Below are 55,684 nucleotides of genomic sequence, written 5' to 3' on the forward strand. Positions count from 1 at the left end.
TGATTCTGGGGCTGAGTACCCCCTCCCGAACTCTGCACTGCCAATGGTGGGGTCTACCCTCTCCCCAGCCTAGGGGCTGACCCCCACCCCTGAGCCCTATGACTCCTGCAGTTTGGGGCTGAGCCCCCCTGAACTCTGCACTACCCACGGCAGAGTCTACCTCCCTCTGGCCCTGTGCCACTTGCAGCTGGAGCTGAGCTAAAAAAGGACTCTCTTGAATAAGACACAAATATATTGATTATGTAGAAGAATTTAATTTCAGCTTTAATGATAGAATTTGCAGTACAATAGTACAGTGAGGTGAACTGAAGTTTTTTTTACAGTGTAAATGTTTTGTAATAAAAAATAAAGTCAGCACTATACACTTTGTATTCTGTTGTAATTGGAATCAATAGATTTCTCCCTTGTAGAATGAAGTTCGTCGCCATCGGACAAACCCCTCCAGTCTTTCAATTTCTGTCAAAAGAACTCAATGACAGTGTGGACGCAAATATTCTTTTTCTGGAAAAATGCTGCCATGTAGATTCACTCTAAGAAATAGATGCAGAATCAGACTGCAGAGGCCTGGATCCAGAAAATATATTGAACAGTTTTGTAACTGTCTGCAGTGCAGATATTCTCTCAGATACTACCCCTTGGACAGGGGGAGGCTCAAGGCAGGAATTTGGGGAGTGAGTGAGAGTGGTGGGGGGCTCAGGGCAGGGGTGAGGATGTGGAAGAGTGAAGAAGTCAGGGGACAGGATTAGGTATGGGGGGAGGCTTGGGGCTGGGACTGTGTGTTGAGGGGATCTCTCTGCTCCTAGCTCCCTGAGGTCCTTTAACCCACAAGGGCTTTCTCTGCAGCGCACTGAGGAGAAGAACCCCTGAGCCAGTGACACGGACTGACCTGGGTGCAGGCGAACGAGGGGAGTTTCAGTGAAGCTACATGTGAATGAATCCATCTAGTAACCACTGCCAGCCACACACACGGGGGGGGAACGGGACTTTAGCCAAGGACGCAGCGACTCTTAGGGAGGTTTGGAAGCAAAGGGGTTAGTCAGATGGACGTGAGTTTCCAGTGCTGGGCTGTGGCTAAGATAGACGAGGGGATGTCACAGGGCACTAGCATGGCAAGGGGACCAGAGAGGGCCCTGCTGCACCGAGAGACATGGCAAAGCCTGGGATTGAACCAGGGACCTTTAAATGTTTCATCTTAGGCTCCCCACACTGAGCTACCCATAAACCCCTCCAGCTGGTTATTAACTGTCCGGGATGTCTGGCAGCCGTGTCACTAACATGATGCCGTCGTGCCCGGCCCAGGAAGGCGAGACTGGTGTTTCCTGCCACCTGCAGTTTGACTGGCTCCTCCCCCCATTCCTGCCTTAGCTCCTGGGCTGACCTGGCAGCTGAAGTGGTCGGGGGCCCAGCAGCCTGGGCAGGGAGTCGGGTGGCCAGACCCTGGTGGCAAGAGTCTTGGTGCTACTTGTTTCTCTGCCCCCTCTGGTGCCCTCACTCCCCACCCGCAGCCCCTGCTGCCTGCCTGGGTCCCTGTGCTGTGTCAGACGCTCAATGAACCCTCCTGTTTCACACGGGCTGGGAGTGGCTCTGGGCTAGGGCACAGGGCTGTGTCATTCCCTGTGGGAGCGGGAGGCCCCGGAGCCCAGAGCGAGTGGACTCCCCAAGGGGCGCACGGTGAGAGACAGGGGGCTGGCGGCTCAGGGAGGGGCGGTCCCAGGAGGCAGAGGGCACCTGTGACTCTCGGCTGGCAGCTGACACTCTGCTCCTCGCTTCCCTCCCGCTGCTTCACCTCCCAGGGCTTCTTTCTCCTTCCCTGTCCATAGCAGGCAGCTACACAAAGGCAGGTCAGATGCTGTTTTACCACAACTCTCTCACGCCAGCCTCGGCTCCCCAGGGGTAGGTTGTGCTGCCCCACCCCCCAAAGGAGCCCTTGGGTGGCCATGGGCAGAGACCCCACCGGGGGATTGGCCCTGGTTGTCAGGCAGCTTGTGATGCTGCCACAGAGCACGCACCATGGGACCTGCAGGGAGGCTGCTCTCAGGGCACCCGGGACTCTAGGCTGGCGGCCGACACTCTGCGCTCCTGGCTTCCCTGCAGCTCTGTTCTCTTTGGAGACGGGCCGCTCTCTATTGCTGTGCGCACTCTTCAATAAAGAGCTTGTGACTGGACTTTGCTGGTGTTGCCTGTCTCTTTGCGGTCAGACAACGAACCGAGCCGTCTGGGCTAGAGTCCCTGACAGAGGCAACGATTCCCCACTGGCCAGGGCAGAGCCTCCCTCTCACACTGTCATGGAGCCTTCTCCCCCTGGTCCTGCCTCCCTCCCCTTCTCTAAGCTCTCAGGGTATGTCGACATGACAGAGTTTTCCCTTCTTCTGCAAGAAAGTCGAAAGAACAGAGGGGTTTCTCTGGCATTGGTGATCCTCATTCTACAAGGAAGAAGCCTTTTTGCAGAAGAGCTCTTTTGGAAAAACGCATGTGTGGTTGGAGAAGAAAGTTCTTTTGGAAGAAGAGGAAAGGGAGAAAAGCCCAGGTGCCCTGGTGGCCATTCCGTCCATAGCAATCCCAGCTTACATGCGAGAGAGCGTCCATTCAGTCTGGACTCTCTCTTTTGGAAAAGCAGATCACTTTTTAATGCACTTTTGCAGTGTGGACGCTCTCTTCTGGAAGAAGTTTTTTTTTGAAGATCCCTTCCAAAAAAAGCTTCTTCCGACAGAAGCCTGCAGTCCAGACGTAGCCTCTGGGTACACCTGCAAAGCACGCTTATTTCAAAAAACGCTATTTTGAAAAAAAATTAAATAGCTTGTTTCGAAACAGCATATGCACACTAGGGGGAAGCCTCAAAATTAGTCTGAGGAAGATTCCCCTTAGGTGGATGCGCTACCTTGATTTAGAGCCTCAGGAAGCACCAGGGAGTAATTACTTTGAATGGCCCTGGGCAGGAACTATTTCAAAATAGCAGCAGTGGAGCATCCACACTCCGGGTGTTTTGAAATAGCTATTTTGGAAGAGGCGTTATTCTTCCTGCAATGAGGTTTACAGATCTGGAACTAAGCCATGACTGGCTTTTGAGGGGAGCAAGTAGGAAGAGGGAGGGGCCACTGGAGTCACTTGGCCCTCTGGGTGGCTCTGCCTGGGAAAAGAAAAACAGGGACCCCCCATCAATGGAGAATGCAGCTATTGATCCAACTGCTTCTCGCATGTTAAGCAAGTGCTCTACCACTCAAGCTAATTCTTCCACTTGCTCAGGGCTAAGTCTTTTGGTGACTCTTCCCTTCTCCACAGGGACGTCTGTCTTCTAAGTCAGTTAGTCCTGGGAAAGGAGAAGGCTCCAATGAGGCTCCTCCTCACACTCGTGCTTGTGACCCTCATTCTCTCTCTGGCCTCAGGAGCAGATCTCCAGGAGACTCCCTGCAGCAAAGCCATGGGGGGGGCTCTGAGATGGTCCCTGCCCTGCAGCCTGTCCCACCTGGCCATTGTCATGGACTCTCTGTGAGGTCATCACCTCCCAACCTCCTTTAGCCAATAAGATGAGGGGCTGCAAAAGGCCCTTGTGATGTCACTGCCACACCCACCCCTGCCCTCCAGGGCTAATGTCCTGCCCCAGGCAGCCCCTTTGCATGGCTGAGCTGCTCCCAGGGGTGAAAGTGACACATTTCTTGCAGGGCCTGTTCTATTGGGCACCACTTCTTGGGCATAGGGAGGCTCAAGGCAGGAAGTGGTGGGAGGGGTTGTGATAGGACAGTACCTGTAAGAAATTACAGAGTGGAGTGGGAGGCTCAGGGAAGAGATTTGGGGGGCATATGGGTGATGTAGGGCTCAGAATACAGAAGTCAGGATTCAGGATGAGCATTGAGGGGATCAATGGGACTAGAATCCCAGCTCTGGGCTCCCTGAGGCCTGTTATCAAACAAGGGATTTCTCTGCACTGCACTGAGGAGAGAAACCCCTGAGCCAGTGACATGGACTGATCTGGTTCCAAGCAACCAAGGGTGTGAGTGTGTTCAGTAAATCTACATGTGACTAGATCCATCTAGCAGCCACAGGGGCCTTTAGCCAAGGCAGCAGTGACTCTGAGGAAGGGTTGGGGGCTAATCAGATGAACATGTGTGTCCAAGGCTGGGCAGAAATGGACGAGGGGACGTCACAGGCACTAACACATCAAGAGGTATAGAGAGGCCCTGCTGCACTTCCAGACATGCCACAGCCTGGATAGAACCAGGGATTTTCAGCTGTTTAATCTAAGACACTTGCCCCTGAGCTGCTGCCAACAGGCCTGGGGAGGAAGGCCTGGACAAGACCCTTTTAGCCACTGGGTCTGTGCAAGCTGGGGCCTCCTCCTACCAGATCTGTGGCCTACTCAGTCCTGCAAAGCCTCCAACAGGTGCCTGGCCTGACTCATCTGGCTTCCCCAGGCTGGCACCCAGGGGCATTCTCAGCTGATGTCACCCCCCTCTGTCACGTGGGAGTTGGGCTCATCCCAGGCACAGGTCTGGCAGAAGGAGCTCCGCTTACCTGGGCACCAAGGGAAGGTGCAATAAGAGGAGAGCCAGTGTTCCTGCCTGGCTTTGAACCAGGGACCTTGCACGGGTTAGACAAATGTGCTAACCACTACACCACAGAAACACCTGTGAAGACTTTAAGTTTTGCTGGACTTAAACTTGGACAAATGTTCTGCTACTAACTCCTGGCCAATGCTTTGGAGAAAAGGCCGAGCAAGAGCAGGGAATAAGACACCCCCTCCCCCCGCTACTTCTCTAGACCTTTGCTCCCAACACGGGGAAGGTGGCAGGGGCTTTGTGATGCAGGAGGGGTGACCCATGTCACATCCCCAGCATTGCCCCCCTGCAGGGATGGACCTTTGGGGACAGGCCCAGACTAGACTCCCCGACCTCTCACACTCCAGAGCAGAGCAGCCCCCGGGAGTAGGGCTGAGCCATGCAGTGGTGGCAGGAGCCAAGAGTTTACCTGAGACCTCAGGAACCCAGCACACGGCACCATCCCAGGCATCTCTCTGACAGGGGCAGAAGGGGAGGGTGTCTCAGGACTTGGGTAGCTTGTTGCCCTAGGAAGGGGCGTGACCAAAACACACACCGTCGCTGTGAGCAGGATTTGAACCTGCACAGGGAAACCCCATTGACTTTCTGCTCCAACGCCTCAACCACTCGGCCATCACAGCACTGAGAGGTTTGTTTCCTGTACGTAAATGTGGAGAAAAATTCTGTTACTAACACCTTGGCCAACTCCGATTGCTGTGGGGTTAAGAAATTCTCTCTTGTTAATTCTGTGCCCTCGGGAACGGACCAAATCAAAGGAGGCCAGGCCCCCACCTGGGGACTCCAACCCAAACCCTGAGACCAAGGGGGTTGACAATCCAGGTGATCAATGTTTGCTGCACTTGTTCCTTCCCTCAACCCTGCCCAAGTTCAAGGCCAACTCTACAGTCCCAGCGGCTGGGGGAGATGTGCATGGCCGAGCCTCTGCCCACTGAGCTGTAGCCTTCTGTGCCCAGGGAGCCAGACACCGCCAGGGTGGGAAAGCTGGAGGGAAATGGGGAATGGTCGCTCTTTGGGAGTCAAAGGTCTTGTCTGGGACCATAGAGTAGAACAGTTTTACAGCCCGCTGGTGAGGAGGGTACCATGGCTTAGCGAGCCCGTTATGGTTTGAAACAAGGGGCCCATGGGTGTCAGTCTCACACGTGGTCCTTTAAGAAAGGAGCCTTGGGGAGCTGCAGGAACGTTGTGGGCTCTGGAACGAGGGGGGTGAGGCAGGGTAGCTGCTCACCAGCAGGGGCATTAGCTCAAGTGGTAGAGCGCTTGCTTAGCGTGCGAGAGGCAGTGGGATCAATGCCCACATTCTCCAACTACAGATCAGTCCTTATCCCTTATTTTCACTGTCAGAGACTCCTCCCTCTTCCTACCTGCTCCTCTGAAAAAGACAGACCTGGCTCCCCTTCCTTTTCCTGCAGCAATTGCCATGCTGCAAAAAGAGAGGAGAGAGAGCAAATTGAGCGGCCCATCATGTTCTGTGGTGCAATAGCAAGTGTGTGGGTTGTCTAAGTTCCAGTGCCCACTATGAACCAGGCCAATTGCTCAAAGGTTGGGGGTTCAAATCCCACTGCTGTCACTTTAGCTGCTCATTGATTTCCAGAGCAGCTTTTAGAGAACAGGCAATCCTTAGGCTGACACTGGGGTGTGCTTGAGTCCAGACAGTTCCCTGCAGTCCCCAATGAGGGCAGGGGCTGGTACATGGGGATGAAGGTGGGGATTGTTTTGAAATGCTGCAGGTGCGGTTGGACCATTTTGTTCCTGTCTTGTACCAGTATTGTGCAGCACTCAGGCTATGTCTACACTGCACTGTTCTTCTGGAAAAAGTTACGCAAATTGTGAACCCCGATTTGCGTGGATTTTTCTGCTTCTTTTTTCAGAAGAGGCTTTTTCAACATTTGACCTGTCTACACTGAGCCAAATGTTGGGGGAAAAAAACCCTTTTTTGGAACATCCCTTCTTCCTCATAAAATGAGCTACAAAAGGATGCCCAAAAAGCACATCAGAAGAGAAGCTGTGTTCTCTGGGCTAAAGCGTTGTCTCTGTAGTGTAGACAGAGCTCTGATGTAGCATCTGTTTTCAAGTTTAGGGTGCAGCATAGACAGAGGGGTGCAATATGATACACAATTTGAGCTACAGAAGTTGTCGTTTTGAGCTTATTTTGAAAACGCTTTGGTGTCTACACAGCACAAAATATCGAAATAACCTGCTATTCCTCTAATCTCATTAACACAGACACAATAGCAAAACTCTACTATTTTCATCACTACACTTTTAAACAAGGAAATAGAGGTGATATATACCTAAATGGCTACATTACTAAACCTAAAATGCAAATATAAAAAGAATAAAACTTTCAGGCCCCCACACCTTGATATTTGTAGCTCAAAGCTGGAGCTGCTGTGGCAGGAGGTGAAGCTACAGAAGCTGACAGGGGACAATCAGCGGGCGGAGGGTTATTTTTTCTCCTCCCAGGGCTGATGTGGCTAGAACAGAGGAGAAGAAAATCCTCTTCCCTTCTCCTCAGAAGATGGAAATTGCAGTTGGTTCTCTCTCTGGTTCTACTAAAGCTGGACTCCAGGACTAGACTTTTTCTTTCTAAAACCCCGCCGAAAGTTGAGATCTATTTTCTTGTAGACTGAGAGTTAAAGAAGAGCATCACCCAGCATGCAGCTTGAACCCACAACCTGGAAGTTAAAAGTCTCCCGCTCGACCAACTGAGCTAACAAGGATGCAATTAGCAAAGCTTCTGACACCCCATCACAGCATAGCAGGAGCCAAGTGTTCTCCACTGCCTGACTCAAGGCTCTTTCTTGCCCCAAATGGGGGGTTCTGGTCTGTGAGGAGGTTTAAGCTCAAATCCCCCTCCTGACACACCCACTTCTTTCCCCACAAGGAACGGCCCCATTTCCATCTCTCCAGGGACAGGAGAAGGGGTCGGGTTCAAGATTTCTCTTAGCGCCACAGCAAGGGGAGATGGAGGAAAATCAAACACCTTTGGAAGCTTTGTTCTCATGGCACCAAGTGTGGCATGAGGGGTGTGAGCTGGGGAGCAGAAGGGGTATTTGGGTGCACCCAGAGGCAGCAAGAATTCAGTCTCTCAGGCCAGTGCATTGGGGACAACGTGTGAGCCCTTCCATGAGCATTTTCTGCTCCCACTGGGGAAGGCAGCTGGGCTTTGAGCTACAAATCTCAAGGGGCTGGTGAGGAAATGAGGAGCTGGCAGCTCGGGTGAGTCGCTTCCCTGAGAACAAGAGGTGGAGTGTTCACAAGGTGCATCCCCTCCCCTGCAGAGCAGGGTGTTAGAAAGAGCCAGGAACAGAACAGTCAGACAAGTTCTAGCCGCAAGATCTGCTTCTCTGGTGTAGTGGTTGTACCATTTGTCTAATGCTCAAAAGATCCCTGGTTTGAAGCCAGGCGGAAGCACAAGGTTGTCTCTCATTGCTGCTCCCCTGAGTGCCCAGGTAAGTGCAGCTGCTGCTGACCAGCCTGTGCCTGGGATGAGCCCAGCTTCCCATGTGACAGAGTGGGGTGACATCAGCTGAGAATGCCCCTTGGTGCCAGCCTGGGGAAGGGAGATGAGTCAGGCCAGGCAGCTGTTGGAGGCTTGTTGCTTGGCCTCCCCTGCCCTGGGAGGCTGGTGTATTGGACAGGTTCTGCCTGCTGCCTCCCTTGTGTGACTTGCCCAGTGTCCACAAGCCAAATGTCGGAAAAGCCTCTTCCAAAAAAAGCAGCAGAAAAAGTTGCACAAATTGGGTTTTGAAATGTGCGTAGGTTTTTCCAGAAGAGCAGTGCAGTGCAGACATAGCCTGAGTGTTGCTTTGCTCAGCACTAGTAGGAGACAGGGAGGGACAAAATAGTCTAAAGGCACCTGCAGCCTTTCAGAACAACCCCCATCTCCAACCCCAAGAACCAGCCCTTCCCTCCATCCTCACTGGGGTCTGCTGGGAATTGCCTGGATGCCAGACCACCCCAGTGTCAGCCTAAGGTTTGCCTGGTCTGTAATAGCTGCATCCTGGAAATGAGGAAGCAGCTAAAGTGACTCTGGTGGGACTTGAACCCACAACCTTAGAATGTCTAGCTGGGCTCACACTAACCATTAAAGCTTAGAAGGCCAATGTGCTTTCCATTGCACCACAGAGCCTGACAGACTGCTGAGGTTGATATCTCCATTCTCTGCTTTGCAGCATGGCAATTGCTGGGGGTCTGTCTCTTTTGGGAGAGGAGGTAGGAAGAGGGAGGGGGCCACTGAAATTAAAGGATAAAAACTGAGCTGTAGTTTGAGAACGGGGGCATTGATTCCACTGCCTCTCTCATGCTAAGCGAGCGCTCTACCACTTGAGATAATCCCCCTGCTTGCAAAAGGCCCTGCTGCCTCCCCCACCTTGTTCCAGAGCCCACAACATCCCTGCAGCTGCCCAAAGCTCCTTTCTGAAAGGGCCACTTGCAAGACTGACACCCGGGGGCCGGCTAGCTCGGAGCTCTAGGACACGGCGCTCATATCACACAGATGCATCTTAAGAGCAAGCCCCTTGTTTCAAGCTATAACGGGCTCGCTATTCCGACATCCCTGCATGGCAGGAGGAGGGAGGGGTTTCGCAATAGCGATTTATTTCGAAGTAAGTGCTGTGTAGCCAGCACCAAATTGCAAAATAAGCTATTTCAAAATAGGCGCATTGATTATTTTGAACTATGGGACGCACCCCTAGTGAGTTAGAGCTGAACTCTGCCCCCAGCTCCCTGCTCCACCCACCCACGTACGTACTGACTCCTCCTTGCCATAGGGCTGTTTGCATTGGCCTCTTCTCTCTGTCGCCAGGCTTCAGCCAGGACTGAGACTCAGGCAGCAGAATGTGACCCGGCTCCCCGCACCTGGGCCCTGCATTTCTCATCCCTTCAGGGACACTTGCTAGTGGAGGAATAAATCACAGACACATGAGTGTAGATTATGAAACTTTGTAGTTGTTGTTGCCTTGGAAACTCCCCACAGACCTTCCCCTGGGGTCCCGGGCAGCCAGCTCACACGTCACAGCTCACTTCGAGGTGAGGGTGCTGTGTAGACGTGCCCGTCCTGTTGAGGATCAGCCTGCTGGGGGGAGGCTCTGGCCACTTCCTTTCCTTGTCTCTCTCAGGCTGTGTCTACACTGCAGGGCTACGTCTACACTGCAAGCTTTTAGCACAAGAGCAAGTGCTCTTTTGTGTAAAAACTTGCAGAGCGTCTACACTGCAGGTACCTTCTTGTGTAAGTAAATTTATAGTTCAGCATCAGACAACAGGGCTTCTTGCACAGAAGTTATTCCTCTCCCCACGAGGAATAAGCCCTCTTGTGCAAGAACTCGTCCACAAGGAGGCAATGTGGATGGGCAACAGCAGTTTCTTGCTCAAGAAAACCCTATGGCTAAAATGGCCATCAGAGCTTTCCTGCGCAGGAGAGCGTCCACACTGCCATGTGCACTCTTGCAGAAAAGCACTTTTCTTGTGCAAAAGCTCATGGCAGTGCAGAGACACTGTTGCGCAAGACCTTTTGCACAAGAACTCTTGCACAAAACAGTTCTTGAGCAAGAAGTCTGCAGGGTAGATGTAGCCAGGGGGTGTTTGGGTTTGTTACCAGCACTGAGCTTTGTACAACGGCCCAGGGAACATTGTGAAAAGCCAAAACCTTCCCGCCCTGGGTGTCCTTGGCCAGTCAGCAAGTGGCAGAAAGATTCCCTGAAGCGCTGACTTTAGGTGATTTGAAACAAACCCCAGCAGCTCAGATGAGGTGGCCGAGTGGTTAAGGCGATGGACTGCTAATCCATTGTGCTCTGCACATATGGGTTCAAATCCCATCCCCTTTGGGTGTTTGCAGCCCTCTCTCTTGATTCTCCCAGAAGTTCGGTACCAGCCCCTCTTGTAACCCTGCCAGCTCCAGCCCCTCCCACTGCAGCCAGGGGAAATCTCCACAGAGACACTCCCAGGTGGGAGTGCCCCTTTTGTGTGTCTGTTGCGCTTCCAGTGTCTTTCCTCAGGCACGTTCATCCGGCAAAGACCCCCCCCCCCCAGGGCTCTTGTATCTTCCTTTGTGCAGCTCAGCTGCAGACAGTGCCAGGGCTGAAAGGAAATTGCTTCACTTTGGGAGTCAAAGGTGTTGTCTGGGACCATAGAGCAGTTTCACCCACCAGCCAGAGGAGGGCACCATGGCTTAGCTGGCTAAAACACCTACCTTGTGAACATAAGAGCCTGGGTTCAACTCCCAGTGGTGCCTTGTTGCATCCTTTGCTCACATTTTCCCAGGTCCTTCTGGGACACAGAAGAGGCCTCCCCTGGCCACCCATGGAACTGCTGGTTCAGAAAAGGCTGATTGGGGAGGAGTGTTGGGAAGAAGGAAACCACAAGTGAGAAGCACCTGATGCCCACAGACCCTCACTCTCCATGGCTGCGGAAGCTGCAGAGGTTGCACTCACAGGATCTCTGGACGCTGACAACCCAAAGGAATCACAAGGGTGTGTGGTGCTGGCTCTCCTGTCCCAGCAATTGCAGTCAGAGCCCTGCCTTGCCAGTGCCACTCACAGCAGCCTCTGCACCTGCTCCAGGCTTGTGGTTTCCTTCTTCCCAACACTCCTCCCCAATCAGCCTTTTCCTGAACCAGCAGTTCCATGGGTGGCCAGGGGAGGCCTCTTCTGCGTCCCAGAAGTTGCTAGGCTCTGACTCTTGCCCCCTTTGTGCCCCCATCTAAATTCTCTTTTAAATTGGTCTTTATGGTCCTGCTCAGGGCGTTTTTCTCCTCAGCAGCGCACAAGAGAGACCACCAGCCACCTTGACCAAACCTCAAACCAGCTGGATGAGCCAGCCCACATCACAGTGAGTCGCTAGTGGCCCTGTCAGAGAAGAGCCCTTGGCAACTGCAGAGACATCCCTTCAGCTGCCGGACACGCCTTTCTGAAAGGGCTATTTGTGAGCTGTGTTTTGCTTGGCTGGCTAGCTCAGCTGGTCAGTGCGTGGAGCTAGTAATGCCAAGGTCATGGGTTCAAGCCTTGTGCTGGCTAAAGATATGTTTGCTGTGATGACTGCTCTACCCCTGTCCCCCTCCTTTAGCTGCCTGCTATGGACAGGGAAGCAGAAACAAGCCAGAAAAATGATAGGAGGAAGCTCCAGTCTGCACAGCCCCAGTGGCTAAAAGGCCCTTGGTCTGGCCTCCTTTCCCCAATAGCAGGGAAAACTCTTCTCTTCCCTCTATTGTGGGGCTACTCATGGGCCTGCTGGCTCAGCTGTTTAGAGCTTCATGCTAATAATGCCCAGGTCTCTGCAGTCCATGCGGAGGAATGTGGACATTTTTGGCCAAATGGCCAATGGTCTTGCAAAGAAAGGCCACCTCCCTCCTACCCCCGCATCCTAGACCAAGTCAGAGCCAAGGTCAAGGAATTGCGGCAGGGGTATGTGAGGGAAGCCCTGCATGACTGTGCATGCTCTTGGAGAGGATGAAAAGCCGTGAGAGGCAGCTGCAGGACCCATTTGTGCCTGTTTTTGCAGGGTTCAAATAAGGGCTCAGCAAGAAGCTTTCATGCTCCTTCTTTACACTGCATTGGCTGCGAATCAAACCCAGGTGAACTGCTTCAAAGGCAGTTTTGTTCACTGCTATACCACCAATGCCTGCCTGGAAAGCTTTTAGGAAAATTAGTGAGGGAAGCCCACGTCTGCCATGAGGCTGGCCAGAGGCGAGAGGGTGCCTGTGTGGTTTGGGGAAAGCAGAACTTCTTGGCCATTAGGCACAGACCAGAAGTGGTGACGCTGGGGTAGTGGCTGCCCTGCTCTCTCCGTGGTGTGAGGAGCCGGGCGGGAGAGGAGTCCCAGAGGTTGTTGGGTGGGAGAGTTGAGTTTATCGGACTTTGGGCTAAGCTCTAGAGCAGCCAAGGGAGAGGTGGGGAAGTGACTTCTGGATACTCTTTGTAGCCCAGGGATGCGGACCAAGAGCGTCCTTGTGTTTTTTGCCATAAAGTGTTGTTTCTGGGTCCTTTGCCTAAGATCGAGCACGTCTGCCTTCCGGAGAGCCATGTCACAGGCACAAGCCCCCAGAGACCCCTTCAGGGACACATCACAGGACCAAGCAAGGGGCAGAAACACTGAGCACTGTCAGTGTCTGGGCCAGAGATAAAGTCCCTCTTGGAGCTGTGATCCGATGGGGAGTCTCTGCAGGCCCAGCAGTCCAGGTGGAGGAATGCAGACATCTATGAACATAAAAACATAAGAACGGCAATACTGGGTCAGATCAAAGGTCCGTCTAGCCCAGTGTCCTGTCAGCTGACAGTGGCCAGCACCAGGTGCCCCGGAGGGGATGGACCGAAGACAATGATCAAGCGATTTGTCTCCTGCCATCCAACTCCAGCCTCTGACAAACAGAGGCCAGGGACACCATTTTATCCCATGGCTAATAGCTTTTATGGACCTAACCTCCATGAAATTATCTAGCATATGGCCCAATGGCTGATGGCCTTGCAGAGAAAGGCCACCTCCCCCCTCCTGCATCCTAGACCAAGTCAGACCCAAGGTCAACCAATTGCGGGAGGGGTATGTGAGGGCCCGTGAGGGCAGGTCCCGCTCTGGGGAAGCACCGCAGCACTGTGCATACTGTGAGGAACTGGACCGAATCCCGGGGTGTGGGGAGCCCCTGTCTCCAGGGATAGTTGTGGAGTCTGGGATGGAGACACCTGGGCAGCAGCGGCTGCAGCTTCAGGATGACAACGCTGATGACCTGCAGCTCCAGGGGATGCAGGAGGACTCCCAAACGGCTTCAGGCAGCGGGGAGGGAACATCAGGTGAGTGCTGGGAGGTTGCAACACCCAGGACATGTCGACACTTGCAGTCTCCTTCAGGAGAGGGATGCAAATGGAGACATTCAAAATTGTAAATGAAACCGGGATTTAAATATCCCGCGCTCTATTTGCATAATCGTGTCCGGGCGCTGTTTCAAAATACTTTATTATGAAATAAAAAACACCGTTTAGATGCAGTTATTTGGGGAGAAAACCCTTCTTCTGAAATAACCCTTAAACACTCCCCTCTGGTCTGGACCTAACAGCAGTGTCAGCGTTTGCTAGTCGGGGCTCTGGACAGCACCTGCACAGAGGGAGATGGCAACTGCGGGACGCCCTGGCCAACTGTCCCAATGTCTCAAAGCAGAAAAGAAAACAAAAGAGGCCAATGAAAACAGCCCCTGGCAGCGAGGGAGTCAGCACGTCGGTGGGTGGGGCAGGACGCTGGGGGCAGAGCTGGGCTCTAACTCGCTGGGTGACCTTGGCCCATTCAGTGAACCTCTCCCTGTCTCCATGGCCCTGTCTGTACAGCAGGGACAGCAACACTCACAGCCCCACAGGAGGGGGCTGGTTTAATGCTTCACCCCAGGGCCCAGCAATGAGCCCCCAAGCTTGCCCTGTTCTGGAGCCATTTTTGCTGTGTGAATTCTGTGGGGCGGGTGAGGTCAGGCCTGGGCACTGGGATTATTTACCACTGTCCCTGATCCTGGAGCACTGCTGACTTCACAGCTGTGGTGGCGGAGTGGTTAAGGCGTTGGACTTGAAATCTAATAGGGTTTCCCTGCGCAGGTTCAAATCCTGCTCACAGCGAGGCCTGTGTTTTGGCCACGCCCTAACCAGGGCAACAAGCTGCACAACCCTTGGGCCACTCTCCCTGTCCCCAGTCAATCCCTTTCTGCGCCTTCCGAGAGAGACATAGAGCATGGTGCCTACTTATGGGTCCCTGGGCTCTAGGGAAACGCTCAGCTCCTGCAGCCTCTGTCCCTTGCCCAGCACCCCATGGCTCAGCCCTACCCCTGGGGGCTGCCCTGCTCCAGTGTGTGATAGGAGTTGAGTGAGAGGATGGAGCGTCTGGGCCTCCCCCAAAGGTCCATCCATGAAGGGCAGAAATGTTGGGGATATGATGTGGGTCACTCCTCCCGAGGCACACAGTCCCCCCCCCCCCCTTCCCTGTGTTGGGAGCAAAGTGTCTAGAGAAGTATTGTTTGGGTGGGGGGTCTTGTTCCCTGCTCTTGCTCTGCCTTGGGCAAAGAATTAGTAACAGAATATTTGTCCAAGTTTATGTACAGAAAAAACTAACAAGCATCTTTCTGTGAGGTGGTGGCTATCGTGGTTATCGTGTTTGCTTAATGTGTGAAAGGCTCATGGTTCAAAGCCAAGCAGAAAGTGGGAACAGGGGGTTCTGCTCCTATTTGTGGCACCCCAGGAAAACACAGCCCCTGTTGCTTGGGATAAGCCCAACTCCCAGGCTGAGTAAAGGAAGGAACAACAGGAGCCATGTCCTAGAAAGGAAGGGGCCAGTGTGTGTGAGTGCATGGCCCAGACAGACAGCCCCAGGCTGCAAGGGCAGAGCTGCTGGACGTCTCTAGTGGCCCTAACGGGGGGAGACATGGGTGCTAGCAACATGCTCATGTGGTGCCATGTTCCAGCACTGCCAACAGGGAGTGTCTTTTGTGGTGTCACCTGCTTCCCCCCAAATTTAGCTCTTGTACTTGCCCTGTGGCAGGATAGAGACCGAGGGCCAAGAGAAAGCAGGAAGAGCCCCAGGATGCAGCTCATCTCCCCTTTTCTCCTGCAGTGCAGGTTGTGATAACAGCTCTAAGCAAAACCATCAACGTGAAGTAATTAGCCCCTATTGGAGCATGCCAAAGCCTGGGATTGAACCAGGGACCTTTAGATCTTCAGTCTAACGCTCTCCCCACTGAGCTACTTTGGCTGTGACAAGAGCCCTGTGTGGCCTGTAATTCTCTGTCCAGGATGTTTTGCCGCATGTCGTCATGCCCTGCCCAGGAAGGCCAGACTGGCCTTTCCGCAGCGCCCCTCCCCCCCAGCCCAGAGCCAAGGTTCCCTCTAAGCCAGGCCTGGGCAACACAGGCCAGCGGGCTGGATCCAGCCCATGAAGCCACCCAACATGGCAGCAAGAAGCCTCAGGCAGATTCCCTGCTCGCCCTGCCCCCACGCACAGCTGAGAGAAGGGGCTGCTGGGCCCTTTGTGTCTCTCAGCTGTAGAGGAAAAGGCTTCATGCCTGGTCCCTGCTCCCAGCTTGTTTGTGGCCAATGGGAGCTGCCTGCTTGAAGCCCTGGCCAGTCCCCACAAGCTCTTATTCACGCAGGCGTGTGACCTGTGCCCCCTGCGCAGGGAAGGGGCTGCCTGAGAAATGTGCTTGGCTACTGGGAGTGTCTCCCAGCCAGAGCCTGCCTCTGGCACCCCAGCCCCTCCCTTCCCTCAGCCCACTGGCCCTCCCTGTGATGGAAAAGGGCAAAGACTTGGCAGGTTTCATTAATACAGATGAGGCTGGTTTCCTTGACTGGGAATTGAACCCAGGTCTCAGCAGTGAAAATGCTGAATCCTAGCCACTAGACCATCAGGGACACATGAACATGGGTCTCTCCTTAACTACCCTTGCCTTTCACAGGCCACTTTCTGTCCCCTTCAGGACACGGGTCCATTTTCCATTGCCCAGAGGAGACAAGAACAGAAACCAAACAGAACATCAGAACAGCCAGACTGGGCCATGCCAGTTGCCCAACTAGCCCAGGATCCTGTCTCACAACAGCAGCCAATTCCATTTCCCAGTGGGAATGCTCAGGACAGACAATTGTTAAGTGACCCCTCCTGTTGCCCATTCCCAGCTTCTAGAATACACCAGCTAGGGACACCTGCCCTGTCCATCCTGGTTCAATGCCATTGATTGACCTTCCCTGCATTAAATGATCCACTTCTGTTTTGGATCAAATGTCTTGGGCTGCGCAGGCCTTGAGTCATGGCAAGAGCTGGAGGGGAATAGGGAACGGCTGCACTTTGGAATGGGAAGGGGTGTCTGGGACCATAAAGTAGAACAGTTTCAAAGTGCTTTTCAAGGAGGGCACCATGGCTTAGCTGGCTAAAGCACCTGCCTTATAAACAAGAGATCCTTGGTTCAACTCCCAGTGGTGCCTTATTGTAACCTTTGCTCACATTTACTTATGCCCTTCTGGGACACAGAAGAGGCCTCCCCTGGCGACCCATGGAACTACTGGTTCAGGAAAAGGCTGATTGGGGAGGAGTGTTGGGAAGAAGGAAACCACAAGTGAGAAGCACCTGATGCCCACAGACACTGACTCTCTATGGCTGCAGGAGCTGCAGAGGTTGCTCCCTCAGGCTCTCTAGGCCCTGACCTGACCCCCTGAGGGAATCACAAGGGCATGTGGTGCTGGCTCTCCTGTCCCAGCAATTGCAGTCAGAGCCCTGCCTTGCCAGTGCCAGCAGCTTCTGCAGGGGCTCCAGGCTTGTGGTTTCCTTCTTCCCAACACCCTCCCCAATCAGCCTTTTCCTGAACCAGCAGTTCCATGGGTGGCCAGGAGAGGCCTCTTCTGTGTCCCAGAAGGGCATAAGTAAATGTGAGCAAAGGTTACAATAAGGCACCACTGGGACTTGAAGCCACAATCTCCTGTTTATGAGGCAAGTGCTTTAGCAAGCTAAGCCATGGTGCCCTCCTCCAAAGTGTCTTTAAAATGGCTCAATGTTTCCAGACAACACTTTTGACTCCCAAAGTGCAGCCATTCCCCACTTCCCTCCAGCCATCGAGCCCAGGTGGTGTCTGGCCCCCTGGGCACAGAAAGCTACAGCTCAGTGGGCAGGGGGCTTTGGCTTCCTTGCCCATGGGATGCTGTTGCAGGAAGGGCTGCTCAGCAGCGCTGGGGTTCACCTGTCGAGGAAGGGAAGAGTATTTGGGTGCAGACTGGCTAACCTAGTGAGGAGGCTTTAAACTAGGTTTGATGGGGCAGGTGCCCAAAGCCCAGAGGTAAGTGAACAACATGGACACCTGGGGGATACCAGGGCACAGGCAGGAGAAGATGGGAGTGAATCCTGCTACCTCTGCCATGGCTTGGCCCAGGAGGCCTGGGTCTAGCAGCTTTTCACCCCAGCTTTGTGGGAGGCCAAGTAGGAAGGGGCCTCTGGAGGCTTATAGCCCCCTGGCCTGCTGTGTCTGTGGAAAGGGGGGAAGAGGACACATACCTCTCACTGGGGAACAGGGCGCATGGATTCCACTTGTTCCTGGAGAAAATGAAACAGTCTGAGCATTTTGCAGAGAACGGAGCAGTCCCTGGAGAGATGGAAATGGGTCCGTTACTTGTGGGGAAAGAAGTGGGTGTGTCGGGAGTGGGGTTCGAGTTCAAACCTCTCCACAGACCAGAACCCCACTTTAGGGGCAAGAAAGAGCCTTGAGTCAGGCAGTGGAGAACACTTGGCTCCTGTTACACTGAGATGGGATATTAGGAACTTTTTTGCAAGCAGCCTGGCTAGCTCAGTTGGTAGAGCATGAGACTCTTAATCTCAGGGTCATGGGTTCAAGCCCCATGCTGGGCGGTGCCCTTCCTTAATTCACATTCTCAGCCTGTGAGCAATTGGCTCTCACTTTTCACCAGGGTTTTAGAAAGAAAAAGTCTAGTCCTGGGGTCCAGCTTTAGTAGAACCAACTGCAATTTCCATCTTCTGAGGAGAAGGGAAGAGGATTTTCTTCTCCTCAGTTCTAGCTACATCAGCCCAGGGGGGAGAAAAAATAACCCTCCGCCCGCTGATTGTCCCCCATCAGCTTCTGTAGCTTCACCTCCTTCCACAGCAGCTCCAGCTTTGAGCTACAAATCTCAAGGGGCTGGTGAGGAAATTAGGTGCTTCCCTGAGAACAAGAGGTGGAGTGTTCACAAGGAGCATCCCCCTCCCCTGCAGAGCAGGGTCTTAGAAAGAGCTAGAAACAGAACAGTCAGCCAAGTTCCACACCTTTAGATGTGTTTCTGTGGTGTAGTGGTTATCATGTTTGCCTAACATGCAAAGGGTTCCTGGTTCAAAGCCAGGCAGAAACACAGCGTCTTCTCTTATTGCGGTGCCCAGGTAACTGCAGCTGCTGCTGATCAGCCTGTTGATGAGCCCAATGCTCATGTGACAGAGGGGGGGGTAACGTCAGCTGATAATGCCCCTGGGTGCGAACCTGGGGAAGCCAGATAAATTAGGCCAGGCAGCTGCTTGTGCCTTGGCCTCCCTGCCCTGGGGGGCTGGTGCATTGGGCTGGCTCTGCCTGCTGCCTCCCTTGTGTGACTTGCCCAGTGTAACAGGCCAAATGTCCGAAAAGCCTCTTCCAAAAAAAAAAAAAAAAAAAGAAGAAAAAGCTGCACAAAGTGGGTTTTGAAATTTGCGTAGCTTTTCCCAGAAGAGCAGACATAGCCTGAGTGTTGCTCAGCACTGGTAGGAGACAGGGAGGGACAAAATGATCTAACGGCACCTGAAGCCTTTCAGAACAACCTCCAGCCCCAACCGCAAGAACCAGCCCTTCCCTCCATCCTCACTGGGGTCTGCTGGGAACTGTCTGGACTCAAGCCCACCCCAGTTTCACGCTAAGGATTGCCTGTTCTGTAAAAGCTGCGCCCTGGAAATGAGAAAGCAGCTAAAGTGATACTCGTGGGACTTGAACCCACAAACTTTGAATGTCTAGCTGGGCTCACATGAATCACTGCAGCTTAAAATAGTGATAGAAAAGTAGCCATGTTAGTCTAGGGTAGCTGAAACAAAATACAGAAAAAAACCAGTTTCTTGCCATTTTAACTCAGAAAGGACATTATCTCAATGGCTTAATTACCTGCATCCTGCTTCAAAAGCCCTTTAAAACTGCACTTTCAAGGGAATCCTCTGAACTGTTATTCATGCTAAAATTCGACACTTTACGGCAGGGTCCTAACAAAGACTCTAGTTATCTTACCCATTACAAAGATAGCTTCCCCAATTATCACCTCTAATATCATTAGGTCACAGACATTTACCTTCCCCCCTGCATCCCCGTTCTGTTCTGAAATTTGATTTGTCCTTTTCATATGTGTTCGGTTTTTTTAATCGTATCCTTTGCTATATATGGTGGTGACAATTTTCTTCCACTATTTGATCTGAGGAAGTGGGTCCGGCCCACGAAAGCTCATCATCTAATAAACCATCTTGTTAGTCTTTAAAGTGCTACATAGTCCTGTATTTTGTTGCAGCTTAAAAGTCCAACATGCTTTTCATTGCACCACAGAGCCTGATATCTCCACTCTCTGCTTTGCAGCATGGCAATTGCTGGTGGCAAAGAAAGGGGACCCAGGTCTGTCTCTTTTGGGAGAGCAGGTAGGAAGAGGGAGGGGGCCACTGAGCTCCTGACAGTGAAAATAAGGGATAAGAGCTGAGCTGTAGTTGGAGAATGTGGGCATCGATCCCACTGCCTCTTGCATGCTAAGCAAGCACTCTACCACTTGAGCGAATTCCCCTGCTGCATTTACAAAAGGCTTCTTGGAGGCTCTTCCCTTCTCCACAGCGACATCTGTCATCTAGGTCAGTTAGTCGTGGGAAAGGAGAAGGCTCCGAAAAGGCCTCAAGGGCAACTCTCAAGGAGACTCCCTGCAGCAAAGCCATGGGGGGGGAGGGTCTCTGAGATGTCCCCTGCCCTGCAGCCTGTCCCACCTGGCCACTGTCATGGACTCTCTGTGAGGTCAGCACCTCCCAACCTCCTTTAGCCAATAAGCTGAGGGGCTGCAAAAGGCCCTTGTGATGTCACTGCCACACCCACCCCTGCCCTCCAGGGCTAATGTCCTGCCCCAGGCAGCCCCTTTGCATGGCTGAGCTGCTCCCAGGGGTGAAAGTGACACATTTCTTACAGGGAGTCCTGGGAGATGAAGCAGCTGGAGGGAGCCAGGAGAGCAGAGGCCAGCCTGAGAGCTGAGAGTCAGAGGTGCCCACTGCACTTTCACACCGCAGGTCCCATGGTGTAAGGGGCAGCACTCAGGGCTCTGAATCCTGCAAACTGCAATTTCCATCTTCTGAGGAGAAGGGAAGAGGATTTTCTTCTCCTCAGTTCTAGCCACATCAGTCCAGGGAGGAGAAAAAATAACCCTCCGCCTGCTGATTGTCCCCTGCACGTTCTGGCGCAAGAGCCTCTTCCACAACAATGGTGGCTCATTAGATATGCAAATGAGGCTCACCCTCTCCGTTGGCCACTTGCCACTGCTCCTACCAGCTGGCCGCCAGCCACTCCCTCCAGCCGCCCCATCCATGCTGCTGTGGGTGCCAGTGTCTCACCACACTGTGAAGTCAGACCAGAGACGGACACTGTCAGTAAACACTCATATCGGAAACGCTCCTCTGGATGCTGGGCCCACCAGAGCCGTGTGCCGCTGCCATCTGCCTGCTCCGTGGACATCTTCCCATTGCAGAGCCCGCGCCGAGCCAGACTGTGACTAGACAGCCCCTCTCTGGGCACCCAGGGGCTATGTCTACACTGCCGGCTTCTTGCTCAAGAATGGCCGTTCTTGCACATAAACTTGAGGAACATCTACACTGCACGCGCGTTCTTGTGCAAGTAAATTTACAGCAAAACGTAGGAAAAGGGCTTCTTGGGCAAGAGTTATTCCTCTCCTCATGAGGAATAAACCCTCTTGTGCAAGAGCTCTTGCACAAAAAGGTAGTATGAATGGGCAACAGGGTTTTTTTTATGCAAGAAACCCACTTGGCTAAAATGGCCATCAGAGCTTTCCAGCACAAGAGAGTGTGCACACTGCCACGGACATTCTTGCACAAAAGCACATGGCAGTGTGGACGTGCTCTTGCACAAGACATTTTGCGCAGGAACTCTTGCACAAAACAGTTCTTGTGTAATATGCCTGCAGCGTAGATGTAGTCAAGGGTTGTTTGGGTTTGTTACGAGCACTGAGCTTTGTACAACAGCCCAGGGAACATTGTGAAAAGCCAAACCCTTCCCACCCTGGGTGTCCCTGGCCAGCCAGCGAGTGTCACAAAGGTTCCTGGCAGTGACGGCTTTGGGTAATTGGTAACAAATCCTTACAGCTCAGATTAGGTGGCCGAGTGGTTAAGGCGATGGACTGCTAATCCATTGTGCTCTGCACACATGGGTTCGAATCCCATCCTCATCGGATGTTTGCAGCCCTTCCTCTTGCTTCTCCCAGCTCTCTCTTCAGTTCAGTGCCAGCCCCTCCCACTGCAGCCTGGGGAAAGGGGAAATGTCCACAGAGACACTCCCAGCTGGGACCCTCAATCCCTTCTGCCCTCAAGGGGAAACCTCACAAAGGAGATTCCAGGCAGCCAGGCCATGGGGGTCTCTGAGATGCCCCAGCCCTGCAGCCTGTCCCACCTGGCTGTTGCCATGGCCCCTCTGTGAGGTCACTGTCTCCCAGCCAATGAGCTGAGGTGCTGCAAAAGTTCCTTGTGATGTCACTGCTGCCTTGCAGGCTCATGTCCTGCCCCTGGCCAGCCCCTTGGCATGTGTGAGCTGCTCCCCCTCTGCCTCCCTCACTCAGGGCTGGTTCTGGGGCTCACACAGGGAACATCAGAGGCTGCTCAGGGTGCCACATGCCCCCAAGGTCACCTTCTAAATGTCAGGGCAAGCCAGGATCTATCCCGTCCCTTCTGCAAGACCCCACCCCTTTGCTGAGCCCCTGCCCTCCCCAAACCTTTCCATGGACTCTTGGTTACTATTGGACACTCGCCACTAATGACATAATCACACCCCAGCCATTTTGCTAGGGCTGCAGCTGGGGAGAAAATTTTAACTTAAATCATTAAATGATTACGCGTTTGAACTGTCTCATGTTAGTTGATCAAACTTCATCTGAAATATAGGAAAACATTATGGCCAGCACGAAAGGTTTCGGTGCCACACCCCTAGAGACTCTGGAACAAAGAAGACACATGAGAAGAACCCAACTTTCTTCCTTTTGCTGTGACATGGATGGATCTAGCTCAGGTTTCACTCAGGGGGTCTGTCTGCATGTGAAGTACCTGTGAAAACCCCTGTGCTCCTCTGCCCCTCACCAACAATGCCATCTACTTGGGGGAGAAATTGTCCTGAGACTTGTGTAAGGGGACTGTTAGCCCCTTACTAAAACTCTGTGGGAGTGTTTGGTTTGCCAGCTCGCAGTGTCAAAAGGGGAAGGGTCCATGAGACTGACAGACCCCAGAGACAATGGAAAGCAGCCAACACTCTAGCTCAGCCTGATTGACAGTTTGGACAGGCCAGTGAGGAAAGTGAGAGGCCAGGCCCCGTCCCCCCTGTGAGCTGGGATTGTTCTGGGTCTCTCTGAGCAAGGAGAGAGCAGTGCAAGCTGTGTGGAGAAGAAGTCCTGCAGCAACAGAGCCAAACACAGACAGCCCAAGGAGTGCAAGCTGTGCTGAGGGGCAGTTTTGCAGCACCAGAGCTAGGCACACACAGCTCAAGATGCATAGACCCTGTGGTGAGCAGCAGACTGGCAGTGCTCAGAGAAGCCAAAAGGGACAGAGAAGCAACGCAAGGAGCTGGAGACTGGCAAGGCAGCACAGCCTACAGCTGGGTGTGGTGAGCAGCTGGGACCAGCAAAGTGTGGGGAGAGGCTCTGGGCAGGGAAATATCACCAGCCAAGAGGCCCAGCAGGCCAGACTGGGAGAGGGGTCTGGCTACTTAGAGCTTGAGGCTGTGTGGTCACTGCCAGAGCAGGCGTGTCCAGCCTGCAGTCCCCCTGCAGCACATCCAGGGCCTCTAAGGGGCCTCTAAGGAAGAGATTGTGAACTGTCCTTACACTCTGCAGGCTGCTGTTTTGATGTCCCCGTGCTACAGAGCAGGGCTGTGTGTTCTCATTTAACCATTCTCATTTTTTTTCTTATTCTTTTCTCTTTAATGAGTTGATGTTTAATAAATTGTATTTGCTTTGAACCTTATAAAATGATCACTGGGCCAAGAAAGCCTGCAGTGTGCAGAGAGCACCTCGGAGTGGGGACACCCTAACTCCTGCCCCAGCGACTACAAGGTCGGGGATTAAGACCCAGGAAACCTGGGCCCAGCCTTGTTGGGGTTTCGAGGACTCTGCTACTCAGGAGAGTGGAGGGGGAGCCCTCAGGATCAGGGAAGCCGTGGGGTAAAGGAAGTGGGAGCAGGGACTCAGATCCTTTCGCTGGTCCATTTCACCAGGGTGGAATAGAAGCCAGGAAAGTTCCCCACAATAGCGGGACCATTCCCCTGCTTACACATAGGTATTTCCAGAAAGCAGTATAGTGTAGACATAGCCTGAGTGTTGCTCAGCACTGGCAGGAGACAGGGAGGGCACCTGCAGCCTTTCAGAACAACCCCCAGCGCCAATCCCAAGAACCAGCCCTTCCCTCCACCCTTACTGGGGTCTACTGGGAATTGCCTGGATGCCAGCCCACCCTAGTGTCAGCCTAAGGATTGACTGGTCTGTAAAAGCTGCACCCTGGAAATGAGGAAGCAGCTAAAGTGACTCTGGTGGGACTTGAACCCACAATCTTTTAACATCTAGGTGGGCTCATATTAACCATTACAGCTTAGAAATCCAACGTGCTTTCCATTGCACCACAGAGCATGAAGGCTGCTGAGTTTGATATTGCCACTCACTGCTTTGCAGCATGGCAATTGCTGGGGGTCTGTCTCTTATGGGAGAGGAGATAGGAAGAAGGAGGGGGCCACTGAAATTAAAGGATAAGAAGTGAGGTAGAGGTGGTCCCTGCTCTCAGCTTGTTTGTGGCCAATGGGAGCTGCCTGCTTGAAGCCCTGGCCAGTCCCCACAAGCTCTTATTCACGCAGGCGTGTGACCTGTGCCCCCTGCGCAGGGAAGGGGCTGCCTGAGAAATGTGCTTGGCTGCTGGGAGTGTCTCCCAGCCAGAGCCTGCCTCTGGCACCCCAGCATCTCCCTTGCCTCAACCTGCTGGCCCTCCCTGTGATGGTAAAAGGGCTAAGACTTTGCAAGTTTCATGAGTACAGATGAGGCTGGTTTCCCTGACTGGGAATCGAACCCAGGCCACAGCAGTGAGAGTGCTGTATCCTAGAGATGCCTTTGGAGCCCTCAAAGGGAGGTTCCTCTGTCTCCTCCCTTGGCTGGCCCTTGGCAAGTCGAACATCCCCCAAGTGTTCCCCAGAATAGTTGTGAGCACAAGGGGGAGATGATCCTGCCAGGGTGGGGGCCAGAGGCTGAGCAGCTCGCAAGGGCCATTCAGCAGCAGCACACGGCTGCCCTCCAGCAGCCCATCGTGGGCTTGTGCGTCTCCCCCTCCCACCACCCTGCTGGGAACACAAACAGGACTTTTCCCTGTGGAAAGAACAAACTCTCTGGTTTCTCTGTGGGGAATGTAGAACTGGGAGGGGCTGAGGGAAGAGCCTGGGAGGGGGAGGAGGCGGGCGAAAAGGGGAGGAAGGGGGAGGGGGGGCTCGGGGCTGGTGCCTGCCTCGGATGATCCCACTGCCTCATGCGCAGGGACCTCAGCAGCCGTGCGGTGCCTCAGGGAGAGAAGCTGGAGGAGCAGGAGCAAGTTTGGGTTCAGGGGGTGGCTGCTGGGCCACTGAAGCAGGCGACTAGCAGTTGGCAGCAGCTCTCTGGGCCGGGCACATGCTCCAGGCCTACTGGAGATATTGAGCCTCCCTCTGTGGCTGGGCTGGGGAGCCAGGCCCCTGCAGGCAGTCCGGGGGCAGCAGGAATTTGGGCATCAGGTCACCCCATTAGGGTGAACAAACATTTTGTTACTAACTTTTTGGCCAACTCAGCTTGCTGCGGGGGAAGGAATTCTCTCTTGTTAATTCTGTGCCCTCAGGAAGGGACCAAACCAAGGGAGGCCGGGCCCCACCTGGGGACTCCAGCCTAAATCCTGATACCAAGGGGTTTACAAGCCAAATAATCAAAGTTTGCTGCACTTCTCCTTCCCACAACCCTGCAGAACCTCAAAGGCCACAGTCCCAGCGGCTGGGGGAGCCGTGCACTCCTCCCAATCAGCCTTTTCCTGAGCCAGCAGTTCCATGGGTGGCCAGGGGAGGCCTCTTCTATGTCCCAGAAGGACCTGGGAAAATGTGAGCAAAGGCAGCAACAAGGCACCACTGGGAGTTGAACCGAGGATCTCCTGTTTACTAGACAGGTGCTTTAGCCAGCTAAGCCATGGTGCCCTCTGGATGCCACTTGGTAAAACTGTTCTATTCTATGGTCCCAGACAACACCTTTGACTCCCAAAGTGCAGCCAATCCCCATTTCCCTCCCGCCCTGGCAGTGTCTGGCTCCCTGGGCACAGAAGGCTACAGCTCAGTGGGCAGAGGCTCTAACGTGCACATCTCCCCCAGCTGCTGGGACTGTTGAGTTGGCCTTGAGGTTTGGTACAGTTGGGAGAAGGAGAAACACAGCAAACATTGATCATCTGGGTTGGAGTTGTGGAAACCATTTCATATTTAGCTAGAAGCCATCTTGTATAACAGAAACCATTTCAGCTTCTTGCTTCTGCACATAGACCAGAGTGAACTTTCTGTCACCCGGTGTGAGAGGCCTACAGGATGGGCTACTGGAATGTGTTAATTGAGCTGGTTGAGAGAGACGCTTCACTCCCTCGCACCTGCCCTCTATCTTGCTGAGAACGGGTTCACTTTTCTAAGTTTCATTGATGATTTCTGTAATTGGATGCCTTGACGTCAGACTGTTTGGTTAAGGGTATTAAGATACTAGGGTTGATTGTATTAGCAGCCTTACTGGGCCCGGCTCTGCTGGGAACACGTTTGGCACTTTGTGCCTTATTGAGCAATAAAGCTGTTTATTAGCCGCCAAACCAGAGAGGAGCTTTTGCTTCAACAGAGACCCCGGGGAGGCCGGCCTCCTTTGGTTTGGTCCCGTCCTGAGGGCACAGAATGAACAAGAGAGAATTCCTTAACCCCACAGCAATCGGAGTCGGCCAAAGGGTTAGTAACAGAATAGTTTCCCAAGTTTAATCTCAGGCAAAAAAAAAAAAACCCTCTGTGGTGTTGCGGTCATTGTGTTTTCTTAACACGCAGCAAGTCCTTAGTTGAAAGGCAGGTAGAAACACGGGCTCTTGACGTGCCCTTTCTGATGGGACAGGCATGTTCTACTCTGAGCCAGGGGGCTTGGGTAGCTTGTTTCCGTACTCAGAGTTGTGCAGAGGAGTTCTGGTTGCAGGAGAGTTCTTCTTCCACTTCTCTTTTCCTCTTTTCCTTCTTCTTGCTGGTCTCCTTCTTGGACCCCAGTTTATATAGTGAAAATATAAGTCCTGTGAGTTCAAACCTCACCTGGAGCAGTGGTTGTTAGTCCCTGCTGTGTTGCACCCTTGCATTGGTTCCCAGAGTCTTTGGCATCATGCCTCCCCCTTTTTGATTTTAAAAACCCTCACGCCTCCCCTCCAAAATAACAGCGAAAAAAGAAAGAAAGAAAAAGAACGTGAAGGGGGGAAGGACTGAGTCACCTAATGCCCCCGCTGGAATTTCTTCAGGATCCCCAGCTTGGGACCCCATGCCTTGCAGTGAAGGCTGGGAGAGATGGGATTCCACCCCAGAGGATGGGATCAGTGAAAATTCCCACTGCACATATTATGGCCTCATCAGAGTGAATGTTGGGTGGGCAGGATCTGAGGCCAAGGGGCACAGAGCGGGTTGGACCCTTGACCCGCTTTCTGCTAGGGTCTTGTTGCCCATCTTCCCCACCCCCGTCAGCAGCCGCAGCCCCTTTCAGCCACTGGGTCAGCCCAGGAAAAGAAGTGGGAAATGGGACAAAGTCGCCCGTCTCTGTTCATGAGCTTCTCCAGTGGCTGAAAGGGACGGTGGCTGCTGATGGGGGCGGGGGGGGGGGAGAAAATGGGCAACAAAGACCCTCCTCTGAGCTCCCCCAGCATTCACTGGAAGAGGCCAGCCCAGCAGGGACTAAAAACCACTGCTCCAGGTGAAGTTTGAACTCACAACCTCAGCATGTCTCCTACAAGTACTGTGCGCTGACCCATTGCACCACTGGAGCAGCTCTCAAAAATGTTCCTTCAAAGTCCTTAGATTGAAAAAGTCAAGAAGCACAAAGTGGAATTGAACAAGTGGGGCCAGAAGCTCAGTTCCGAAGGATGAGAGAGGCGAAGGGAGAGTCAGAGAAGCGGCTGCCAGATGCTCTGCGTGGCCCAGGGATCTGGACGAAGAGCTGTGCTCATGTTTTCTGCCATAAAGCTTTGCTTCTGGGCAGTTTGGCTACGATCGAGGCCTTCCTGCCTCCAGGAGAGGATGGGAAGCAGTTCAAGGCAGCCTGCAGATTCAGCACCCACTCAGGCCCATTTTGGGGGGGTTAAAATGGAAACCTCCCTGAGGAGCTTTGCTGCTTCTTCCTCAGAGTGCACTGGTTGGCAATTGAACCCAGGTCAACTGCTTGGAAGGCAGCTATGCTCACCACTATACCACCCATACCTACACTTTTGTGTTCTAGGTGAGAGGGTGCCTGTGTGGTTTGGGGTAAAGCATAACTTCTTGGCCATTTGGACAAGATCGGAAGTGACGATGGGGGGAGCACTCCATGATTATGTCTACACTTGTGGCTTCTTGTGTGAGTAATATGCAAATGAGGCTAAGCGTGGACTATTGCTGAGCCTTATTTGCATAGCTAATGAGCCACCATATTTGCAGAAGAGGCTCTTGCCTCAAAAGGAGCTGTCTACACTGCCCCTTTTTGCACATCAAAAACCCTTGTGCGCAATGCCGTTCTTCCTGAAAATAATGGGTGTAACGGCATTGCACAAGAAGGGGCCGTGTAGACAGCTCCTTCTGGTGCAAGAGCCTCTTCTGCAAATATGACGGCTCATTAGCTATGCAAACGTGGCTCAGAGATATGTCACGCTTAGCCTCATTTGCATATTACTCACACAAGAAGTTGCGAGTGTAGCCATAGCCCAGGGGTTTTGGCTTCCTTGTCCTGAAGTTCACCAAGGGCAGTTTTGCTTGTCTGAGGCCCAACGGAGCTTGGGCTCCAGACTGATCAGACATGTGGTCAGGTGCCTGAATCCATCACAGCTACAGGGCAGCTCAGCCCGTGCTGTAGGCAGCCAGACTGTGAGCAGCACAGAGGGTCAGGAGAGGGGATTTGTGTATTTGGAGAAGGGTCCTGGGTCCTGGCTCCGATCCATGCACTTTAGCACAAAGACCAAGGGCCCCTGCACAAAGTGCATTGTGGGAATGAGAGTTGGGGCAGCAGGAAAGGGGCCGGCCCCACACCACCAGCGAGCAGGTGGGAGGGAATCCTCCCCCATCTCGTGTGCGAAGGGAGCACTAACCCACTTGCAACACATCTCTGGTGCTCTTACCTCCCCCAGGCCTAGCGGCTTTGTGCTAGAGCCATTTGTGTGTGAGAGGGATGAAAAGGAACCCCCAGACATCGAACCCAGCCCTGGAAGAAGTTGGTATCACAGGGACTTGGTGGGATAATACACACGACTGGAATATTGGCACAGAAGGGTACAGCTTGCTCGGGAAGGATTGGCAGGGAAAAAGGGAGGAGGAGTTTCCTCAGATACAAAATAATGCACTCACTGGGACTGAGGTGGAGAGGGACACAGGAGACAGACTTGTTGGGGGTCTCTGGGTGAGGCAACAAAGGGTTTCTAATCCAACTCCTTAATCGCTTGGCCATCACTACTGTGGGAGACTGATCTCCTGTACTTGTATGTGAACAAAAAATGTGTTACTTGCTCTTTGGCCAACTCAGATGGCTACAAGGCAAAGGAATTCTCTCTTAATTCTGTGCCCTCAGGAAGGGACCAAACCAAAGGAGGCCAGGCCCCCATCTGGGTCTCCAACCCAAACCCTGAGAGCCAGGGGTTTACAATCCAGATGATCAATGTTTGCTTCACTTCTCCCTTCCCCTGGAATGCTAAATCTCAAGACCAACTCTGCAGTCCCAGCGGCTGGGGGAGATGTGCATGTCAGAGTCTCTGCCCGCTGAGCTGTAGCCTTCTGTGCCCAGGGAGCCAGACACCCCCAGGGCTGGAGGGAAATGGGGAATGGCGGCACTTTGGGAGTTAAAGGTGTTGCCTGGCACCATAGAGCAGTTTCACCAGGCTGCCTGAGGAGGGCACCGTGGCTTAGCTGGCTTAAAGCACCTGTTTAGTAAACAGGCGATCCTGGGTTCAACTCCCAGTGGTGCCTTGCTGTGGGTTTCATTTACTTTTTCTTGTGTCTTTCTGGCCTCCCCTGGCTACCCATGGAACTGCTGGTTCAGAAAAAGGCTGATTGGGGAGGCGCATTGGGAAGAAGGAAACCACAAGCCTGGAGCAGGTGCAGAGGTGACTGGCACTGGCCAGGCAGGGCTCTGACTCCCACTGTGAGCCCCTGGGTACCACACACTGGCCACTCAGTCCTGCTCCATGGTCGTCCCAGTGCTCTGGGTGCAAGCGACGGGCCTGGAACTCCCTCCTGGGACTCCTAGTAGAAGCGTGGGCCCTGCCCTACCTGGGGGGGGAGGGGACAAACATGGGGCCGGTTGACAGGGGCTCTGACACTCCAGCACTGGGGCATTTGAGCCTTTCAGCCGGATTCAGACCAGGCTGGTCGGAGCCTCTTGCGCTCACGGAGGGGGATTCTGCACTTGCTGCCTTGGGAGCCAGGGTCACATTGCAGAGTTCCCCCGGGGCCGTCCCATAGCATCACCAGCCCAGCCCCAGCCGCTCTCCCTGCCCTCGGTAACATGGCTGTGTTTTATCCTTCCCCTTCAGTAACAACCGGCCATTCCCCACCCAGCTCCGGCCCCTGTGGGACCCGCTTCCTTCCCCAGGAGCAGCGTGAGTGCCAGTGCGGCTCCCTGCTGAGGCTAAGGCTGTGGGAACTAGCCCCTGGTTTTGGGAGGGAGACGAGATGTCCAGGTGTTGAGTTTTGCCCATGGCTAGTGTGGGGTGACCCACACTCTGGGGGCAGCTGGAGGTGCCTCCTGAGAGCTGGTTTTCAGAGGGGTGTGATCAGCCCTTCCTGTGTTTCTGGCTCCTTCCAACAGCTCGAATCTGTCATCTAAAAGTTGAGGAATGTGCATTTGGAAGAGGGAATTTCTGTCTTTTCATTGTCACTTGTGTGGCCTAATGGGCAAGGCATTGGTCTCCTAATCCAGGGGTGGTGAGTTCAAGTCCCATCTGTGGTGGTAGTTGTGATGTTTCCTAATAGGTGCAAGTCTCTTCTGTTTCCTTTTCACCATGTTACCTGTTTGAATATTGGACAAGAGTCCCCTGGAACTGCCATTTCCCCCCAGACAGGACCCCTCAGTAGCAAACACTAACACTGGTGTTAGGCACAGACAGGAGGAGAGTGTTTCTGAAAAGCTGAGGTGTGCAAAGTGAGGTCACTTGCAGAGATGCAGTTGCTGGCTTCTCTGTATGCCCGTGGGCACCTATTACCCATCGGTGCCCCCAGACGAAAGGCCAGTGCACATGGAGCACTGTTCTCAGCACGAGTTCTTGCTCAAGAGCACATCCATGCTGCCATGCAGTGTGGTCTATGAGGGAGGAACAGCTCAGTGCTTTGAGCTTTGGCCTGCTAAACCGAGGGCTGTGAGTTTAATCTTTGAAGGAGCCATTTAGAGAAATCTGAGGCAAATCTATCAGGGATGGTTCTTGGTTCTGTCATGAGCATGGGGACTGAATTGGATGACCTCTCAAAGTTCCTTCCAGCTCTATGAGATGGTTTATCTCCTTATAAAGAGCATCTGTGGACACTCTCTTGTGCAAGAAAGCTCTAATGGCTGTTTTAGGCACAAGAAATCCCTCTTGCCTGTGCACACTTCCTTCTTGTGCAAGAAGCCCTCTTTTCCAATGGTTTACTGTACATTTTCTTGCACAAGAATGCACATGCAGGGTAAACACTCTGCTAGTTTTTGCATAAGAGCCATTCTTGTGCAAAAAGCCTGCAGCATAGACAGAGCTGTGCAGTGTGAAAAAATCTCACAACAACAAGCTCAAACCAGCAGGTCCCACTGAGATTTGAACTCAGATTGCAGGATTCAAAGTCTGGAGTGCTGCCCCTTACACCATGGGACCTACCCAGTGATCTAAGCATGGGCATTGGGGACACTCAGTTTTCAGGCTGGCCTCTGCACTCCTGGCTTTCCTCCTGCTGCTTCATCCCTCTGGCTACAACTACACGGCACATTTATTTTGGAATAAGCTGGTCTCGAATAGTGATTCCAAAATAGTTTATTTCGAACTAGCACATCTACACTGCAGGGAAACCTCAGAATAGTCCGAGGCAGGCTCCCCAGCGTAGACGAGCTGTCTCAGAAGAATAAGTTAGAATGTCCCCAGGAAGGGGTTAATTCAAACTAGCAGCAGTGGTGTATCTACACAGACCTTATTTGGAAATAGCTAATTGGGAACAGGTGTTATTCTTCGTAGAATGAGGTTTGCAGAAGTCGGAATAAGCCGTCTGTTACTTCAGAATTATTTCAAAACAACAGAATTGCTGTGTAGACTCTTGCATTGTTATTGTGGAATAATGGCCATTGTTCCCAAAGAACTTTTGTGTGTGGACAGAACCTGCACAGCCCAAGAAATGTGATTGGCAGCTCATCCCCACCATTGTTTTATCAATTGAAGTGCAGGGCTCCGAAGACATGGGGACCCAAGGCAACCACCTTGGTTGCCTTCTGCTAAGGTCAGGCTGGAGGGAAGAGAATCACTCCTTCAAGCCAGAGTTGAACCAGCAACCTAAGGATCACTTGCCAAGCACATGCTACAGTCCTCCACTCTGCCAGCTGAGCTATCGAAAGGTGCTTGATAAATGCTGGTTTGTCCAGATTATCCCTACTGCAAGTCTCAGGGCAGCTGCTCCCCCAAGTATATGGCATTGCTGATGAGGGGCAGAGGAGCACAGGTGCGGTCACAGGTACTTCACATGCAGACAGACCCCCTGAGTGAAACCTGGGCTAGATCCATCCATGTCACAGCAAAAGGAAGAAAGTTGGGTTCTTCTCATGTGTCTTCTTTGTTCCAGAGTCTCTAGGGGTGCGGAAGGGTCAGGTCCACAAAAAAACAAATCAATTGAATGAACTTTGGTCTAGAAACACCCCTGAGGGTTTCCTTCTATCTTTGGCCTGGAAAGCTCATCTGTAACAATGTGGTTTCTCTGTAACCCTGTTGGAAGGCCTGTCGCTATTCAGTAGGTCTAAGCTAAAGCCTTCTTCTGCAGCCAGACTCAAAAGCAGCAGCAATTAGTTGTAAAGCCTGGAGTGACATACTCACATTCCAGCTAAATGACACTGAAATAGTGTCAGACTAGGCTGTGAGAAGGGGATCCTGTCCTAATGGCACCCACTGGTACCAGATAAGAAACAGACCTCAAGATGGGTAGAGAAAACTTAGTTAAACACCGTTTTGTCTGGCAAGAAACTGCTTATCAATAGTTGTGGTTGTTCAATGGGCATTCTATGATTCTTGTCCTCCCTTTCCTATTGTTTGTCTGGGTGGTCGCTGTCTGGTTTGGATCTGTTTCTGTCTGCTGTATAATTAATTTTGCTAGGTGTAAATCAACTAAGGTGGTGGAGTATGATTGGGTAGGTAAATCACAATAGTATCTTATGACTGGTTAGTAAAATTATGCTAAAATAATTGGTTACGATATTGCTAAGCAGGACTCAATTTTCACTATATAAACTGGGGTCCAAGAAGGAGACCAGCAAGAAGAACTCGCCTGTGAAAGAGCCTTTGACCAGAGCTTCTAGGATACCTCTGCACAAGCCTGAGTAGGGCAATAAGGAACCCAAGCCCTGAGACCCCCAGCTCAGAGTAGAACATGTCTGCCCCATCAGAGAGGACACCTCAAGAGCCTGTGTTTCTATAGGGCTTTGAACTAAGGAGCTGCTGTATGTTAAACAAACACAGGGTACGTCTAGACTACCGCGTTTTGTCGACGGAAGTTTTGTCGACAGATACTGTCGACAAAACTTCCGTCGACAATTTGCGTCCAGACACATGGAGTTCTGTCGACAAAGCAAGCCGCTTTGTCGACAGAACTCCGTAGTCTGGACGCAGTGTTACAGGCAATAACACCTTCTGTCGACAGAGTTCTGTCGACAGAAGGTGTTATGCCTCGTAAAATGAGGTATACCAGCGTCGACAAAACCGCGGAGTTCTGTCGACGTTATGTCGACAGAACTCCGCGGTAGTGTAGACGCTGGTATTGTTTTGTCGACAAAAGTCCACTTTTGTCGACAAAACTAGGTAGTCTAGACACACCCACAGTGATGGCTACACCACAGAGGCTTTTCTTTCCTGAATTTAAACTTGGGAAAATATTATGTTACTAACTCTTTGGCCAATTCAGCTTCCTGCAGGGGAAGGAATTCTCTCTTGTTAATTCTGTGCCCTCAGGAAGGGACCAAACCCTCCTCCCCCGTCCCAGGGACTCCAACCCAAACCCCACCCTGGGGGAGCTCTGCAATGTGACCCTGGATCCCAAGGCAGCAAGTGCAGAATCCCCCTCGGCAAGCGCAAGAGGCTCTGACCAGCCTGGTCTGAATCCAGCTGAAAGGCTGGACAGCCCCGCTGCTCTCTGATTTCCAGAGCACCTAAAGTGACTCCAGTGGGATTTGAACCCACAACCTTGGAATAACTAATTTGGCTTACTCTGACTGCTACAACTTAGAAGTCCAAGACCCCAGCTGTTGCACACCAGCTCACAGCACCCCTCATCTATTCTCTCTGCTTTGCAGCAGGGCAATTGCTGGGATAGAAGAAAGGGAAAAGCTGAGCCAGAGGAACACACGCTCCCCCTCCCACACTCAGACCCCCCCATACCCAGCCCCCTGCCCAGAGCCTCAGCTGTGGCTTAAACCTGGTTCCAGAGAGAAGAGGCCAATGCAAACAGCCCCCTGGCAGCAAGGGAGTCAACACGTTGGTGGGTGGGGCAGGGAGCTGGGGGCAGATCTTGGCTCTAACTCATTGAGTGACCTTGGCCTGTTCAGCAAATCTCTCCCTGGCTCCATGGCCCTGTCTGTACAGCAGGGACAGCAACACTCACAGCCCCACAGAAGAATGCTAGTTTGACACTTCACCACATGGCCCAGCAATGAGCCCCCCAACTCCCCCTGTGCTCGGGGAGCCAGGTTTGCTGTGTGAATTCTGTGGGGCAGGTGCCATCAGGCCCGGGCACTGGGATTATTACCAGTTTTCCTGGCCCTCTGACACTACCAAGATCAGGGCTGAGTGGTTCAGCTTTTCGATTAGAAACCAATAGACTAAGCAGGTCCACAAAATCCACTAGTTCTGCAGCCCCAGGAAAGTAAATCTGAACCTCAGTCCTCCCTGTCCCTTCCCCTCACGCCATGGGGCTGGAACGCAATAGGAGTGAGGTGTCTTAGTTGGGGGCCACATCAGAGAGGGCTGGGGGCCTTTGGAGGAGTTTCTTTGTGTCTCACTTTTGTGGACCCAAAATTTTCTGTGGGTCAGTGGCCCCCGACCCAGAAAAGGTTCCCCGCCCCTGCCATAAATAAAGAAACATTGAAACCTTGTGTGCTGGCTGTAATGTTTTCCTTTATTTCACATGAAGTTTGATAAACTAACATGAGACAGTTCAAACGCTGAATCATTTAATGATTTAAGTTAAACTGTTCTCCCCAGCTGCAGCCCTAGCAAAATGGCTGGGGTGTGATTATGTCTTTAGTGGCGAGTGTCCATTAGTAACCAAGAGCCCATGGAAAGGTTTGGGGAGGGCAGGGGCTCAGCAAAGGGGTGGGGTCTTGCGGAAGGGACGGGATAGATCCTGGCTTGCCCTGACATTTAAAAGGTGACCTTGGGGGCATGTGGCCCCCTGAGCAGCCTCTGATGTTCCCTGTGTGAGCCCCAGAACCAGCCCTGAGTGACCAGGAAAGAGAGAGCAGTGACATCACAAGGGCCTTGTGCAGCACCTCAGCTCATTGGCTGGGAGGCAGTGACCTCACAGAGGGGCCATGGCAACAGCCAGGTGGGACAGGCTACAGGGCTGGGGCATCTCAGAGACCCCCATGGCCTGGCTGCCTGGAATCTCCTTTGTGAGGTTTCCCCTTGAGGGCAGAAGGGATTGAGGGTCCCAGCTGGGAGTGTCTCTGTGGAGATTTCCCCTTTCCCCAGGCTGCAGTGGGAGGGGCTGGGGCAGGCAGGGGTACAGGAGGGGCTGGCACTGAACTGAAGAAAGATCTGGGAGAAGCAAGAGGAAGGGCTGCAAACATCCGATGAGAATGGGACTCGAACCCATGCATGCAGAGCACAATGGATTAGCAGTCCATTGCCTTAACCACTTGGCCACCTCATCAGAGTTGGGAGTGGCTGTTTAAAACTACCTGAAACCAGCACCGCCAGGAACCTTTGTGCCACTTGCTGGCTGGCCAGGGACACCCAGGGCTGGAAGCTTTTGTTTTTTCACAATGTTCCCGGGGCTGTTGTACAAAGCTCAGTGCTGGTAACAAACCCAGACACCCCCTGGCTACATCTACCCCGCAGGCTTCTTACACAAGAACTGTTTTGTGCAGGAGTTCTTGTGCAAAACATCTTGTGCAAGAGCACGTCCACATTGCCATGTGCTTTTGGGCAAGAATGTCCGTGGCAGTGTGCACGCTCTCTTGTGCAAGAAAGCTCTGATGGCCATTTTAGCCATATGGGTTTCTTGCACAAAAATACCCTGTTGCCCGTTCATACTACCTTCTTGTAGAGCTCTTTCACAAGAGGGTTTATTCCTCATGGGGAGAGGAATAACTCTTGCCCAAGAAGCCCTTTTCCTATGTTTGGCTGTAAATTTATTTGCTCAAGAACGCGTGTGCAGTGTAGATGCTCCTCAAGTTTTTGCGGAAGAACGGCCATTCTTGAGCAAGTAGCCTGCAGGCAGATGGCAGTGGCACAGGGCTCTGGTGGGACCAGCATCCAGAGGAGCGTTTCCGATATGAGTGTTTACTGACAGTGTCCGTCTCTGGTCTGATTTCACAGTGTGGTGAGACACTGGCACCCACCAGCATGGATGGGGTGGCTGGAGGGAGTGGCTGGCGGGCGGCCGGTAGGAGCAGTGGCAAGTGGCCAAGGGAGAGGGTGAGCCTCATTTGCATATCTAATGAGCCACCATTGTTGTGGAGGAGGCTCTTGTGCCAGAAGGAGCATCTACACAGCCCCTTCTTGTGCAAGAAAACCCCTCTTGTGCAATGCCGCTACGCTTAGCCTCATTTGCATATTTCTGGCGCAAGAACCTGCCAGCGTAGACATAGCCCAATTGTTTTCACTGTCAGGGGGCTCAGTGGCCCCTCCCTCTTTCTACCTGCTCTCCCAAAAGAGACAGACCTGGCTCCCCTTTCTTTTCCCCCAGCAATTGCCATGCTGGAAAGCAGCTATCAGAGACAGCAAAACTAGCAATCCGTGAGACACTAAGGCACAATGGAAAGCGTGTTGGACTTTTAAGCTTTGGTGCTCACTGTGACCCAGGTCACTCATTCAAAGGTTGTGGGTTCAAATCCCACCAGATTCACTTTAGCTGCTTCCTCATTTCCAGGGCAGCTTTTACAGAACAGGCAACCCTTAGGCTGACACCAGGATGGGCTTTAGACCAGACAGTTCACTGGAGACCCCAGCGAGGGGGGAGGCAAGGGCAGCTCTGAAAAGCTGCAGGTGCCCACAGACCCTTTCGTCCCTCCATGTCTCCTACCAGTGCTGTGCAACACCCAAGCTATGTCTACACACACTGTTCTTCTGAAGAAGCTAGGTAAATTGTGAACCCTAGTTTGCATAGCTTTGTCTGGAAGAAGCTTTTCCAACATTTGGCCTGTTTACACTAGGCCAAATGTGGGGGAAAAAACTTTTTTTGTAACATCCCGGCACCAAAAAGTCCTGTCTGCTCTTCCGAAAAAATTTCAGCAGCTATGTTCTCTGGAATGAAGCGTTGTCTCTGTAGTGTAGACAAAGCCCTGATGTAACATCTTATTTCAAGTTTAGGTGCAGCGTAGACAGAGGGTTGACTCAGAGTCCTTAGTGCTGCCTCTTACACCATGGGACCTACACAAGACACCTGTGACTCAGCTGGGCCAAACTGGAGCCCTTAGGCTCAAGCCCACTGGGACCAGCTTTGCTTGTTTTCCTTCCACCCAGAGCCCCCTTCTTCTCCTGGGCTGCATGGAGCCTCCCTGGGATGCCCTGAGACAGGCACAGGCCTCTGCCTCCCCACAGCCAGCCCCACCCCACAGGATTTGGCAGAACAAGGCGGCAGGAGGCTCTACTCACCCTACTGAGTCCGACTGAGACGTTTAGCTTTTGTCCTGCCCCCCCAGCTTGGCCCCCCTCCTCTGCCCCATTCCTGCCTCACTTCCTCCTTGGGCAAGTCACACAAGGGAAGCAGAAGGAGGAACCGGCCCCATACGCCAGCTTCCGAGGGCAGGGGAGGCCAAGACACAAGTGTCCATCAGGTGCCTGGCCTGTCCCATCTGGCTTCCCCAGGCTGGCACCAAGGGGCATTCTCAGCTGATGTCACCCCCCCTCTGTCGCATGGGAGTTGGGCTTATCCCAGGCACAGTCCAGGTAGCAGGAGCTGCACTTACCCAGGGCACCAAGTGGAGCTGCATTAAGAGAAGCACCAGTGACCTCGTGTGTATTAGGCACATGAGATAACCACTACATCACAGAAACACATTTCAGAGGATTAAACTTGTCTGACTGTTCTGTTCCTGGCTCTTTCTAACACCCTGCTCTGCGGGGGAGGGGGATGCTCCTTGTGAACACTCCACCTCTTGTTCTCAGGGAAGCCACTAACCCGAGCTGCCAGCTCCTCATTTCCTCACCAGCCCCTTGAGATTTGTAGCTCAAAGCTGGAGCTGCTGTGGAAGGAGGTGAAGCTACAGAAGCTGACGGGGACAATCAGCGGGCGGAGGGTTATGTTTTCTCCTCCCTGGGCTGATGTGGCTAGAACTGAGGAGAAGAAAATCCTCTTCCCTGCTCCTCAGAGGATGGAAATTGCAGTTGGTTCTCGCTCTGCGTCTACTAAAGCTGGACCCCAGGACTAGACTTTTTCTTTCTAAAACCATGGTGAAAATTGAGAGCCAATTGCTTGTAGGCTGAGAATGTGAGTTAAGGAAGGGTACCACCCAGCATGGGGCTTGAACCCATGACCCTGAGATTAAAAGACTTATGCTCTACCAACTGAGCTAGGCAGGCCGTGTGCAAGCTGTTTCCTACTCTCCCATCTCAGCGTAACAGGAGCCAAGTGTTCTCCACTGCCTGACTCAAGGCTCTTTCTTGCCCCTAATGGGGGGTTCTGGTCTGTGGAGAGGTTTGAACTCGAACCCCACTCCCAACACACCCACTTCTTTCCCCACAAGGAACGGACCCATTTCCATCTCTCCAGGGACAGGAGAAGGGCTCTGGCCTGTTCTCTGCAAAATGCTCAGCCTGTTTCATTTTCTGCAGGAACGAGTGGGATCCATGCGCCCTGTTCCCCAGTGAGAGGTATGTGTCCTCTTCCCCCTTTCCACAGACACAGCAGGCCAGGGGGCTATGAGCCTCCAGAGGCCCCTTCCTACTTGGCCTCCCACAAAGCTGGGGTGAAAAGCTGCAAGACCCCAGCCCTTTTGGGCCAAGCCATGGCAGAGGCAGCAGGATTCACTCCCATCTTCTCCTGCCTGTGCCCTGGTGCTGAGGGGCCGGCCCCTTTCCTGCTGCCCCAACTCTTATTCCCACAATGCACTTTGTGCAGGGACCGTTGGTCTTTGTGCCAAGGTGCGTGGCTGGGAGCCAGGACTCAGGACCCTTCCCCCAATCCGCCCTCTGTCCCGCTCACACTGTTTGGTTGCCTCCAGCACGGGCTGAGCTCAGGGGTCAGGTGGGTGATCTGCCCTGCAGCTGTGATGGCATCAGGCCCTTCTCGCCCGCCCGCTCAGTCTGGAGATGGAGCTCTAGGGGGCCTCAGACACCCGGCAAGAGGAACAAAACTCAGTGTATGGAAGCTGGAGCACCTGAACCTTGTAACAACCAGCTGAGTTAAAGCAGGTCCCACTGAGATTTGAACTCAAACTGCAGGATTCAGAGTCCTGCATGCTGCCCCTTATACCATGGGATCTAGGGTGTGAAAGTGCAGTGGGCACCTCTGACTCTCAGCTCTCAGGCTGGCCTCTGCTCTCCTGGCTCCCTCCAGCTGCTTCATCTCTCAGGACTCCCGGTCCTGCCCCAGCTCTGCTGCTTTCAGGGCAAATTCCTTGTTAGGACCAGTCACACTCTGGAGTCAGTGAGGGTCCCTCCCACCTGAGATGTGAGTCACACAAAAGCCTCGTTTCCTGCTCCGTTCCCAATGCTGGATGCAAACACATGGTTGCTCTGGGGGTGTAACAAGTGCCCCTGTAAAAAGCTCATCAAGTGAAATGAAACTTTTACATCTCCAGGTGTGTCACACTTTGGATTTCTATTGAACAGGGATTATTCAAATGACCACAAACCCCTCACGTGCTCTAGTGCCAAATGCACATAAACCAGACAAACCCGTCCCTCAGCTGGAACCAATTCAAACCGGCTCTGTGTGTGTGTCTGGTTTCTGTTTCCATCCATTCAACAAGGGTGTGATCTGATCTGGATGCCCATTGGCTCGTCCTTACTCTCCTTTGGCCGTGTCCTGCAGAAGAACAAGGACCACGTCCAGCTGGGGATGAATGGCCACAATCGATCTTACAGCGTTTGATTTAGCAAGTCCAACTAAGACTCACTAAATCAAACCCAGAGGCCACCCCCACCAGCTTCCAGCACTTCTGCTCTTTGCCCCCTTTGGCTTCCTGCTGTGGGGACATGGCCAACTCCAGCTATGTAGGGAGGGATGGCAGGGAGAGCAGACACATTGGCCAGGCACCACTGGGGGCTGCCTCCCTCACCTCCCCCACACCCAGCAGCTGCTTGGCCAGCTTAGTCATAGGGCTGCTCTCTGGGACTTCTCTCCCAGCTCCTCCACCTGTTGCCATTGCCCATCCCAAGGGAGGGGGGACGAGAGTCACTCTCCACGGTTGCAGGAGCTGCAGAGGTGGCACTCGCAGGGTCTCTGGGCACTGACACCCCCAGGGAATCACAAGGGCACTTGGCGCTGGCTCGCCTGTCCCAGCAATTGCAGTCAGAGCCCTGCCTTGCCAGTGCCAGGCACAGCAGCCCCTCAGGGGTTTGGTTGGAGTCCCCAGGCTGGGTCCCAGCCTCCTTCAGTTTGGTCCCTTCCTGAGGCCACAAAACTGACAACAGGGAATTCCTTTGCCCTGCAGCAATCTCTGTTGGCCAAAGGGTTAGCAACCGAATATTTGCCCAAGGTTAAGTGCAGCAGCAGAAGACACTGTGATGTGTGTTTCTGTGGTGTAGTGGTTATCACATTTGCCCAACCTGTGAAAGGTCTCTGGTTCAGAAACAGTGGGTCTTCTCTTATTGCAGTTCCCTTTGATACTCCCCAAAGCAGTTTCTATGCCCTGCTCTCTGGGGCAGAAAGAGACAGCTAAATAGGTTAGGCTGAAAAGGGAGGAGGCAGGGCTGGGGCTGAGACTTCTCAGTGGTACCTTGCCTGGCATCAGGTCATTGCAGCCTCACAGTCCAGGGCCCACCCTGCAAGTGCCTCATTTCAAGAGGGATAAGGGATCTTTCGGGAAAGGCTTTATTTTTCAAAAGGTCAGCATCTAGACTGGCGCTTTTCTCCGACAAAAAAAAATGGCAGCCATTTTTATGCTAATGAAGCACAGGAGATTTAAATCCCCGCTTCATTAGCAATTGCGATACATCTAATTTACATCCCTTTTCTGAAAAGGGATGTAGTCTAGACGTAGCCAAGAAGTTTTACAGTAAAGTGTGGTAAGAGAGGGCTTCTTGCGTAAGAGGGCAGTGTGGACATGGGACAGGTGTTTCTTGTGCAAGAAAGCCCTATGGCTAAAATGGCCATCAGAGCTTTCTTGCACAAGAGAGCATCCACACTGCCATGGATGTTCTTGCTCAAAAGCACAGCTCACACATGGCAGGGTGGACGTGTTCTTGCATAAGAACCCTTGCACAAGATACCACCAGTGCAGACATAGCCAAAGGGACCTTCAGAGATGAAGTCCAGCCCCCTGCCTCACAGCAGGACAAAGCACCATCCAGATGGATGTCTGTCCAAAACAGGAAATTACCAGGAGTAGGATTTGAACCCACACAGACAAACATCTATTGGAACTTAAGTCCAACGCCTTAACCACTCGGCCATCCTGGTGATCCTTAGGGAGCTGGAAGGGTGAAAGTTCTCTCCCCAGACAGCCCAGGGACTCACTCTCAGAGCATCTGCCCGTCCCATCTCTGTGCCAGGACTTCCTGCCGCGAGGGCGAGAGAGTCGCCCCCTCCCCCCAGTGAGGAGGGAAAAAGGGAAACCAAACAAGACAAAACCCAGCGTCCCCAGGGATTCCGAGGGACAAAGACCTGGTGGGGAAAATCTCCCCCCCCCCCCCAGGCTGCGTCTAGATTGGCATGATTTTCCAGAAGTGCTTTAACGACATGCGGCCCCACTGCCAAACATCCTGGACAGAGAATTACAGGCCAGACAAGCCACTTATCACAGCCAGAGTAGCTCAGTTGGGAGAGTGTTTGACTGAAGATCTGAGGGTTCCTGCTTTAATCCCAGGCTTTGGTGTGTGCTAATAGTGGCTAATAACTTCAAGTTTAGGGGTTTGCTTAGAGCTGTCATCACAAGCTGCCCTGTAGGAGAAAAGCTGAGCTGCAACCTGGGGCTCTGTTCTGCCAGGGGGCAGGTACAAGGGTTAAGCTGGGGGGGGAAATCAGCTGACTCCACAAGAAACACTCCCTGTTGACCTGGCTGAAAGATGGTACCACATTAGCAGGTTGTTAGCACCAATGTGCCTGCTCCCCCTGCAGCACTGGAGATGTCAGGCAGCTCTGTCCTCCCAGCCTGGGGCTGTCTGTCTGGGAGACACCCTCACACACACTGGCCCCTGGCTTTCTAGGACTGTTCCTTGGTTTACTCAGCCTGGGAGTTGGGCTTATCCCTATCCCCGAGCAGCAGGAGCTGTGTTTACCTGGGGAGCCACAAATCAGAGCAGAACCCCCTTTCCTGTTCCCAGTTTCTGCTTGGATTTGAAGAAGGGGCATTTTCACATTAAGCAAACAGGATAACCACCCCCCCCCCCCCACAAACATGCTTGACAGTAGACAAACTTGGACAAATATTCTGTTACTAATTCTTTGGCCGAGCAAGAGCAGGAAACAAGAACCCCCCCCCCCCCCCCCAAACAATACTTCTCTAGACCCTTTGCTCCCAACACAGGGAAGGGGGGCGGGGCTGTGTGCCGGGAGAGGAGTGACCCACATCATATCCCCAGCATTTCTGCCCTTCATGGATGGATCTTTGCGGGCAGGCCCAGACACTCCATCCTCTCACTCAACTCCTATCACACACTGGAGCAGGGCAGCCCCCAGGGGCAGGGCTGAGCCATGGGGTGCTGGGCAAGGGGCACAGGCTGCAGGAGCTGAGAGTTTCCCTAGAGCTCAGGGACCCATAATGAGGCACCATGGCCCGTGTCTCTCTCGGAAAGGCGCAGAAAGAGATTGACTGGGGATGGGGAGAGTGGCTCAGGGGTTGTGCAGCTTGTTGCCTGGTTAGGGCTGCGGCCAAAACTCAAGCCTCGCTGCGAGCAGGATTTGAACCTGCGCAGGGAAACCCTATTAGATTTCAAATCCAACGCCTTAACCACTCGGCCACCACAGCTGTGAAGTTACTAGGGTCCCAGGGCCAGGGAAACTGGTAAATAATCCCAGTACCCGGCTTGACATCACCTGCCCCGCAGAATTCAAAGGGCAAACCTGGCTCCCAGAACACAGGGGGAAGCTTGGGAGCTCATTGCTGGGCTGTGGGGTGAAGCATCAAATCAGCCCCCTCCTGTGGGCCTGTGAGTGTTGCTGTCCCTGCTGTACAGACAGGGCCATGGAGGGAGGGAGAGGTTCACTGAATGGGCCAAGGTCACCCATTGAGTTAGAGCCCAGCTCTGCCCCCAGCTCCCTGCCCCACCCACCGATGTGCTGACTCCCTCGCTGCCAGGGGCTGTTTTCATTGGCCTCTTTTGTTTTCTTTTCAGCTGTGAGACATTGGGACAGTTGGCCAGGGCGTCCCGCAGTTGTCATCTCCCTCTGTGCAGGTGCTGTCCAGAGCCCCGACTAGCAAACGCTGACACTGCTGTTAAAGTATTTTGAAACAGCACCCAGATGTGATTATGCAAATATAGTGCGGGATATTTAAATCCTGGTTTCGTTTACAATTTTGAATGTCTCCATTTGCATCCCTCTCCTGAAGGAGACTGCAAGTGTCGACATGTCTTGGGTGTTGCAACCTCCCAGCACTCACCTGATGTTCCCTTCCCGCTGCCTGAAGACGTTTGTGAGTCCTCCTGCATCCCCTGGAGCTGCAGGACATCAGCGTTGTCCAGGGTGAAGGTCATAAAGTTTCTGGAATCTTTCTCCTCGTCCTGGAGCTGCAGGACATCAGCGTTGTCATCCTGAAGCTGCGGCCGCTGCTGCCCAGGGGTCTCCATCCCAGACTCCACAACTCTCCCTGGAGACAGGGGCTCCCCACACCCCGGGATTCGGTCCAGTTCCTCACAGTATGCACAGTGCTGTGGTGCTTCCCCAGAGCGGGACCTGCCCTCATGGGCCCTCACATACCCCTCCCGCAATTCGTTGACCTTGGGTCTGACTTGGTCTTGGTCACAGGCCCACAGGAGGAGGAAGGTGGACTCTCTCTGCAAGGCCATCAGCCATTGGGCCATATGCTAGATAATTTCATGGAGGTTAGGTCCATAAAAGCTATTAGCCAGGGGATAAAATGGTGTCCCTGGCCTCTGTTTGTCAGAGGCTGGAGACGGATGGCAGGAGACAAATCGCTTGATCATTGTCTTCGGTCCACCCCCTCCGGGGCACCTGGTGCTGGCCACTGTCAGCAGACAGGACACTGGGCTAGACGGACCTTAGATCTGACTCAGTATGGCCGTTCTTATGTTTTTATGTTTATAAATGTCTGCATTCGTCCATCTGGACTGCCGGGCCTGCAAAGACCCCCCCCCCCTTGGATCACAGCTCCAAGAGGGTCTTTATCTCTGGCCCAGACACTGACAGTGCCTGGTGTTTGCTGCCCCCTGCTTGGTCCTGTGATGTGTCCCTGAAGGGGTCTCTGGGGGTTGTACCTGTGACATGGCTCTCCAAAAGGAAGACGTGCTCTGGAAAGCAGAAGTGCTTGATCTTAGGCAAAGGACCCAGAAACAACACTTAACAGCAACAAACACAAGGACGGCTCTTGATCCGCATCCCCAGGCCACACAGAGTATCTAGAAGCCACTTCCCCACCTCTCCCTTGTCTGCTCTAGAGCTTAGCCCAAAGTCTGATAAACTCTACTCTCCCACCCAACAACCTCTGGGACGCCTCTCCCGCCCGGCTCCTCACACCACGGAGAGCGCAGGGCAGCCACTAGCCCAGCATCACCACTTCTGGTCTTTGCCTAATAGCCAAGAAGTTCTGCTTTACCCAAACCACACAGGCACCCTCTCGCCTCTGGCTAGCCTCATGGCAGATGTAGGATTTCCTAACTAATTTTCCCAACATCTTTGCAGGCAGGCATTGGAGGTATAGTGGTGAGCATAACTGCCTTCCACGCAGTTGACCTGGGTTCGATTCCCAGCCAATGCAATGTAAAGAGGGAGCATCAAAGCTCCTTGCTGAGCTTTTATTTGAACCCTGAAAAAACAGGCACAAATGGGTCCTGCAGCTGCGGGCTGCCTCTCACTGCTCTTCATCCTCTCCGAGAGCATGCACAGTAATGCGGTTCCTACCTCACATACCCCTGCCGCAATTCCTTGACCTTGGCTCTGACTTGGTAGGATGCGGGGGTAGGAGGGAGGTGGCCTTTCTTTGCTAGACCATTGGCCATTTGGCCAAAAACGTCGGCATTCCTCCGCATGGACTGCAGAGACTCCTCCTGGGATCACAGCTCCAAGACGGTCTGTATCTGTGGCCCAGACTATGATGGTGCCTGGCGTTTGCTGCCCCTTGCTTGATTTGATTCCCAGCCAATGCAAGGTGGGAAGGGAACAGGCGGCCCCTGGGGAAGAACTTATTTAACCCTGAACAACAGGCACAAGTGGGTCCCATAGCCAAGGGCTCCCTCTCACTGCAACAGACACACAAAAGGGGATGTGGGACAGTTTGAGACAGTTTGAGTCGCACACAAGGCTGGTGGCGCAGCTCAGCCAGGGACCTTAGCCACTCACAGAGCTTCACAGCTTCTCCACGCCCCGAACCCCACCAGGCAAACTGCCCCATGGGCTTCGCCCGCACCATGCTCAGGGCCTGGGGTTTTTCTGTCCTTTTGCCAGACCAAATAACTAACCACCCCACTGCTCTGGAGTCTCTGCCTCTCATGGGCCTTCTCATCCTCAGGTCCACTTTGTCTCCAGACAGACCCTGCTCTGCCACAGGCTGTCACTCCTGGGCCTTCTAGAGCAAAATGTGCCTCTTTATTCTGACTTTGAATACCTGGGCTTTTAGCAATAAGATCTGCATCTTACACCAGCATTTGCTAGTGCAGGGTCTGAACAACTTCTCCAGAGAGGGAGAGAGCAACTGTGGAGCATCCATGCTAATTGTTTCAGAGAGCAGAGGAACGTAAACTCTTTGCCAGTGAGAGAAACTGTCACCCCAGGTGGGAATTCAACCACCAATCCCTGGCTTAGGAGACCAGTGCCTTGTCCATTAGGCCACGGGGGTACACAGAAAAGCCTGCCAGGGAAAGAAATTCACCCTTCTGAATGTCCCTTCTTCAAATTTTAGCTCCTAATGAAGCCCCTTTGAAGAAGCCAGATACACAAGAAGGGCTGATCACACCCCTCTGAAAATCAGGTTTCCATGGGTATCTGTAGCTGGCTCCGAGTCATGGGCCTTGACGTCTCGTCTCCCTCCCAAAACCAGGGAAGTGTCTCCCACCGCTGCAGCCTCCTGAGGCTCTATGGCCCTGTCTGTACAGCAGGGACAGCAACACTCACAGCCCCACAGGAGGGCCCCTGGCCTAGCAATGTGGCCCCCTGAGCAGCCTCTGATGTTCCCTGCTTGAGCCCCAGAACCAGCCCTGAGTGAGGGGGGCAGGGGGAGCAGCTCACACATGCCAAGGGGCTGGCCAGGGGCAGGATATGAGCCTGCAAGGCAGCAGTGACATCACAAGGAACTTTTACAGCACCTCAGCTTATTGGCTGGGAGGCAGTGACCTCACAGAGCAACCTTGGCAACAGCCAGGCAGGACAGGGGCAATTTCAGAGACCCCCATGGCCTGGCTGCCTGAAATCGCCTTTGTGAGGTTTTCCCTTGAACTCTATGATTATTCTCTTCACTTTCCTGTTGTTTGTCTGTGTGGTCGCTCTCTGGATTGTAACTGTTTCTGTCGGCTGTATAATTAATTTTGCTGGGGGAAAATCAACAAAGGTGGTGGAGTATGATTGGTTAGGTAAATCATAATAGTATGTTAGCTTTGGTTAGTAAAATCATATTAAAATAATTGGTTAACATAAGAACATAAGAACGGCCGTACTGGGTCAGACCAAAGGTCCATCTAGCCCAGTATCCTGTCTACCGACAGTGGCCAACACCTGGTGCCCCAGAGAGGGTGGACCGAAGACAATGATTAAGCGATTTGTCTCCTGCCATCCCTCTCCAGCCTCTGACAAACAGAGGCCAAGGACATCATTTTATCCCCTGGCTAATAGCCTTTTATGGACCTAACCTCCATGAATTTATCCAGCTTCTCTTTAAACTCTATTATAGTCCTAGCCTTCACAGCCTCCTCTGGCAAGGAGTTCCACAGGTTGACAACACGCTGTGTGAAGAAGAACTTCCTTTTATTAGTTTTAAACCTGCTACCCATTAATTTCATTTGGTGTACTCTAGTTCTTCTATTATGGGAACTAATAAATAATTTTTCTTTATCCGCCCTCTCCACACCACTCATGATTTTATAGACCTCTATCATATCCCCCTCAGTCTCCTCTTTTCTAAACTGAAAAGTCCCAGTCTCTTTAGCCTCTCCTCATATGGGACCCGTTCCAAACCCCTAATCATGTTAGTTGCCCTTTTCTGAACCCTTTCCAAGGCCAAAATATCTTTTTTGAGGTGAGGAGACCACATCTGTACACAGTATTCAAGATGTGGGCGTACCATAGTTTTATACAGGGTCAGGAAGATATTCTGGGTCTTATTTTCTATCCCTTTCCTAATAATTCCTAGCATCCTATTTACCTTTTTGACCGCCGCTGCACTCTGTGTGGAAGTTTTCAGAGAACTGTCCACGATAACTCCAAGATCTCTTTCCTGATTTGTTGTAGCCAAATTAGCCCCCATCATACTGTACGTATAGTTGGGGTTATTTTTCCCGACATGCATTACTTTACACTTATCCACATTAAATTTCATTTGCCATTTTGTTGCCCAATCACTCAGTTTGGTGAGATCTTCTTGGAGTCCCTCACAGTCTGCTTCTGTCTTGACTATCCTAAACAGTTTGGTATCATCTGCAAACTTTAGTACCTCACTGCTTACCCCTTTCTCCAGATCATTTATGAATAAGTTGAAAAGGATTGGTTAAGTAGGACTCAATTTTCACTATATAAACTGGGGTCCAAGGAGACCAAGGAGAAGAAGGAAAAGGGGAAACGAGAAGAGGAAGAAGGAGGGAAAGGAAGGAAGAAGACCAAGAAGGAGGAGGGAGACCTGGAAGCAGAACTCCCCTCTAAGCCAGCCTCAGACCAGAACAGCCAGGGGTCCTCTGCATGACCGGTGAAATGGTTTGCTGTGTGAATTCTGTGGGTCAGGTGAAGTCAGGCCTGGGCACTGAGATTATTTATGAGTTTCCCTGGCTTGCTGTTATTTAAAGCTGTGATGGTCGAGGGGTTGAGGCGTTGGCCTTAAAATCAATAGTGTTTTCCTGTGCAGGTTCAAATCCTGGTCACAGCAAAGCCTGTATTTTGGCTACACCCCTTCCTAGGGCAACATGGTACCCAGACCCTGAGAAGAACATGCCTGTCCCATCAGAAGGGACACCTGCAGAAGGCAACAGAGGCTACAAAAGCAGGAGAGAACATGGATTGCAGGGTCCTGCCTAACAACAGGAAAACCAGTCTGGCTTTGAGCAGAGCCACCTCCCCATGGACACAGCCAGGGGACCAAGCAGCTCCAGTGGCCCCTCCCTCTCCCCAAAAGCCGGCCCTGGTTGGGTAGAAAGATGCTGGGCCCAGCGGCCTCCCTTCACCTGGAAGAGGCAGAAGTGATGGAGAAAGGCCCAGGGGTGTGTGGGCTGCAAAAGCCTCTTGTCCCCTTCTCAACTCCTAACAGTGCAAACATCAGGGAGAGTAGCTCAGTGATAGACTACAAATTATATGAGTGTTACTTCAAATCCAACTGACCATTCAATGGAAACATTTCTCTCTCCAATTCCATTACATTCTAGGTTTCTATTTTTTGGATTCTATAAATGAATACGAACCCTTACTGCTGTCCTGTGCCAATGCCCATTGTGACGTAGTGGGGGTACTTGCTGGGCTGTGGTGACCCCTGCTGTCTGGAGCAAGACCCAGCAGGGAAAACCTCACTAGGCCAAGGTAATGCCAAACTTGTTGAACCAGTGGCCAGACACCCCCCATGGAGAGGAACAAAGGAAGGTGGAATGCTGCCCTGGTTGGGGGGCAGGGCTGGAAGTTAGTTAGGGAGTTGCTGGCTGGAAGGCAGAGAAGAAGGAGCTGGGGAGGGGGCTGGGGCTCCCCTATCTCCAGGGGGGCATTGAGACCTCTTAGCCCCCAGTTCCTGTAACCAGATTACATCTGTGCTGTGCTGTGCTGTGCTGGAGGAGCAATAAACCACCCTCAATTCCACTGGCTGGTGCAGTCTGTTTGTGCCATTTCGGGGTACAGGAGACGGGGAACCCCCAACGCGCCGTCACACTGGTGTCAGAAGTGGGATGCACTGCACCCCGTGGATGGAGCTTCCAGCGGTGAGCGACAAGGCGCTGTAGAAGCAAGAGCCCTGGAGCCAGCCATGCTGGAGACAGAGCGAAGCGGTTCCTGGGAATCGTGGGGCGCTGCAGCACTAGACTGGTGAGTCTGCACCGAGGGGACCAGCGGGCAGATGGCCTACGCCCGACTCTTGAAGGCAGAGCTGGTGGGGCTGTGCAGAGAGAGGGGCTTGCCTGTGCAGAAAGCAACCAAGGCCCAGCTGATTGCCCAGCTGGAAGAGAATGACCAGCCACAGGGCCAGGATCTTGTCCCCAGGGGAAGCAGCCAGACCCCCCCCTGAGAGTGTGTCAGGCTCAGAGAGGGGGAGGAGCGCTGGAACCCACCGGAGAGATGAGACAGCGTCTCCTGGGAGGCCTGCAAGTCATAGCCCATCTAGGGCAGGGGCCAGCCCAGCGGAGCTACGGCGGCTGGAGATCCAGCTGCGGATCAAGGAATTGGAAGTAGAGGACCGAGAGAGGGAGCGCCAAGATCGAGAGAGGCAGCGACAGCATGAGCTGGCCATGGCAGAGCGGAGAACTGGCGGGGCACCGGCTGCGCCAAGTGCGGATGGGCCCCAGGGTCCCAGGACTGCCAGATGCTTGGAGAGGCCCATGGTGGCCCAATTGAAGGACATGGGTGACATAGACGGGTTCCTCAGTGCCTTTGAGAGGGCCTGTGGACTGCAACGGGTTCCCCCAGCTGACTGGCTGCAGGAGCTCATCCCCGCACTGAACCAGGAGGTGGCCGGAGTGCTCAGTCAGCTGGAGGACCTACAGCCAGGGGATTACAACCGAGTCAAGGAGGCCCTGCTGCACAAGTTCGGGCTGACCCCCGAGATGTACAGGAAGAAGTTCCGGGGGGTACAGAAAGGGCCACGGGAGACCTATGTGGATCTGGCCTCCCGCCTGGCGCAATACTGCCGCAAGTGGGTCTCGGGAGTCAGAGCCCAGACCGCAGAGGAGCTGCTCAAGCTGGTCATGATGGAGCAGTTCTATGAAGCGTGCCCACCCAAACTGAGGCTGTGGCTCAAGGACCGGAGACCAGAGAACCCCCAGGAGGCCGGGAGACTGGCGGATGAGTTCACGGAGAGCCGGTCCGGGTGTGAACGGGAGTCCCGGAGAGAAAGGGAACCGCGCAGAGACCGGATCTCGGCTGAGCGACGGAGGGAGTCAACTACGGGGCGAGACCAAGGAACAGATCGTCTGCGCCCCAGAGAACCAGCCAGGGCCTGGACAGAGACAGCCCAAAGCCTAACTTGCCATCGCTGTGGGCAAAAAGGCCACAAGAGGGCTCAGTGCACCAGGTCCCAGGACCGGGGACTTTCCAGGGTTAACTGGCTGGGGCGGGAGGAAGGGCAGGCTGGCCCAGAGGCAAGGGCTGGCCGGCAAACCTCAGCTCAGAGTGGAGGGAAGGATGCTCAGTGCACCTCCCCTGGGAGGTCTGACCCTCGGGAGGCGGATTTCTCCGTGTACCGGGTGGGGGCAGGACGGCCCCTGCGGAGCGAGTGTCTCATACCCCTGGAGGTGGATGGTAGGAAGGTGACGGGCTTCTGGGACACGGGGGCGGAGGTGACTCTGGCCCGATCCGACATAGTGGCCCCAGAGCGGATACTACCCCACACCCAGCTGACCCTGAAGGGCATAGACGGGTCCCCGTTTAAGGTGCCTGTAGCCAGGGTGCATCTGAAATGGGGGGCGAAGGAAGGCCTCAAGGAAGTGGGGGTGCACCCGCACTTGCCCACCGAGGTGCTGATGGGGAATGACCTAGAGGAGTGGCCCCATGAATCCCAGCGGGCTCTAGTCACCACCCAGAGCCAGCGGGGGGCTGACAACGTGGGTCCAGGGAAAGACTCCTGGCAGCAGCCTCAGGGTCCCATCCCAGTGGACACGGGGTCCAGCCAGGCTGGGACTCCGGACCTAGGCAGAGGTGGGGGACAGGTCCCGATCCCTGCCTCAGCAGCTGAATTCCAGGCTGAGGTGCAGGCAGACCCCTCCTTGCAGAGGCTGCGGGACCAGGCTGGCCTCCGTGCAGCGCAGCCCTGGGGGAGAGGTGGCCAGGAGAGATTCCTGCGGGAGCGTGGACTCCTGTTCCGTGAATGGCTTCCCCCCAGGAAGGTGAGGGCATGGAGGGTCCAGCGGCAGCTGGTCATCCCCCGAAAGTATCGCCTCAAGCTGCTGTATTTGGCCCACGATGTCCCCCTTGGGGGCCACCGGGGGATCCGGAGCACCCGGCGGAGGCTGCTCCAGCACTTCTATTGGCCGGGAATCTTTACAGCCGTGCAGCGGTACTGCCGGTCCTGTGACTCCTGCCAGAGGGGCGGGAAGGCCCAAGACAGTAGGAAAGCAGCTTGGGGGTCTCTACCCCAGATAGAGGACCCTCTGGGTTTGCTGAGAGAGTTATGGGAGGGGAAGACCTCCCTGGATGGAGCATCAGGGGTGGAAGCCGCCCTGGCTGTCCAGAGAAGGCTCACTGGGCTCATGGCCCCGGCCCGAGAGACCCTGGCCAGGGATCAAGGCCAGTGGAAGGGTGGGAGTGACCCCCGAGGACAGGCCTGTGCCAGTCGCCCTGGAGCGGTGTGGCGAGTGGACAGAGGGAAGCCAACTCATGTGGGTCCTCGCCACGGCCGGCCTGAGTCAAGGGGAGCACCCATGTCCCCAGGGCGGGTTCCCGCGCAGAGGACCCGAACTTCCCTAGGTCACGAGCGGAGTGACCCTGCTCAGTTCGCTCTCGGAGGGGGGAGAACTGTGACGTAGTGGGGGTACTTGCTGGGCTGTGGTGACCCTGCTGTCTGGAGCAAGACCCAGCAGGGAAAACCTCACTAGGCCAAGGTAATGCCAAACTTGTTGAACCAGTGGCCAGACACCCCCCATGGAGAGGAACAAAGGAAGGTGGAATGCTGCCCTGGTTGGGGGGCAGGGCTGGAAGTTAGTTAGGGAGTTGCTGGCTGGAAGGCAGAGAAGAAGGAGCTGGGGAGGGGGCTGGGGCTCCCCTATCTCCAGGGGGGCATTGAGACCTCTTAGCCCCCAGTTCCTGTAACCAGATTACATCTGTGCTGTGCTGTGCTGTGCTGGAGGAGCAATAAACCACCCTCAATTCCACTGGCTGGTGCAGTCTGTTTGTGCCATTTCGGGGTGCAGGAGACGGGGAACCCCCAACGTGCCGTCACACCCATAAACCAGGGAAACCCGTCCCTCGGCTGGAGCCAGCTCAAACCCGCTGTGTGTCTGGTTTGTGTTTCCATCCGTTCAACAAGGGTGTGATTTGGAAGCCCAATGGCAGGTCCTTGGTCACCATGGCTACGTCTACACTGGCCCCTCTTCCGGAAGGGGCATGTAAATTTCACGAGTCGTCGTAGGGAAATCCGCGGGGGATTTAAATATCCCCCGCGGCATTTAAATAAAAATGTCCGCCGCTTTTTTCCGGCTTTTAAAAAAGCCGGAAAAGAGCGTCTAGACTGGCCCCGATCCTCCGGAAAAAGTGCCCTTTTCCGGAGGCTCTTATTCTTACTTTGAAGTAAGAATAAGAGCCTCCGGAAAAGGGCACTTTTTCCGGAGGATCGGGGCCAGTCTAGACGCTCTTTTCCGGCTTTTTTAAAAGCCGGAAAAAAGCGGCGGACATTTTTATTTAAATGCCGCGGGGGATATTTAAATCCCCCGCGGATTTCCCTACGACGACTCGTGAAATTTACATGCCCCTTCCGGAAGAGGGGCCAGTGTAGACGTAGCCCATGGGCTGTGCTGTGCAGAAGAACAAGAACCACACCCAGCTGGGGAGGAACGGCCTAGTGTGTATTGCAATTGGTGGAGGAGGTGCCCACAACATACCTGGGGCTCTAATTACTGGCCACCTACCTTTCACACAGATCATTGATCCTTGTGACTTTCAGGTACATTCACATGGCAGCTGTTTAAACATAATGTGCTTCTATTGCATGATCAGCACCAGAATCTCCGGCTATGGCTACACTACGAATTTTCTCAGCAAAAAAGGTGCTAATGAGGGTCTCATTTGCATGAATCATGATCTTATTTGCATATTTTCTGGCAAACTGATTTTGTGCTGCGGTAGTTGTGCAAAAACAAGCAGTGTGGAAGTTTTCCTTTTGTGCAAAGCCCCCTTTTTCTGCAAGATCAGGATACCTCTTTTGGGGGGCATAAGAATCTTATGAAAAAAGGTGGTTTTGTGCAAAAAAAATGTTCACACTGCTTGTTTTTGCACAACAATCCCCATTGGCAGAAAAACTACAAATGAGATCGTGACTCATGCAATTGAGTCCCTCATTAACATATTTTTTAAGGAGAAAATTTCTAGTGTCGATGTAGCCTCTGTGAGTTACCCGCAGTGAGGCTGTTAGTGTTGGCATCTAACTAATTGCATCATTAGGCCATGTCTTCACTCAGGTAGAGATTGCTGCTGCAATCCATCTTCCAGAGCTTGATTTAGCAAGTCTAGCTAAGCCTCACTAAATCAAATCCTGAGGGCACCTCCTGCTCTTTGCTACTATCCCACTCCCACTGTGAAGGCACCACCAAGTTCAACTGAAGGTAAAACCAACTCCAGATACATGTTGAAGAATGGTGGGAAGAAAAGACCCATTGACCTGGCAACAAGGCACCACTGGGAGTTGAACCCAGGATCTCCTACTTACTAGGCAGGCGCTTTAGCCAACTAAGCCACAGTGCCCTCCTTAAAAGCAGCCCTAAAACTGTTCTACTTTATGGTGCCAGACACCCCTTCCCATTCCAACATGCAGCTGTTCCCCATTCCCCTCCAGCTCTTGCCATGACTCAAGGCCTGCGCAGCCCAAGACATTTGATTGGCAGCTGGAACCCAAAACCTTTTTGTCAATTGTAGCACCAGGCCCCAAAGGGACAGACCCAAGGCAGCCGCCTGCTCCTAAGGCCGGGCCTGCAGCCAGGGGGAGGGAGAAGAATCTCTCCTTTCAGCTGGAGTTGAATCAGCAACCTAAGGGCACTTGCCCAGCACCCGCTACAGGCCTCTGCTCTGCCAGCTGAGCTACATAATGGTACCTGCAGCAGGCTGCTTTGCCCAGGTGGGCTTTTTGACGAGAGCCAGGGCAAGAGCCCCCCCAAAGGGGACGGCCTCCCAGGGGAGGGTCAGGAGAGCCGAGCAGGACAGGGGTGTCACAGGCGCTTCACCCGCAGAAGGACCCTTGAGTGATCCAGGCAGAAACGCTGCGTCTCGCTCCCTGCAGCTCCCCTTGCTGCCCTGGCAGGCGCTGCCCCTTCCCCCACTGGCCTGGGCCTGGCCTCCCTCCCCCGCCCGGCACCACAGAAAGCCCCTTGGCGTGAGCCTGGGCAAGCCAGAGGCCTCAGGCCTGTCCCCTCTGAGGGGCTTGTGCCTCGGCCTCCTCTGCCCTTGGCCAAAGGAGGCAGCAAGGCAGGAGAGGGGGGAGGAGCAAGTCCCGCTGAGGCCGACAGCTCGGGCTCAATCCTCCAGCCCCAGCACAAAACCTTCAGCCGGGCCCGTGTGGCTCCCTCCTGCCCCCGCACACGCTCACAGGGGGAAACGTGCCCCATGTTCCATCCCTGCGCCAGGCCTGGGCGATGGGCTCAGCCCTCGAGCAGCCCACAGGGCCTGTGAGGGACAGACTGAGAGCAGGGCCCCACTGACACCCCCTGTCCTGCCCCACTGGCCTGCGTGCGGTGCAGGCACGGGACAGGCAGGAACGGCAGCCGGGGAGAAAGCAGCTTGGCCTGACGGGCGAGTCTCACTTGCTGACCAGACTCCCAGGCCCTGGGCTCTGGGGCCAGCCCCCCTGTGGGTCAGAGCCCCCTGGCCACAATGGTACTCCAGGGGGTCTGGTTCCAGGGCCACCTAACCCCAGGGCTGGGGGGCTGGAGGCCTTTGCCTGGGAGTCTCAGAGCTCCCCCAGTGTCGGCTGCCACTGGCCTGAATGGTGCTGGATGCTCCTGCTCCCCTCCCAGCAGGCTGGCCCTGCGCAGGCTCTGTGCTCGCTGGAGCCTCCTCCTGCCAGGTCCCCGGCCTGCTCCCGGCAAAGCCTCAGCCTGGCTCCTTTCCTGCCCTCTGCTTGCAGGGCCCGGCTCTGGTGTATCCCCGAGCCCCAGCATTGGGTACAGCACCGCCTCCCCTTCCCAGAGAGCAGGCCCCCCAAGGGCTGCAGTGGGAGGATCTGGCCATGGGCTGCTCTCAGCAGAGGGGGCTGTGATCCCAGCCTGGGGCCAGGGAAGCTGCTACCAGATCATGCCGGGCAGGGGGAACCATCCCAGAGAGAGTGGGGAGGTGGCTGAAGAGGGATGGGGGCAGGTAAGAGAGGTGAAGGGGAACAGGGATGTGTGAGGTGGGGCAGGATGGGGAGGCA

General features: G+C 53.6%; 15 non-coding genes across 15 annotated transcripts; 7 read left to right on the top strand and 8 right to left on the bottom strand.

Moving 5' to 3' along the window:
* Positions 1-8,580: 8,580 nt before the first annotated feature.
* Positions 8,581-8,685, bottom strand: TRNAR-UCU (transfer RNA arginine (anticodon UCU)). The gene is made up of 2 exons: positions 8,649-8,685; positions 8,581-8,624 (listed from the first exon to the last, which is right to left on the bottom strand). It is a non-coding gene; the product is annotated as a tRNA-Arg (tRNA).
* A 1,611-nt stretch (positions 8,686-10,296) lies between these two features.
* TRNAS-GCU (transfer RNA serine (anticodon GCU)) lies at positions 10,297-10,378 on the top strand. Its single transcript has one exon. It is a non-coding gene; the product is annotated as a tRNA-Ser (tRNA).
* Positions 10,379-14,058: 3,680 nt separating this feature from the next.
* TRNAS-UGA (transfer RNA serine (anticodon UGA)) lies at positions 14,059-14,140 on the top strand. The gene has a single exon. It is a non-coding gene; the product is annotated as a tRNA-Ser (tRNA).
* A 1,053-nt stretch (positions 14,141-15,193) lies between these two features.
* On the bottom strand, positions 15,194-15,266 carry TRNAF-GAA (transfer RNA phenylalanine (anticodon GAA)). Its single transcript has one exon. It is a non-coding gene; the product is annotated as a tRNA-Phe (tRNA).
* A 584-nt stretch (positions 15,267-15,850) lies between these two features.
* TRNAE-UUC (transfer RNA glutamic acid (anticodon UUC)) lies at positions 15,851-15,922 on the bottom strand. The gene has a single exon. It is a non-coding gene; the product is annotated as a tRNA-Glu (tRNA).
* Positions 15,923-17,827: 1,905 nt separating this feature from the next.
* Positions 17,828-17,900, top strand: TRNAK-CUU (transfer RNA lysine (anticodon CUU)). Its single transcript has one exon. It is a non-coding gene; the product is annotated as a tRNA-Lys (tRNA).
* Positions 17,901-18,321: 421 nt separating this feature from the next.
* TRNAV-AAC (transfer RNA valine (anticodon AAC)) lies at positions 18,322-18,394 on the top strand. Its single transcript has one exon. It is a non-coding gene; the product is annotated as a tRNA-Val (tRNA).
* Positions 18,395-21,399: 3,005 nt separating this feature from the next.
* Positions 21,400-21,481, top strand: TRNAS-GCU (transfer RNA serine (anticodon GCU)). The gene has a single exon. It is a non-coding gene; the product is annotated as a tRNA-Ser (tRNA).
* Positions 21,482-25,411: 3,930 nt separating this feature from the next.
* Positions 25,412-25,485, bottom strand: TRNAT-AGU (transfer RNA threonine (anticodon AGU)). Its single transcript has one exon. It is a non-coding gene; the product is annotated as a tRNA-Thr (tRNA).
* A 3,927-nt stretch (positions 25,486-29,412) lies between these two features.
* TRNAT-AGU (transfer RNA threonine (anticodon AGU)) lies at positions 29,413-29,487 on the top strand. Its single transcript has one exon. It is a non-coding gene; the product is annotated as a tRNA-Thr (tRNA).
* A 6,038-nt stretch (positions 29,488-35,525) lies between these two features.
* On the bottom strand, positions 35,526-35,607 carry TRNAS-GCU (transfer RNA serine (anticodon GCU)). Its single transcript has one exon. It is a non-coding gene; the product is annotated as a tRNA-Ser (tRNA).
* A 5,833-nt stretch (positions 35,608-41,440) lies between these two features.
* On the bottom strand, positions 41,441-41,523 carry TRNAL-UAA (transfer RNA leucine (anticodon UAA)). The gene has a single exon. It is a non-coding gene; the product is annotated as a tRNA-Leu (tRNA).
* Positions 41,524-42,948: 1,425 nt separating this feature from the next.
* TRNAS-UGA (transfer RNA serine (anticodon UGA)) lies at positions 42,949-43,030 on the bottom strand. The gene has a single exon. It is a non-coding gene; the product is annotated as a tRNA-Ser (tRNA).
* A 1,896-nt stretch (positions 43,031-44,926) lies between these two features.
* Positions 44,927-44,998, top strand: TRNAG-UCC (transfer RNA glycine (anticodon UCC)). The gene has a single exon. It is a non-coding gene; the product is annotated as a tRNA-Gly (tRNA).
* Positions 44,999-53,950: 8,952 nt separating this feature from the next.
* TRNAT-AGU (transfer RNA threonine (anticodon AGU)) lies at positions 53,951-54,024 on the bottom strand. Its single transcript has one exon. It is a non-coding gene; the product is annotated as a tRNA-Thr (tRNA).
* Positions 54,025-55,684: the final 1,660 nt, after the last annotated feature.

Source organism: Pelodiscus sinensis, chromosome 26 (assembly GCF_049634645.1).
Source record: "Pelodiscus sinensis isolate JC-2024 chromosome 26, ASM4963464v1, whole genome shotgun sequence".
Lineage (NCBI taxonomy): Eukaryota > Metazoa > Chordata > Testudines > Trionychidae > Pelodiscus > Pelodiscus sinensis.